The 71,750-nt window shown below is 47.4% G+C and overlaps 2 long non-coding RNA genes and 1 other non-coding gene across 3 annotated transcripts in view; 1 reads left to right on the top strand and 2 right to left on the bottom strand.

Annotated features, from left to right (window-relative positions):
* Positions 1 to 39,416: 39,416 nt before the first annotated feature.
* Positions 39,417 to 58,545, bottom strand: LOC140595735 (uncharacterized). The gene is made up of 4 exons (XR_011997593.1): positions 55,527 to 58,545; positions 53,591 to 53,764; positions 44,433 to 45,297; positions 39,417 to 40,135 (listed from the first exon to the last, which is right to left on the bottom strand). It is a non-coding gene; the product is annotated as an uncharacterized lncRNA (long non-coding RNA).
* LOC112918397 (U6 spliceosomal RNA) lies at positions 51,787 to 51,891 on the top strand. Its single transcript, XR_003234680.1, has one exon. It is a non-coding gene; the product is annotated as a U6 spliceosomal RNA (small nuclear RNA).
* A 2,554-nt stretch (positions 58,546 to 61,099) lies between the features above and the next one.
* LOC140595734 (uncharacterized) overlaps positions 61,100 to 71,750 on the bottom strand; it is a 12,876-nt gene continuing 2,225 nt past the window's right edge. Inside the window, exons 2-5 of the long non-coding RNA XR_011997592.1 lie at positions 71,614 to 71,708; positions 68,708 to 68,900; positions 65,233 to 65,276; positions 61,100 to 62,069 (exon numbers count right to left, since the gene is read on the bottom strand). This is a non-coding gene — a long non-coding RNA (uncharacterized lncRNA). The remainder of the gene's footprint in view (positions 62,070 to 65,232; positions 65,277 to 68,707; positions 68,901 to 71,613; positions 71,709 to 71,750) is intronic.

The following is a 71,750-nucleotide window of genomic DNA, read 5'->3' as shown; positions in this document are numbered from 1 at the left end:
ACCCATATGTTGAAGTCTTAACTTTTAGTATCTCAGAATGTGACCCTTTTTGGAAATAGGGCCTATAAGTTAAAATGAAGTCTTTAGTGTGGACCCTAATCCATCCTAACTTCTGTCCTTAAGAGAAGAGGAGCTTAGGACACAGAGGGAAGAGGCTGTGAGCACACATGGAGATGGCCACTTGCAAGCCAATGAGAAAGGCCTCAGAAGAAACCGACCCGGTCGACACACCTCGGTCTGGGTGTTTATTTTAATTCCAAACTGAATTCATGTAGTTGAAGCCACCAGACTGTGGTGCTCTGCTACAGCAGCCCAAGCAGACGAGGACACCCCTATTCAGTGACACAGTTCACTGTGCTCCAGATGGCTTTATGGGGGGGTGACCCATGCAGGTAGATACACAGGCCCACACTCAGAAGGGCCCTGTACCTGTCACAGTGCTCCACTGTGGCTGTCCTAAAATTCTTCACAATTTTTATTTTTTTAAGATTTTTTCTATTTAATTATGAGAGACACACAGAAAGAGGCAGAGACGTAGGCAGAGGGAAAAGCAGGCTCCCTTTGGGGAGCCTGATGCAGGACTCGATCCCAGGACCCCAGGATCATGACCTGAGCCTAAGGCAGTTGCTCGGCCACTGAGCCACCCAGGTGCCCCAAAATTCTTCATAATTTTTAAACAAGCAGCTCCACATTTTCATTTTGCGACTTAGCCTACAAATGAGTTAGCTGGTCTTCATTGTACCCATAGATCCACGAATGTCTTCAGTCTTCAAGTAGGCTGGGTGAGGGTTCACTTATTCACTAATCACTTACTAAGCAACTGCTATGTGCCACGCACTTTGCTCTGAACCAAGGGAAGAGTGGAGCTCCAATCCTGTGCTCTAGAAACCTGAGCTAAAGAGAGGGAAAGACTTGCAGACAAACAGCTCAGTGTCCTAAGTGGAGGAGGCAACGGGTCATGAGGGGACCTCAGTCCAGGTGGCTCCACACCAGCCAGTCACCTCTACTACCCGATGCCCATTCTAGAGGCTGGAAAACTGAGATCGGCCTACACAAGTTCAGCCAGCCAGTCCATGACAGGCTTGCACTCTGGTCTTATATCTCTCTTTCCAAGAGGCCATGCCTCGGCCAGAAATGCCCTACGTGACTTCCCATAGCTAACTCACATACCGGGCGAACATTGAGCAGGTGCGTGGTTTAGTCACACCTGAGGATTAGCAAGGCTGCAGGTACTTTGTGAAGTAATTTTAAAGGCTCGTGTTTTCAGCATGGGGCTTGTGAATCACGTAAGGTAGACAGAGCATGTGAGGGCAGAACAGACCACGGGGCAGAGAGCCTGAAGCCAGGGCAGAGATTCCTAAAAGGGAATTAGAGTTCACCCTGCATTAAATCATTCGAGAAGCAATAGTGTCTGTCTGTTCCTGGGGCCCAGGGGCCCCCTTTTGGGGGAGTAAGAATGCCCACTCTCTTAGAGTGTCTGCTAAATCATTTATTTTCCACTGTTGACAAAATAACTGGTACAAGGAAGCTCCATGCTCAGAAATCATAAATGTTAGGCTAAGGTCTGCATTAGCAGCAAATAAAAGGTAGACGGTTTTATTTCCATTGAAAATAATGCCCCTGTTTACCTAGATCCCCTTCCATGTCCTCATCTGAAGGATTTTGTTCAACGTCTGAGAACACCTTCCTCTTTGGCTGCATTTGGCTGCATTTTTGGTCATTTCATGACCTCGACATTTAAGTTACCCATTAATTAAATGTGATTAAGAGACGGGTAAGGTGAGTTCTCTTCCAAACTTTCAAGCGAGTGAAACTTTGTCATTTATTAAAGCAGGGGTGAAAAGTCATCTGCTTTCACCTGCACCTGCCAGTCTTGGGATCGGCCCCGGCCCCACCTGACCCGTGAAGGCTGACCCGTACCCCGCTGGCCAGTTCAGCAGCATTTCTGCTCCGGCATCAACCTCGCTCGGGCCTGTTAACCTGAGTGCCCCACAGGCCATCAAGAGAAGGTACCAGACTCCATTATAACGTCTCTTAGCACTTTCTGCACTTCCGCGCCGTGCTGGTGGGATACCTGGCTGTGCAAAAGGGGACTGCAAATGGGATTAGAGACGGAACATCACCTTGCCTGTCCCCTCCAGCCGGGCGACGGAGAAGGCAGGTCTCGCTAAGCAACCGGCACGTTCCGTGATTTTCTCAGAGGCCTCGCGCCAGGCCTGTCGCCCCTGACCAGGTTCCACTCTGATGGATGAACCAACACTCTCCAGGCCACGGCCCCTCTAACGCAGGCCCCAGGGGAAACTGAGTCACCGTGATGTGGTTCTGAGCACCTCTGTGCACAAGGCAGGTTGTGTCATCTTCTTTCAGCTTTTGTTTTTGGGTCATGGCCGTGCCGAGTACGTGTGTGTGTTGTCATTTCCTCCAAAAGAAAAACAGGGTGGTTGAGAGAAGAGGGGGCACGGGGTTCCAGGGAAGCAGAGGACAATCAGTGGGTCAAGGCATCTGGGCCAGGCAGGCAGAAAAATATCTTAGCAGTTTATTAAAGGGGAAAAAAAAAAATCTCTTCAAAAGTGATCTGAGTCATCCGCCTGGCCTGTCCAAGTTCAGCAGAGTTGACAACTCTGAGTTTTGCTTGGTGCTTTTTGGACTTTGCCCGACACCCCCCTAACTGTCCTGAGCAGGAGAGAAGAGGCCCTCTGCTAATTACCCCAGAGGCCAGCTTTCTGCTCCTTTGAAGAGCTCGCTTTGATGTGATGCAATGCCGCTGCCAGGCCTAGCTGTGCCCAGATTAAGTACATAATGAGCAATTATCAGCTGGGCTGAGGCGGCGGGGGTGGAAATGCGGCCTGCGCCCCCCCCTCGGCCTGCTCCCGCCGCCACGGCTCCCTCCGGGGCTGGAGTAATTCACTTACCCACTTCGCTCCACACCTTTGGCCTCTGCGGCCACAGCCTTCTCATCTGTAAAATGGGGCTCTCGGGACCTCAAGGAACCCCCGTGCTGTGCTTTAGCAACTGCTCAGGGCACTAGAAAAATCCTAGGAGACAGAACCTATGCTAGCCAGAGCCCGGGAGGGCAGGCGCTGTGGTCAGAGGCATCGGTATGAACTTGTGCTTGTGGGAAAGGGACCAGTCCTGGAACCTAGTTCCCTCACCTGGAAAGACAAGGCATGAGGAGAATCCACCGGTAAGTGTCAGCAGTAAAGGGAGCGCTGGGCCTGTACGTGGGCGCTTCTCAGTCCTACCTTCTCAGGTGGCTTTCCCACCTTCATGTTCACACAATCCGTCACTTGCCAGGAGGGGGGAATCGGGAGGCTCCTGATGACAGAGCCGAGACACAGACAGACAGAGTGACCTGCACATCTGTCTGCCCAAAAGACCAGCAAAGAAACTGGAGCCCAGTTTGGAAGAAATAGTTAAGGAAGCAGTGGGCAGTTTGGTGGGATCGGAGCCACACCCTCCTTCAGAAGGTCTTTAGGGGCAAGACCCAAGTTTGGGGTTATTTTTCTGCTTTTTCTGCATCAGGACACTGAGTTCTATCCTGGCAGGTTTCTTCAATGCACAGGGCAGGTCTCCCAGCAGGGAGGAAAAAAACCTACCAGAGGGAAGAGCCTTCTCTTTTCACAAGGAGTGTGGGGTCTTCTGCATAAAGGGACTCCTGTCCTTCCAAGAGCCTCCTCCCTGTCCCGAAACCTCCTCTTCTGTCTCCATCAGATATCAGGCTTGAAACAGAGCTCCATGAAGAGGAGACACAGGACTTCCCTTCCAGATGGTTCTCTTAACCTGTCACCAAGTTAATCTGCAGAAACCCATCTCCCATAAGAAGCCCACCACCACCTTTCCTGGTAGCCATGTGGTCTTCTTTGAATTCCCATAATCCTCTCTCCTGGGCCCTTATCTTGCAGATGGTTCCATAGGAGCAGATAAAGGAGGCCGTGAGTATGTTGGAGCAGAGACCACATCCTCTCATCTTTATGTTCACAGGGCAGGAGAATTTCCTTCTTTCCTTCCTTCCTTCCTTCCTTCCTTCCTTCCTTCCTTCCTTCCTTTTTTCCTTCCTTCCTTCCTCCCTCCCTCCCTCCCTCCCTTCCTCCCTCCCTCCCTCCCTCTCTCCCTCCCTTCTTTCCTTCCTTCCTTCCTTCCTTCCTCCCTCCCTCCCTCCCTCCCTCCCTCCCTCCCTCCCTCTCTCCCTCCCTTCTTTCCTCCCTTCTTTCCTTCCTTCTTTCCTTCCTTCTTTCCTTCCTTCCTTCCTTCCTTCCTTCCTTCCTTCCTCCCTCCCTCCCTCCCCCCCTTCCTTCTTTTTTTAAATGCAAGCCAATAGCTTGGTATTATTTCTTGAGAGCAGGATTGGTGGAGAGGGGTTAGGGTAAGCACAGGCGTCTGGGGGAGGAGACGGCCAGAGGGAAACACCGAAGAGAGGCCACCTCATAGTTTTGTGTAAATACAGCCTTTGTCATCTTGGCAAGTTCTAGAAAGTTCTATCAGCTTCAACCTGAGGAATCAAATCCTCAATGAAAGCAAACCATCTCCTATTCCTCTGTCTTCTTCTTTACCTTGAACTACTTATTCCCACTGAAGTCCTTCAGAATTCAGCTTCCCTGTTCAGAGAAGCCGCCTCTGGCTGCCCCTCCTCAGCTCCCATTGTACTTCTTTTCTTCTCCTTCATGGGCCTTATCCCAGTTTTATCTCACAGGCTTACTTGTGGGAATATCTGATTAGTAACCATCTCTGATACCCACTCATCTTGACATTTCTCTAAGGCAGTGACTCACCATTTGGCCACCAGGAGAGTTGGGCGGGGGGGCTTCTTATAGCAGATGGATTTCTGCTGATTAACCTGGGGACAGGTTAAGAGAAACATCTGGAAGGGAAGTCCTGTGTCTCCTCTTCATGGAGCTCGGTCCCAAGTTCTATGGGGCTATGGGACCCAGTAGGTTCTCAATAAAGAGCCAGAAATGAGTAAGTTAGCACAGTGACTAACATTGTTGTGGGTCAAGTTGTCTAGGCTGAAGCCCAGGATATGTGACATAAACTGCAAGGAAGGAATGGGTTTGGCTCTGGCTGCACAGCGGAGGGCCCCCACACCCCTGAGCCTCCACACCCCCACACCTTTTCCCCTCAGTGAACTCAGGTTTGTGTTCATCCAGGACTTGAACAACAGCCACAGCTAGGGAATGTTCCCTTTGGGTAAAATGCCCTCTTCCCAAAGGGGACCGTTCTGACATGTGCCCCTGTTGGGCACATTCTGTGCACCCACGGGGAGATGGCTGAGCTACCAGGGTGGCCTTGGCTCAAGCTAAGAGCACTCTAACCTCAGGGAAAGGAGGAGAAAAAGGGCGGGGGTGGGGGAGCTTGGAGGGGGCAGCCAACAGGCAGTTCTCACATCTCAGGTTCAGAAATGATTGCCTTTCTCTCCTCTCCCTGTGGGTGGGGAGGTGTGTTATGAGCTGGTGACTTCAGGCTGGGCCTGGTGATGGGAGGAGGCACAGAGTTGTCAGGAGCAACTTAGCAAGTCCTATGACACCCATCACAACTGTGCCCCGATCGATCCTCAGCCCGTCGGTGGGATTCACAGGGTCTGTATGGCCTGTGCCAGGGGCTGTGGGGTAGGGGGCTGCCGGACCCAAGAACCGGCGTAGGGGGGAGAAGTAGTGGAAGCGCAGGGATGAAGGGAGAGGACACAGCAAATCCAGGCCTGCCCCACGCTGGAGTGAGCAGCAGAGGAGGGGCCCCACCAGTGCCCCCCCCGGAGGCCTGGGCTAGAAGCCATGGGCCTCCCGTGAAAGCACATCCACATCCCTGGTACCAGGGACAGGGCTTGGCGCTCGCCAGGCTCTGGGATTGCTTCATCTAGTGGTGAAACACAAGGGAGAAGTGCTGAGTTTGGACAGGTCAGGGTGCAAATCCAAACGTGGTCACATGTTGACCAAATGACCTTGAATGAGTCCTTAATCTTGCTTAGCTTTATCTAGTTTCATCTTCCTTGATCATCCTTGTGGGTTAAAGACCTCCCCTATTAGGTCCTCAGGATAGTTATGGCGAAGTTATGGGAGCTCTCCACGTGTTACCACGGTGCACATGCCAGCACTTTCTCCGTGTGGTAAAGAAAATGTATGGCTTGAACAGAAATCATGGTCTTAAATGGGGTCTCTCTTGCTCTTGCTCCCTCTCTCTCTCTCTCTCTCTTTCAACTGAAGATTCATGCCAGTGTCTGGAACCTACTCTAATTTACCTGAGGATTCGCTTCCCCTGCACATCTTCTTAGTGTATTAGCTTGGGTAGAAAAATTACAGTAAATGATTAGAATGAGACTAACCTGAGCTTTGAAAAGCACTTCATAGTTGGCAATATTTTTATATACACTCTCACTTGATGGACAAGGAGTCTTGTTAGAATGAAAAACACAAAACAGGTGGTGGTAAGCAAATAGCTGTCCTGGCAACCCCACCTGTCCAGGAGTGTGCGTCGGGCATGGGGTGTCTTCCCCATGTTGGTGCAGTGTGCCAGTAGCACTCGGTGCCCTTTGGAAATGCTGGTGTGAACATTAGTAAAGTGTTTCTTTAAAAAGAAGGGAATTCCGGGGCGTCTGGGTGGCATAGTTGTGTCCGACTCTTGGTTTCGGCTCAGGTTGTGATCTCAGGATCATGAAACCAAGCCCCTCGTCGGGCTCCAAGCTCAGCACAGAGTCTGCCTGAGACTGTCTCCCTCTCCCTCTGCCCCTCCCTTTCTCTCTGTCTCTCTCTCAGTCTCTCTTTAAAATAAAGAAATAGAGACGCCTGGGTGGGTCAGCAGTTAAGCCTCTGCCTTCAGCCCAGGGCGTGACGCAGGATCAAGTCCTGCATCGGGCTCTCTACATGGAGCCTGCTTCTCCCTCTGCCTTTGCCTGTCTCTGCCTCTCTCTCTCTCTCTCTCTTTCTCTCTCTCTCTCTCATTAATAAATAAATAAAATCTTTTTTAAAAAATAAATCTTTTTTTTAAAAAGAGGGAATTCCATAGTGATTACCAGTCCCCTAAAACTCCATAGTGAAGCCTGTGCACTTGAGCTATTGTTACAGTTTTCTGACTTATACCTGCTCCTTAAGAAGGATTTGGCATGACTTATCAAAGGAAAAAACAACTATATACATGCGTTTATTTGTACACACATACACACTTACCCGCACATATATACATGCATACACTAACATATGCACATGCATACATATACAGTTGACAGTGCAATAAAATAAATGGATGAAGAAATCAAGGTAAAAGGGAAGAAGAAATGGTAAAAATCAGATTATTCTAAGGACTAGGCCATAGCACCTCGAGCACATGCTACGGATAGGGAAATACTGTTGTTAAACTATTGAGGGATGGAGGACTGGGCTTTATTTACACATTCTTGCAAAGACATTCTTTTATTTCACCCCCAAATCTCATGTCCAGAGTGGCGTAGACACACTCCTAGACATCAATATCACAAATCCCCTGCGTGGCAGTGTCTCTCCTCGAATCACTGTTTTACACTGAATTTGTTTCCTGGCATGAAACCCACTCTAAGGCCAGTGCCTGCAGCATTTTTCACCTGGGGATTTCCTAGCCCAGCTATCAGACAGCATCCAGGTCTGGGAAAGCAATCTGCCTCAGCCTAGGAACAAGACCAGGCTCTGCATCTTTGGACATTTTGGACAAGCAGAAGAGTTATTTGCCCAGTGAAATATAGTTGTTCAGAAGTTCCTAACTCTGGGGCCGCCTGGGTAGCTCAGTCGGCTAAGCATCTGCCTTCGGCTCATGTCAGGATCTTGGGGTTTGGGGATGGAGCCCCACATCAGGGAGTCTGCTTCTTCCTCTCCCTCTGCTCCCCCCCCCCCCATTTGTGCTTACTCTCTCTCTCTCAAGTAAATAAATAAATAAATCTTTAAAAAAAAAGTTCCTGTGTTGTGTGCTTACGGTCTTGAGTGCTTCAATCCATGATGTGGACTAGCATTGTGCTGCCTTGGGATGCCAGAAAGACAGCACACTGTAAGCTACACAGAAACCAGTGCCTCCCATTGACAAGCCACCTGGTGCATTTTTCTTTTCTTTTAATGTAGGAAGATAACTTATTATGCCAACAGATTCTTTTCTTTAAAATATTTTATTTATTTATTCATGAGAGACACACACATACACACACACAGGCAGAGAGAGACATAGGCAGAGGGAGAAGCAGGCTCTCCATGTCAGGAGCCCAATGCAGGACTCAATCCCAGAACCCTGGGATCACACCCTGAGCTGAAGGCAGATGCTCAACCACTGAGTCACCCAGGCGTCCCGCCAACAGATTCTTAAAAACAAGTTCAGTTCACTACTAAGGATAATGGGAAATGACATTGTATGGTTTTACCACCTAATAACAAATCCTAATTCAGCAGCCTCATTCTTTATTTACCGGTGTGAATAGGAGCTCCGGGGTTTGCACTCCACCTCTGGTACTTAGTAGCCTCATGAACTTGGGCAGGCCTGCCTGAGCCTAGATTTTTCTCATCTGAAAAATGGAGTAATAATAATACTCCACATAATGGAGCAAATGCGAAGATTAAATGAGAGGATGTGTATCAAGTATTTAGCCATGTGTGGCATTCAATAAACGTTAGCTGCTATTATTCATATTATTAATTTTGTGATGACAATGGTGATGACAATACTCTACAGCAAAAGTTCTTGACCAGGGATGATCTTGCATCTTTGGGGACATTTTCAATGTCCTGAGACATTTTTGGTTGTCCTAACTGGGAGGGAGGGTGTTCCCGGCACATAGTGGGGAGATGCTGCTAAATATCCTGCAACGCAGAGGAAAGCCCCCACGATGAAATGATCCAACCCAAATGTCAACAATGCTGAGATTGAGAAACCCAGCATTTTAAAGTATAAAAAAGTCTCATTCAGAATGAAATACTTGGTTTTGAGGAAGTTGATTGTATCAGCTACAGAGATCACCCCTTAAATTAAAAAAAAAAAAAAAAACAACTGTTGACAGTGTGCTAACTGGCTGCGTAATTTGCCATAGTTGGCTCAAGCCTCAGTGTTGTCATCTGTAAAATGGCCAGTTTGTACTAGCTGATTTCTAAGTGTCCTTCCGGCTCTGACCCTCTCCGTGATTCTAATTTTCCATAACCTTCTTTTGTGCCCCAAGGAAGTTAGGGCCGAGCAGAACCCTGCTTGCTACATTCTGGATAAATAAGCGCACAATAGAATTCCTTTGGGAAATAAATCATCTTTTCATATAAAATCTTCTGAAGACCATTTCGAGAAGAGTAATAGATCTGCCAGTCCAACACCTGGAGGGTGGGTAATAATTTACTTAGCCCACTGACTTGGAGGCAGGTCCTGTTCTTGATAAATGGCCCAATTAAGCATCTGTTAATCACAGCATTATCTCATAGGAAGGTGGAATACCTACTTCTCTCAAGCAGTTTCTCAGTGAGATAACATCACACATTCCCTAAGCCACGAAGGGCATTTAAGAGCTGAGGGAAGTGTGGGGGGAACGGTGCCCCTCTCTCAGGGCTTCGGCCCCAACGGCTGCTGGGAATATCCTCCGTGTCCCATCCCGGCCCTTCCCCCATCAACCTTCCTATAACCTCAGCTCCTGAACTCTCCTGTTCGTCTGAGGCCTTGATAATAAAGCAACATCTGCAAAACCTACAAGAACCTTACTGCAGTTAATTGAGTAATTGAAGCAAGATGCAGGGCGAGGTGATCTATGGAGCTGGGTTGAGGTCTGGGAAGGGAGACAACGGATTTATTGCAAAGGCCGTGGGCGGCCTTGGGTCCAGGCCCTGGTTCACGGGAAGTTTGAGGTCATGCGGGATTAAAATATCTTTAAAAACAAATGGAATAATTTGACTGAAATATCAGGAACGCTGTGCCAGTTTATGCCAGGAGACCAGGTGTGATTTATTTACCTTGCGCCCAACACATTTTTTTGATATCTGCCCCATTAGTCGGAATTTATAGATTATTGAGCAAATAGATGGCCCTTGTCTGTGTCCGTCTGTCTGTCTCATCCTGATTGTTACATGAAGGCTGGCTTTTGTAGTTCCAGATAAGTAAAGATACGCCTTAAAGAGACTAGAGTTCTGGGAACTACCCAGGCGGGTAATCAGGGACAAAGATATTTACAATCGAGCAGTTTATTTGCTCAAAAGAGGCTGATTAGAGCTAATAAGCAATTGGTGGTAATATCTTCTTGTAATCTGAATACACCCATAAATCTTTACATTTAAGCACAATTCACCACCTTGAAGTCATTGGGTTCGATGCAATATATTTGCTAGCCTTGCAGATGCCAGATAGACACATTGTAGATGCATAAAATCACCCATGTGAGGGCCTGGCATGGGATCCGCCTGGCCACTAGCCCGAGCACACGCCCCCAGCACACGCCCCCAGCACACGGGAGGATTGGCTCTTTGGAAGGTTATTGCTCCTTTTGTAGTTTCTCCACTGCTTTATTAAATCCCAAATTCCTTGCAAAACTGTACAATTTTAATAACTCAAATCGGTGTGGATCATAAAGCTGTCTAAATATACCTAGCGCCTTGGGTACCAGACAGATCTGCGGGTGATGATGTCACTGGACCTGATTAACCGGAACAGGTCACCCGACAAGATTTTATTACAAGTGTCATTTAGATTTCTGACAGCTTTACAAGGCTTAATGGCTTTTTATTAAATACATTGTGTTCAAGGAAGCTGACAGTTGGGGATGCCTTGTAAATACAATGCAATGGAATTTCCTTAGAAGCTGCGTGAGAGAAAGCAGAAGGAGCATGGGACATCCCTCCCTGTCCCTAGTCTCATTGCTCAGGAGGCCCAGGGTTCATTGTCTCCTGAGGCTAAAGACAAATGACCCCCCTGACGCCACCCCCGCTAGCTCTCTCCGAACCCAGCAGATCTGCCCCAGGTCAGCCCAGATGTTTTCATCTGAAGCTCTCCAGAGAATCAAATTCCTTAGCCCAGAGGGTAACCCACTCCTGCTAGACACCCCCGCCCTCCCCAACCCTTCTCTTAAGCCAGGCTTCCTCTTAGGCATCAGTGAGGCTGGCCTACCCCACATTCCCATTGTCCATGAGCAGTTAGCTCCGTTTTGTTTCTTCTCAGCCCTGTTGGATCCACTCGGTGGGGAGTCGGGAGGAAGGACAGACGGACTCACCATCCATGACTCCCAGGTGCTGGGCGCTGTGCTTGGTGGGCTCGGTAAATCACCTCATCCAATCAGACAACCACCTCGCTGAGCAGGTGCTTTTACTCCCCTTTAACAAGTGAGGAATCCCCTTTAACAAGGGAGGAAATGCAGGTCCAGAAGGATCAAACAGAACGGGGGGAAGAGAAAGGAGCGTGAAGTATTTCTTATGTGCCCAGCTTTGATATGCTCTGGGTTATTTCTTACCCTACTATCTGAAGGAGGTACTATTTCCTGGCTTTTAAGATGAAGACGCTGAGGCTCACATGACTCCCCCTGCCCCCATCCCTCAGCCCAGATGAGGGCACGGTTACCACTAGAGACTCGCCACCACCTATTGGGCGTCCTCTGTGCCAAGCGCTTTGCCAGCACAGCCTCATTGAGTCCTTGCACTGTTAGTATCATCCCCATCTCACAGGGCGCTTGAGGCCTGGGGAGTTCCAGTCACTGGCCCAAGCTCACGCAGTGCAATCAAGGACAGGGTCAGGATCCCAACCCAGGTAAACTGAGTCCAGAGCCTGTGTTCTCAATGCCTGCGCACCGACAAGTCCTGCCTTCCCCAGCTCACAGCGGATCAGGAAAGCACGTGAGCGCTGTGCATCCGTGTGTTAGGTGCCGCTTCCAAGGCACTTTGCGTAGTCACCTCGCCCGATCTTCGGGACAGCATTCACAAGGGAGGAAATGATGAGCGTGACCTCCATTATAGACCTCCAGTCTATAGACTGCATAGTTGAGGCGTGAAGAGGTGAAATATCCGGCCTGTGGGTTGCAAACTGCAGGATGCCAGTTGCTCTTCCTCTCCTCTGAGGCCCGGCCTCCCCGCACCTCCAGGCCTGCGGCTCCAGCTTGGGCAGTGAACTGATGGTAAGTGGACACAACCAGAAACCTCAGGGCAGACTTTGAGATCAAAAGACTGGCAGCCGGTGGGAGATGAGCACTGGGACTGACCATAGTAAGCTGGTAAAAACACTTCTCATTATCTGCGGATTCCGTGTTTGCCAATTCACCCACTCACTAAAATGTGTCTGTAACCCCAAATCAGTATTCGTGGTGCTTTTGCGGGCGTTTGCAGACATGCGCAGGGTGGCAAAAATTTTGAGTCACTCAGCACGCACATTCACAAGTGTCCTTTGGGAGGTATATCTAGTGTCATATTTTTCATATTTCATACTTTTTGTTGGTGACATCACTGTTTAAAATAGCCCCCAAGCAGTGTAATACTGTCTGGTGTTTCTAAGCTGAATAAAGCTGTGATGTGTCTTATGGAGTATTAGATAAGCTTCATCCAGGCATGAGTTATATATTTTTAAAGATTTTATTTATTTGTTCATGAGAGAGACACAGAGAGAGGCAGAGACATAGAGGGAGAAGTAGGGCCCCTGTGGGGAACCCGATGTGGGACTCGATCCCAGGACCGTGGGATCACAACCTGAACCAAAGGCAGATGCCCAACCACTGAGCCACCCAGGTGCCCCCAGGCATGAGTTATAGTGGATATATTGGATATATATATGGATATATACATAAATAATCTTTAAACAGAAACATACACCAAGCAGGGTGATGTATTGATCAGCTGGCAACAACGTAAGAACCTGACAAGGAACCTAACCCTATACTTCCCCTAGGAGCAGCAGTTCTGTATTTAGGAATCTGTCGTCTGTGGCAACCTTATAGAACATAACAACCACGAATAACAAAAATCGACTGTACTTCCCAAGTTTCTCTCATGTATGCAGCCTTCTGCTTTTTGCTCTTGGGGGCAGAAGGACAAACCCTGTCCTCTGCTCTCTCAACTCATCATCACCACAGTGACAGATGCCCAAACACTGACAGTGTCTGAACCAGCCCAGGATCCAGGACCAAACCAGTGTGCACTCGTGCAGCAGAACTTCTCGGGCAGTGCTGTCTGTAGAAAAAAGAACAAGAGCCACGGATGTCGTTTTCAATCTTCTAGTGGCCATGTTTACAAAAAAGTGAAAAGAAGGGGCACCTGGTGGCTCAGTGGTTGAGCATCTGCCTTTGGCTCAGGTCGTGATTCCAGGATCCTGGGATCGAGTCCTGCATCAGGTTCCCTGCAAGGAGCCTGCTTCTCCCTCTGCCTATGTCTCTGCCTCTCTCTGTGTCTCTTATGAATAAATAAATAAAACTTTTTTTAAGAAAGAAACCAGCATGCTGCAGTTTAATAATATATTTAACCCAATATATGTAAAATATTACCAACACACAATTAATATAAAAATATTAATGAAATGTTTTGCGTTCTCTTTTTTGCACCATCTTCGAACTCCAGCACGTGTTTGGCACCCACAGCACATCTCAGTTATGACCAGCCACATTTCAAGTGCTCAGTAGCCACGTGGGACCAGTGGCTGCTGTTTGGACATCGTGATTCTAAAGGGCAGGACGTGCCATCCCCAATTACACCCAGAAAAAAGGATCTGTGCACAATGGGTGTTCAGCAAACTCCTTCCGTGACAGTTTGTAGTCAGAAGAGGTCGTAGATACGGCTCAAGCATGGGGGATCTTGGGCAGGTCACTTGATCTGTCCAAGCCTTGGGTATCTAGAAAAAGGGAGTGATGCTAACACCCCCTAATCTTCCTAGGGGAGAATAAGAGGAGACGACAGTGTACAGTGAGACCTCATTAAACACTGGATGTCACTAATACTATATTTCTGTTACTGGAAGGGTGAACTCAGCAGTCTGTGTCCAGCCAAGTCCTACAGAGGACTTGATGTGTTTTATTTTACAGAGGCTCAGAAGATCCATGTATGCACTGGACCCAAAGTCCTAAATATTTAATACCGCACATGAAACTGAAATTCTGATGTTCCAGACCGAAGCAGCCAAACTGGAAACTCAGTTATATTCCACGAGCCACCCCCAGAAAGAATCAGGGGCTAGTCAGGAAATTATTTCCATTTAACGGGGGCGGGGGGAGGGTGCTGGGTCCCCAGGGACCCTGCTGCATACCCCTACTTGGCAGCCACGCCGCCTAAGCCCGGTTCCATCATTTCTGAAGCCAGGCTTTGCTCAGAGTTGGGAAGAGGAGCCAAGGGGACAAACAGATTTTTCTTCCCTTCCTATCGCCCGCACAGCCTCCAGGCCTGGAGCGAGGCTACCGGGGTCTCTCTGTGTAACTTGCTCACTGTTTCTGGTCTCTGGGGCTTGGAAGCATAATTTTATGTGAGGACTGGATTTCTCAACTCCAACTGTGCATGGACTCCATTTAAAGGAAAAAATAATTCATACATTCTAGAGAGTTCAGCTCGGGCCCCCATCGGAGACACAACAAAACTGAAAGGCTTACTCTGCAGCAAAGCATATTATCATTGCAACAAAGAACATGTGTTTAGATGTCGGTTTGAGAATTATTTTTATACTATTGAAATAAAATATGATTTTTAAAGTTTGTATGGGACTTACGGCTTCCCAAGATTAGGTCTTTAGACGGCAGTTTTGAGAAGTCACTGAGTTAGAGAGAACTGCTGTGTGGAGGTCATCTGGAAAAGGCCAGGGCAGCCTGGAGGAATGGCCCAAGCCACTTCGTCTCATCCATCATGTCACCTCCCAGCCTCAGGGAATGGACACCTGGCTTGGGCCCCTGTGCCCACCCCCAGCCTCTGGGTGGCAACTTGAAGCTAATTCCCACATCGCTAAATCCAGCCCCCTCACTTGGCAGGCCAGCACCTGTCCTCTTGCCTTTGGGGGCAGGGTAGAGTTTTCACCTTTGTTTCCTTTTTCCTCTGGATAAAAATCTCCATGGTGGCAGGTTAACCTTCAAACCAGAATTTTGGAAATATCCTATGTACTAAAGTTACAGAGTCCATTTAAAATTAATGGCAATTTGGGATCCCTGGGTGGTGCAGCGGTTTGGTGCCTGCCTTTGGCCCGGGGCGCGATCCTGGAGACCTGGGATTGAATCCCACGTCGGGCTCCCTGCATGGAGCCTGCTTCTCCCTCTGCCTGTGTCTCTGCCTCTCTCTCTCTCTCTCTCTGTGACTATCATGAATAAATAAATAAATAAATAAATAAATAAATAAATCTTAAAAAAAAAAATAAAATTATTTTATTTAAGGCAATTTGCTTACAATACGTTTTCATACATCTTCTAAAATGGGCCTCATCTGCCCCAACTGTCTCCTTGGTGTGAGGCCCCCACAGCCACGTGGGAAAAGCACTGCTTGGAATGAGCCAGAAGGAAGTGAGCACCCAACTCTGCTGCTGAGACTTGGGACGTCACGTAGAATCTGCAAGCCTCAGCTTAGTAAATCGTGGAGCACATCGGCCACCCCAGAGGGCGAGGGGTAAGTGACATAACCAGGTTATTTGTCCCTGGCACAAAAACCACCTACCAAAGGACCCAGCGCTGAATGGAGGCTAAGTGTTCCCCCGTGGCTCCTAGAAATCAGGAGGGAGTCCCCTCTCTTTCTGGCTATCCCCAGGGCAAAGCAGCCTGTCTGGATAAAGCAGCACCGAAAAGGATGCCAAAGGTCTACTTCTGAGAGAGGGTGGTGGACTGCTCCGATGTGTGCCAGCTGAGTGAGAAGCTACGGACTGCTCCGATGTGTGCCAGCTGAGTGAGAAGCTATGCTCTCCGCACTTGTCTCAGGTCACATGTACCACCAGCCGTCCAACGTGGCAGCCTGCCGTGCCACCTCCGCAGAGCCACAGGGGCAGAGATGCAATGGGCCGCGTCTAGGCTGTCAGCTCCTCGCATCTCTGGACTCGATGGGCTCCTTCCGTTCACCTGGCCTCCGACGCTGCAAGAGAGGTGGTGAGGGGGGTGCGCTGGGTTAGGTAAACCTCCCCCCTCCTCTCCCAGGCTTAGGCGCAGGCAGCCCTGCATTCAGTGCCTTCGAGAAGGTAGGTACGCGGGTGCGGCCGTGTGAGCAGCGCTGTCAGGTGGTGGAAGGCGCCCAGAAATCAGGAACAGACACTGCACAGAGGGGCCCTAACTTGTCAGAGGAGCCACCTCCTCCAGGAACCCCCATGCCTGCTCATGTCACACTGAACGCCACTGCAGAGCCAGATGACTCTGCAGTCCCCCCTCCACGCCCCAGCCACCGCTGGATCTACCTGTCACGCTTTGATAATTCTCTGCTCTTCCACGAACCAACCATGAGACCTGCACTGATGATTTACTCTCTCTCATCTTCAGTTTTCCCATCCGTGCAAGTGAACGCGACGATGCCTGCTTCTCAGAGATGGGGGGATTACGTGAGCTAACGCGTGAAAGCATGCAACAGAGCCCATGCGTGCTAAGTGTTGGATTAACTTTTTAAGATCAGGATTGCTAGATAATGTTCACATTTGACACCTTTTTTTTTTTTTTAATTTTTTTTAAATTTTTATTTATTTATGATAGTCAAAGAGAGAGAGAGAGGCAGAGACACAGGCAGAGGGAGAAGCAGGCTCCATGCACCGGGAGCCCGATGTAGGATTCGATCCCGGGTCTCCAGGATCGCGCCCTGGGCCAAAGGCAGGCGCCAAACCGCTGCGCCACCCAGGGATCCCCTCATTTGACACCTTTTTAAAAAAGATTTTATTTATCTATGAGAGACAGAGACACAGACAGAAGGAGAAGCAGGCTCCATGCACAGAGCCCAATGTGGGACTCGATCCTGGGTCTCCAGGATTACAGCCTGGGCTGAAGGCGGCGCTAAACCACTGAGCCACCCAGGCTGCCCCGTTTGACACCTTTGTTGAAGGAAAGGGCCTAGCATCTCACTGGGTGTAGTGAGTACCTCTATCTCACCATATCCCGTGAGGGGGGAGAAACAGTCTCTAACACTCACTCAGGCCAAGACATCTTGATGCCTGGCAGAAGTTCCATGCCACCCGCCGTGGCTACCTGGTTGTGTGCGGAGCCTACACGACTCTCCATGACTGCCCTGGGCCAGCTCTTATCTGAGATGTGTCTAGAGTCCAAGGGAGGTTCTTCCCTCAATTTTTGGTCCTGAAAGCCATCCAACTCCCACAGTTAAAGTAAATCTTGGGGATCCCTGGGTGGCTCAGAGGTTTGGCACCTGCCTTTGGCCCAGGGCGCGATCCTGGAGTCCCGGGATCGAGTCCTGTGTCGGGCTCCAGTCATGGAGCCTGCTTCTCCCTCTGCCTGTGTCTCTGCCTCTCTCTCTATGTCTGTCATGAATAAATAAATAATAATAAAAAAATTTTTTTAAAAAGTAAAACTTACTAGGCTTGAGAGAGGAGCCCTCTCTTCCCTGTGACTGTCTGTACTTTTCTGACTTTGCACCTCTGAGTAGAAGCCCCGTGGCTTCAGGCTCAGATGCCAGGAGGGCCCGGCTTTTTGTGGGTGGGGAAGGCTCATCATGGCCTAGAGCCAGGCTTCCTGGCAAGATCTCCCCCATTCTCCCTGGCTACACACCTGCCCAGATTAGGTTTTACTGAGCCCCAAGTGCCCCCCTCGGCAGCGCCCCCTGCTAATGTCAGACTGGTCTCCCTGCCTCTGTTCCTGACCTCTCTCTGCTCCTCTTTCTACACTTGGCCTTCTACAATATCAATCTGTGCACATCACCCACCCCTTCTTAAAACCAGCTGATGGCTTCCACGACCCTCGGGTGGAATTCTAACTCCTTCCCACGTTTCAGAAGGTTCTTCTGAGCTTGCCGCTGCTCTTCTGCCCATCGCCCCGCTAATTCCCACCCCAGCTTCAGTTCTCAGTCTAGGTGTCACCTCCTCTGGGAAGTCTTCCCTGATGCACGTCCCACTGCTGTCTAGTCCTTATCCAAGCGTGTACCAAACCTCATGTGCTGAAATGGCCTGTGCACCTGTCTCTCTGAGAGGCTGAACTAACTTCCTCCTCTCCACTTCCCAGTGCCTGGAAAACTGTACAGAATTAATGAGTTCATAGATGTGGGATGACTACTTCTGGAGGCTCTACGCGAAGCTCTCTCAGCACCGGGGCAAGCAGCTCAGAGCTCCCCCCGAGGCCTGTGGCCCTGCAGAGGTCTGTGGTTTTACTGCTAATGGAAATTGGGCTGGCAGATCAAAGGCAATGACTCCTACGGTCCAGACTGCCAGCAGCCAGCACTATCGAAATATCAGTTGAATTGGTAATTCAAAATTAAGTGGGTTAATGATTGACACAGATTCGTAAAACCCGGCCCACCACCTCGCCTCTTGCACAGAGGGCCTTTCCTATTCTGGGTTGTCTGGGAGCACCAGCCTTCCAAACAGGAGTTCATTTAGTGCTAGCCCTGCATCCCCCGGACCACCCCCCCCACCACAAGCTTTAAAGGGACCCTGTTCTCAAAAAGCGCTGCACCAGTCCTGTGAGGTGTCTTAGAAAAGGCTTAGCACCTGAGATCCCCTTTCAGAAATAAAAAGTCACAAATTTGAGCCAAGGGAGAAAAGCCTGGTACAACTTTGCACCTGTAACCCATGAGTCACTTGATTAGGAAAATACTCAGCAACAAGTTCATGATTCTCAGTGTGGGGTACAGGAAAGTGGGGGGGGGTGCGTGTGGAGAGCAAGAAATACCTTCAGCTGCAACAGCTCCCAAATCCCAACCATGATCTAAGTACTCTGGGCCGGCCACATTTTGGAATATGTCTTTTCCCCTCCTGGTGCTGTATTGGGCTAATCTGAAGGCAGCACATGTACGTGAACAACCGCAGGAGGATTTCAAGGAGGCAGGCAGGGCTTTGTTCAGAAGCTGGGGAGGAGAATGCGATCCTGGCAGGGAGAGATGGGGGGATGTGGGGTCCCACCTGTCAGATGAGGGAGACCCAGCCAGGAGCAACCCTCAGCAAAGCCTCTGGTGGACGTGGACTTGTAAATGCTCTGACAATGCATGGAGAATCTGTAAGAGAAAAATGTCCTTTGTGATGGCCCCTCACCCTGCTGGGGGCCTGCTGACCATTGTGCAGAGTTCAAGTCCAGATAAGGCACACAACGCTGTGGGGTCTGGTCTATCCACACCTCCTGGCATGCTCATCAGTGTGATTCTGAGAAGGCTGACGCTGGCTAAGGATGCCTTAGGTGCCTAGGGCGGAGGGACATGTGTAGCCCTGGGGCCCAACTTTAGAGCCTCTATTTCTTCTCCAAAATAGGGCCGATCACCCCTTTCCTTCAGGTGAGGTGAGGATCCAGTAAGATCATTCACATCCAGCAGCTGGCCAAGTGCCCAGCACTGCGGCCATCCCCAGCTCTCCTGAGAGGCAAGCACAGCAGTTCTCAATGACTGTGACCCACACGGTCACCTGGGGTCACTCTAGGAATGCTTCCCACTCCCCACACCCCCACCCGCTGCTGTTTGTTTGTTTGTTTTAGGCCTTTCTGGAAAAGAGGCTGAGCACCTGGGAAGAGAAGAAGAAGGTGCTTTGTCACATGGGGTCTCGGACCAGGGGGACAGGAGGACAGGCGGGGTGGCTCCCTCCCAGATCTCTGTCTGACCCTCCCCCACTTCCCACCTGGGCTTGGATGGAGGGGACATAGGAGGGCCAGGGGGCCAGGGAAGGCCGAGGACCGAAGGCCACCTCCATTCTCCCCCTCACATCCTTTCGCCCACCTTCCCTTCGAGTTTGTTATGAGCAAGAGATCTTGGGCTGCATATTAATAAAACAATGGAATTTTTATTTCTTCTTCTCATAAATTACATAATTCAAACCTTAAAACACCTTTAATGAACAGTGACTGGCCATGTGACACTTAATAAAACTGGGCTCAGGTCAGTTTCTGCTTGACAGGCTACCAGCCGAGAATGTGCCTTACGAGTAAATGATTAAGAGGCGGGGATCTTTCCTGGGCTCTACTATTAAACACTTCAAAGGTTTCCAAAGTCAGATAAAATGAAAAGCAAATGTGTTTCACTGCCTCTCAAATGCCTCAAATGTTTTAGCAGGTGCAAGCAATGAAACCTTCCATGGTGACAGCATTTTAGGGTCTGCAAAGTGCACCCGACTGAATTCTGGGAATTCTGGACTGGCTTCATAAAAATTCATGATCCCCAATGAGGAGAGATGTTCGGTCTTCAGAGCCCATCTACATATGCGGCACAGAAGGAAAATATCTCAGGGTCCTCCAGGTCATGGGTCAGCTTAACCCTTTCTGCTCCAAGAGAGACCCCACCTGCATCCCCAGCTGGAGTGGTCAGTCTTGTGCCAGCCAAACCGGGGGCGAGGGGGGGGATGGCAAATCTCTGGATTGGCCTAGACTTTCCAAAGGCACATTGGTGCTCAGGTTAAACCCAGGTCCTCTTTTTTTCTGGGCATGAGTACATTTTTTTATGTGGTCGAGGAATGCTTCACAGACTATGAGAGCCAGTGGACTTAGTACGGAGAGACGGTGGGATCTGTGCAAATTATTTCACCTCTCTGTAGCCTAGTTTCCTCATCTGTAAGATGGGGACAATCATAGCACCTACCTCACAGGGTTTGTGTGAGGATTAAATGGGTTAACGTCATAGAAGTGCTTAGATCACATAGCAGAATTCAATACATGTTTGCGATTCTTATTGTCCCATTAGGGAAAATGAATACGAAAAGTTAGCGTTCTACAGCTTGGCGATTTGAGCTTTTCATTTAAAATTTGCTGTAACTTAGCTTTATAAGTCATAGTAATCTCTCACATAGACTTGTAATATTTTATAGTTTACAAAGGACGTTCTGAGACGTTACCTCATTCCAACTTTTCAACGGTAAAGCCGTTAGGGCAGGGATGCTCTTCCATGGACCCAGGATGGATTTCCAGCTCTGCTCTGGCTCTCTTCCATAGAGTTGGACCCATCACCGCTCGGACCTCTGAATCTGTGAAATGGGTATAGAGAGGCTCCCTCCGAATCCCAACATATGCCACATTCTAGAACTGGCGCCACCAACATCCGCTGAGTGATCGGAGCTATTGGCTCCATTCTTATCCTATGGTTTTCTTATTTATGAGGAACTCAAATGCACTTCATGTATTATCTCCATAATCTTGCAAGCAGTTGTTTATGAGACCTCAACTTTTATTCTTCCCCTTTCATAATGAGGAGGGCAATGAAATGGCATTCCAAGAGTCAATGAGGGAGAACTCCTTAGTTCTTTCCTCAGGGAATAGCTGAGCAGAGATTGTTATCAGAGAACATTCTCCTGATTTCCTGGCAATACAAAATTACTCACCTCCCCCTCAACAATGCCCAATACTCAGGGCACATCTCCAAAAGACTTTGTAGGCTCGGGGTAATGTGAATTTGGGACACATCTTATGGCTCCTGCACCACGCGATAGGTACCCCAAATGCACACTGTCATAAGCATCTCACTGACCAGCCCCAGCCCCCCGCCAGTCAGCACACAGTAGAGATGCCCTTGGACAAAATCACCATCAGTGTTTTGGCTCAGACATCTCTTCTCTCCTTTCCCAACAGAAAGCCTGCTGGAGCCAGCTTGGCCTCTACTCATTCTCCCCACACAACTCTCATTAACTATGCATCCACACCTGTCTCACCATCCGAGTTCAGGACATGATTTTAAGACGTATGTAAAGAAATAATTACCAGGATGTCCTTTGTAGTATTATTTTTAATAGTGGCAAATACAAAACATCTCCAGTGTTCAGCATTAATAAAACTTGGAGCAGCCATATGCTGAAGAACTAAGCAGGCATTTTAGATGAGGCTGGTAGTGACATAAAAAGAAATTCACGTGTCACGCTAAGTTACAAAAAACTATGTTGTAGTGCTGTATGTCTAGAACGATTCCTTGTGTGCCAGAAGTACAAAATTTTATATGTAAGTACTAAAAAGATATGTATGCCTCTTTCTGAGAGCCTGTGAGGATACACATAAGTTGGTTAATCATGTTTACTACTCAGTAATATATTTCAAATTTTTTTTTCAATTTTTATTGTCAGTACTGTGATTTCAGATTTAACGTTTAGTTCACTTTTCCTTTTGGTTGGTCCATCTGTATTTTATGATTTCTCCATGTAAGACCTGATTTTTTTTGTTATATATTTTTAAACGTTACTTTTAATTAAAAAAAAAAAATACTTAGAGTTTCATACCTGAGAGTAGCTTCGGAATTCATCCAGTCTATTGGCCTTCGTTGCCAGGCCTAGAGAAGTGAGTTACTTCCAGGAAGGTCCTCAAGCTATTTGGTGGCAAAGCCATGACCAGAGACCAGGTCCCCTAACTCATCCTCATTCCTTCCAAGAAGTCCCATGATGTCTCCAAGATTTTGATAAATATGGAGGGACCATTTCCATAAAGCCGTCCGCACAGAACCACCTTCCCTCTCAGCGAAACTAAGCATTCCTCAATTGGCTTACAAGCAAACGTGCCTCGCGCTGGATCTGTCTCCACCCCTTACCCCCTGGGAATGGCACCAGTGGCAGGGTTACAAATCAGTGGCACATATCCGTGTATGTGCCAGGACCTGGGGTAAAGCGTTACGCCAGATTTCAACACATCATTCTTGTCCAAGCTTCCATTGTTTTCCCGAATGTGGGACCCTGCCCTGCCCTCAGCCTGCTCCACCCCTGCCTGCGCTCATCCTGGTCCAGCTACATGGTTAATGAACAACGTGGCCAAATGAATGGGTGGAGATTGTATCAGCTTGTTTCAAACAAAGATTTTTCTTCCCTAAACCATCCTCAGCATTTATGGTTTTCCTTCTCATCCATCATGACTCATTCATTTGCTGATGCTAACATGGAAGGTGGTTGTTCCGTTCAATTGCAGTAATTTTCTCATCAAGGAGAAGAAAGAACCGATGTTCCAGGCAGTAACTTTAAGTGAGGCCGAATATCCCAGTGTGACCACAGCGGCAGGTGGGCGAAGGGGAGGATGGCTGGGCTGGAGCTGAGCTTCTGCCAAGACCTCCGAGAGCAAGTTCGAGCTGGTGCTAGCAGCATCCGCCCTCCCAGGGTGTGGTGCTTGCACCTTCACCTCCTCGTGGGGATCCCCAGCAGCCCTCTGCACCTGATCTGCTCAGCTTCCTTTGCAGTGGTGGGGGGGGGATCAAAAGGTGTGCAGAGAGGCTGGGTGAATTCTCAAGGTCACAGGCTAGTAAGGCCCCCCACCCCCTACTCCAGGATTTTTTTCCCCCTTCTATTAGCCTCAGGGAGAATTTGAATAGTTGTGGGACTCACTGCTCTGACTATCTACAGGAGGCAGAAGGAACACTCTGACCCATTTAGGAATGAGGGCAGAAAAATTAAATCACTGAAAATGTCCCAACCTCAGAAGCTCCAAGCTCGGGGGTTGTACCACAGGCATCACTTGTCTCCCTTCTCCTGTATTCTCCCTTTTAAGCCTCAAATGATCCTAAAGTCTCAGAATTTTCCCTCCTGGGAATCTGTTCCATGGAAATAAAAGCACAGCTACCTAAAGATATGTGTCTACACATGAACGCATAAGGATGTTTAGCACAGTATTGTTCCTTGCAGCCAAAAATAAAAATTAAAAATCAAATGAACTCTCATGCATAGAAGAATGGCCAAACAAATAAAGGTTCATGCCCACTCTGGGTGAACAAGAGCTTCGTTGTCAGGTTTGGGAGGGCAGATTTCCATGAGACAGGGGTGAGAGAGAAAAGCAGGTGGCAGGGGGTCATATATATGCATACTTCGTACCTGTGTTTATGTTTACATGTCTTTGTATGATTCTGTGAGCACTGACAAAGTATAGAGGGACACAAAACAGGCTGCCAGCACAAGTTTGCAGTAGAGAGATTGACAAGAGAAGCAAGTAGAAAAGAAAGTCTGCACTGAAAAGCATCATATGTAATAAGATCTTAAATGTTGGGGCACCTGGGTGGCTCAGCAGTTGAGCATCTGCCTTCGGCTCAGGCCGTGATTCTAGGGTCCTGGGATCAAGTCCCACATGAGGCTCCCCGCAGGCAGCCTGCTTCTCCCTCTGCTTGTGTCTCTGCCTCTCTCTGTGTGCCTCTCATGAATAAATAAATAAAATCTTTGCAAAAAATAAGATCTTAAATGTGTGAGCTATATGTGTGTGGGTGCAGATAAACTTAAAAAAAAAAACAAAAAGGTTGAGGTACATTCAGATTTGCTGACTTGTAAAGCCATCAGGTATTCAAAGCAAGACAGGCTGAGAAAAACTTGTAAGGTAGGAGTCCATTTCCATGAAAACAACAAATATGACTCCTCGGTGTGTTCACATGTGTTGGGGATGGGTGTGCGAGGAGGACAGTGTGGAAGGCCTCATGCCCATGAACACTGGCTACTGGCAGAGGGTGGTGTGGGAACAGGTGGCCGAGACGGCTTTTCTTTTTTTGGCTTTGTCTTGTCTGACTTTAAATGTGTTTAAATTTAAAAAAAAAATTTTTTTTTTGTATTCTGAAAAGTATCTAATTGACTGTTTTTAATGCTCCCATGTGCCTGTTCTCTGATGGCCTTCCTTGACACATTAAGTGACTCTGTAACCCTCACAGTGGTGTTCTGAGCCTGTGATGGCTGTTCTTGCATGTGGGGAAGGCTTGGGACAGACAGGCACTGTCTGGGGATTCGGGGCTGGGTGGATGGGACCCACCTCCGGGCACCTGGCTGAAGGGTCGCAGCGTCTCCTGGCAGATGGGCGGTGAGGCCTGGACACAGCGAGGGTGAAAATGCCTTCCTCACGCAGACCAGGGAAGGCAAGCTGCCTCTGGACTCCTTTGCCAGCTAGACAGAGCCAAGTGGTTCATCCCCGACCCCGGCCACCTGGGATCACACTGTCACCCACCCAAGTATCACCCACCCAAACCTTAAGACTGTGGAAGGCTCAGTAGGAAGCACCACTTTCTGAGGAGGCAGATTTGGGGTCCTGAGGGAGTGACTTGGCTCACGTTGTGGGGATTTTGGTCTCTACCAGCCAGCCTGGTTTATCATCATTGTGTTAGATGCTATGCTGGTGAGAAAGCAGGCGAAGTACAGGGCTGACGTGAATTTTAGTTCCTGGGAAGTCTTCACGTGGAGGAAAAAGCATGAGGTAGAGTTTTGTCAGACTGGACCCTAACGAGGATGGGAGAGGAGAAGGTGGAGGTTGGGCATCGAGGCCCATGAGCTTTGCCACAGGGGGTCGGTGGGAAGCCTTCCCAGGACTGCTGTGGAGATTGGGCAGGGTCATAGACTCAAGGTCAGGACTTGGGGCTCTGCTCAGACAGCCCGTCGCCTAGCCGTCCCCCTCGCCTGCCAAGGGTCCTCCGTGGCACACACCACCGTCCGACACGCTGCATGCTTTATTCTACGGTCAGGTTTCCTTTACTGAATTGCAAGGTCTCTGTGGTCACGGCTTCTTGTCGGTTCTGTTCACTGCTATATTCTCGTGACCTAGAACAGCACCCATGGAGCTGCCTGACAGTCACTCATCATGTAAACAAATACACAGTGAATAAGTGAAGACCAGAAATTCGGTGAAAATTTGAAAATATCAATGTTTAACAATGAAGGCGAGGAAGCAAATAGAGTGGGATGTATCCATTTGAAGGGATATTATGCAGCCGTCAAAAACGCTTTGGCTCATGGACTGTGCTCCAAACCATTCATAGAAACGACCTCTGAGGATGGGCTTAGCGGAGGTGTGGTACCTTTACCTTCTCCTATCAGGTCATTGTGAACTACCATTTTACTTTGTATCTCATTTGTTAACTGGAAAAGAAAAACACACCATGTAATATAGAAAAGGGTTTGGATTTTTATTTATTTATTCTTAAGAGACAGAGAGAGAGTGAAAGACAGACAGAGAGACAGATAGGCAGACAGACAGACAGAAGCAGGCCCCTCTCAAGGAGCAGGGAGCCCACTGTGGGACTCAGTCCTAGGACCCCGTGATCATGACCTGAATAAAAGGCAGATGCTTTGCCGCTTAGCCACCCAGGGGCCCTAGAGAAGGGTTTGAAGGTTTGTGTAATGACATGAAAAAATAAATGTGAAGCAGTGTTCAATTTTTTTTTTAAAAAATTAAGGTACAAACCTTTACATAGAAAAATTCTATGTGCTTATGTGCCCAGAAAAGGAAGGAGGAAACTCTAACGAGGATTGTCTTGTTTTTTTTTTTTTTCTGTTTTACATTTTTCTGTTCTTCGAAATTACCTGCAATAAGCATCTAGTCAGCAAACAAAAGCTTTACTTAAAAATACAAAGTAAAAACGAATAAATAAGAATAAAAACGTAATGCAGCCGTCTATACTTGACGATGCGAAATACGATGATGTGGAAATAGGAGATGGGAAACAAGGGAAGTTTGGTTTATTTATTTATCTATTTTTTGATTGTCAGACAGCATCTCCAGGCTGCCGGGAAGGCTGTACCTGCTGTGCAGAAGCCGGTGTCCGAGGGGCCCTTCAGGGTTTTCGGGTTGGGACCGAATCTGCTTCCTCAGCCAGAGGATCCTCGCTGACTTCAAGTCAGTCTTCCTCAGATCTAACTCAATTCCCTCCTGCTTCAAAAGACAAAGCAAAACAAAACAGAGCAGCTGCGACTCTTCAGGGTAATAGGAAGCCCGGCGATGCCCTTGCAGACACCGTGCGCAGGTGGGACAGCGGGACAGCGCTGCGCAGCCCTCGGCCCCGGCCCTGCCGGCCCTTCCCCGCTCAAGGTGCGGAATCCGCCTGGCTGCTGTGAGCGGGCTTTCCACCCCTTGCACATGATCGCTGCCTCCTCTGGCCCCGGGCCGGGAATGTGCATCATTCCCCCAAAAAGGTGCCCCAGGCAGAACTCAGGAAGGGACTGGCCGAGGTTACAAGGGCTGAGCGGTTTGCTCCCTGGCCTGGCACGCACCCCCTGCCACTGATCTGTCCCTCTGTCAATGACTTAGAAGGCAACACAGAGCCCTGTCATCAGGGCGTTTCGATGACAGCCTCGGGGTCCCTCGCTAGCTATGCCCCACGATTCCGATTCCTGGGTCTCCTTGCCTTTTGGGGTTCAGGATGGCTGCATTCACACCGTCCCTTTCTCTTCGTGCCACTTGCCACCGTCATCAGTCGCTAACCGGCCCAGGAGAAGAGCGGCCACTAAGCGGGTTGGCGGTGCTAAGCAGCATCTACACCCTGCCTGCCGGCCCGAGACAATCCGACACCCTGAGCCACCCTACCACCTGCACAGGAGGACTGCTGCCCCCACGGACAGGGGGGACGGGACACTTCTGTGAATGGGCAGGTGGACCCCATTCAAATGCAGAGCAGCTGATTTCCGAATGGTCCGGCCAAACCACACACGCGCACGCATGTACACACACGCACACACACAGCACAGCTTATTGTAGCATTCAAAAACAGATTTAAAACACATTGACGGAGTTAACAGACTGTGAGAGGGTTTGTTTTTTTTTTTTTTAATAAAATTAATTTGTAAAAGTTTCAAGATGTTAACAAATGATCAATGAGACCGTTTCATAATTGATTTAAAAAATTCATTAGCTACACAGTGTGGCTTTATATTAACTTTTACTTCAGCTTCCAGTTGAGCTTTTGTTGCACTTGAGTGGATCCAGGAAAGAGGAATTCCCGTGGTTGCTTGGGTTTGAACCTCATCCTGGAGGCCCACCCATTGCTTCAAGGCTTTGGGGCCAGGACATTGACCCTGGAATCAGGTTTAGTTGCCTCTCATGCCAGTGAGGAGGTGGGGGTGGAGAGGGGGCTTTTTTAGAAGACTCGGGGAGTCCTCTAGTGCCACCCAAGCCTGCCTCATCTTCCCCAAAGTGTAGCCCCCTACACACACTCCCCAAGTCCATCTCTCCCCTACATGGGTACAGGGCTGTCCTCAGCTTCCAGCCTATTTCACAATATTCCCATGTCGACCCCTTCTCATTTGCCCACCCACCCATCTTCTATCCATGCATGTATTCATCCAGTATTCACTGAATGCCCACTAAATGCCAGGCACTTTGCTGGATAATGGAAATTTCACTCACTATTTCTCTCTTTCCTCTTGATTATTTCTCAAAAAAAAAAAGGACAGAAGCAGGAACACAGAGGTCTCAGTAGAAAGTGGGTTGCCAGTGGTTACCAGTGACTTCCAGGACTTCCTGTCCTTTGGAAGGAAATTCTGGGACGCCAGTTGCAGGCTTCTTTGGGGTTTTGATGGTGAAGCCTCCATCGCCCATCACTCTCTCCTCACTTTCCCATGTTGCTTTATTTTTCTTCATGGCAGTTGCTATCCTTGGCATGTCCTACATTTAGCTGACTTCTCTTTTATCATCTCTCTCCCCACTACCAAAATGTTAAGTGTCAGACAGGTAGAGATTTTGTTTTTTTCACTGTGGTTTCCCTGGTGGCCAGATCCGTGTCTGGCACATGGTTGGAACTCAAAAATATTTGGTTTGGGTGGATGGATGAGAGGATGGATGGATGGATGGATGGATGGATGGATGGATGGATGGAAGGATGGATGGATGATGAATGGATCAACAGATGGATGGAAAACAGATATGGTTCCTGCCCTTGTGGAGTTTTGGGTTTTACGAAAAAGACTACGGATTTAAGAGTCACAAATGAAATCCATATAAAATTGCAATTCCATCAAATGCCAGAAAGAATGATAATCCAGCTTCAGTAAAGAATTTAACAAAGGACTTTGACCTGGTTTGGGTAGATGGGGCCCTCACTCTGAGGAAGTGCTTCCCCCTCTCTAAGAATAACTGCCAAGATACGTGGGGTTGCAAAACAAGATTGAAAATAGAAGTTTAGCCAAAATTCTGGTGCCAAAAGGGGAGAGGGTTTTCTTGAGACTTAAACAGAACTTTTCAGGGCCTAGAAATCAATTGAGTGCCTCATCTTCTCCTGGTGCCCTTTCAGTGAAGCCTAAGAGAAAGAGAAGAGCACTCACAATGGCATCAACTTCCTTGGTTCAGATCTTTGCTTTGCTACTTTCCACCTGTGTGACCTTAGGATACTTTACCCCCTCAGCCCCAATTTTGCCATCAGTGGAATTAAAATGATGGCTGTAAAAGTGTTTTCTAACAGAAACCGGAAAGAACTTTATAAATATTTACTGTTTTTTTTTTTCTTAATGATTAGTGGTCAATGATTCTCAGAGAAGAGAAAAATGGACGGTTCCACTGGTGCCAATTGTCCATTCACTCAAAAAAAAGTAGCTACTGGTTGTTCTCTATGTTCCATCACTGTGCTGAACACAATGAGGCCACAAAGATGAATCCAGTGTGAGCTCTGCCTCCAGATAGACAAAGATAGAGTAAGAGAGATTCATGGACGGTCATGCGCAGATTAGATAGGTCTACCTGGGGGCAGAAAGAGTTCAGAGGGGAGATCATAAGAGGCCAAGAATATTTTAGCAGAGGGAATCCTAGAGGGCTTCTTGGAGGAGGTGAATCAGAACCTGCTAACCTTAGACCCCAAAGCAGCACATTTCCTAGATTTGCATGGTCTGCACTTGGAGCTGCATTCTCTGCATTTGTGACCTCATCCCTTCCGCTCTTCTCAAAACATAAGCTGAGAGGAGAGGTGGTAATGCAGCAGGCAGGGCCCTTAGCAGCTGCTTTAGGTGTCCTGTGTCATGCTCCCTCGGGCTGTGTCTGATTTCATCTTGGATTTCACCAAAAGCGGTGGGCAGCTCTGTGCATGCTGGCAAAGTCCTACCTCCAGGGCAGTCTTAGTGCTTCCACCTTTTCTGCTTTTGAATCTTCAAAGTCAGAGGGTCCTATTGAGCTCACCTGCAGCTACAGTGTGGAACTGGGCCAGCCTTTAAGCAACCAAGGAATGAACCTGTGGATGAGTTCTCCACAGTCCCGTCCCGTGGCCCCCGAGTTCTGGGAGGCAGGCAGGGTTCAGGGGGCTCAGAAAGTTGAGCCTTCATTACCCTATGGCAGCCACCTCAATAAGGCCTTCATGCTGATTTTCTCACCCCCGTTTCACTTTCCCTAGACTCTCGCTTGTGCTTCTTGGGAAGCACTCAATAACTGTCTGTTGTCATCACCGTGATTAGATGATTGGAATTTGTGTCGGGGTATTGTAATTTGTGCAATGCTGCTGTAACCAAAACACACCAAAATCTCAGTGGCTGAGCATAGCAGACATTTACTTCTGGATCATATTTCATGTCTATCTGGATTAGCAGGCGGTCTGTTCTGCATTCTCCTCCCTTGGGGACCCAGAGCAATAGAGCCCTTCTCTGGGGAACATGCCAGCCTGCAGCAGGTAGGAGGAAAAGTGGCAAGTCAAGCACTCCATCTTAAAAGCTCTCCCAGGAAGGGACCCACATCCCTTCTGTCCACATCCCACTGGCCAAAGCAAGTTCCTCATTCTTGCCCAACTGCACCAGGGATGGAAAGACAACCCACACTTGTGATTAGAAGGAGGAAAACGGGACTGTAGGTGAAAAGCCCTAAGGCCTACCATGTTACTCTCCCCAAAAACAGCCCAACTCTGTGCCCAGTGCTGGGCTGGCAGCCCTGGAGGTGGAGCAGGAGACAGTGCATAAGGGAGAGGACACAGGCTCTGGCCTCAGGGTTCCCAGAGCCTGCTCCCTCTTTCTCTTTCTTTATTTTTTTAAATATTTATTTATTTATTTATTTGAGAGAGAGCATGAGCATGGTGAGAGGGAGAGAGAGAGAGAATCTCCAGCAGACTCCCTGCTGAGCACAGAGCTGGATGAGGGACTCAATCCCAGGACCCTGAGATCGTGACCTGAGCCAAAACCAAGACACTTAACCAACTAGGTGCCCCAGGCACCCCAATTGCTCCCTTGTTCTTGCCTTCTGGCCCTCGTGCCTGCTGCTGCTTCTTCCTGGACCCCTCTTCTCACCCACCAAAACCCTGCCTCTAATTCATTCTGCAGGGCTCAGACCAAACATTACCCTCTCAACATTACCCTCTCCCGGAGCTGTCCCCCAACAACTATCCACACAGGGGTCCCCACTTTTATTCTCTCAATGCCCTCTATTCTTTTCCATCACAGGACTTACCACATTTGTCATCATACATTTATTTTTGTGCAGGATTTTTTTGGCAGCACCACTGCCCGCCCAGACTATAAGCACCATAAAAACTGAGATCACATCTATGTTTCCATAATCTTATTCTTGGCACCTAGCAGAGGGCTGCACACATAGTAAATACATTTTTATCAAAATAATTAGCATATTAGGAAGCAAGAAATACATGGAATGACCATGTCATTCCAATGGAAATTAAGGGAATATAATAATCCCTTTATATTTGTATCCTGCTTTAAATTCATACTGTCTTTTGCCAAGCACAAAGGTAGGTGTGAAAACTCTATGGAACCCAGGGGTGCCTGGGCAGCTCAGTCAGTTAAGTGTCTGACTTTTGATTTTCAATCAGATCATTATCTTATGGTTGTGGACGGAGCCCCACCCCAGGCTCTACGCTCAATGCAGAGTCTGCTTCAGATTTTCCCTCCCTCTACCTCCCATTCTCTCTCTTTCTCTCAAATGAATAAATACAAAACAAACAAACAAACAAAAAACCTCTCTGGAACCCAGCTCACCCCCACACTACTTACTCCTCTTTCCTGTAGTTGTGGTTACTGCCTCAACTTCCCTGATACCACGACAAGGGTTTTTATCCTTATTTTAGAGATGAGGAGTCTCAGAGAGGGACAGTGACCTGCTTTAGGTCACCTGGCGAGTATTCCGATTTGAGATCCTAAACTTTTTCCTCTTTATAACCTTTCCAAACATAGGCTCTCACCAAATGCTCGGCACCTGAGCTGGTTGGTTAAATGTGGCCGCTGCTAAGTTTGAGTCCAAAGATCAACCAGAATGACTAAGGAGTATTGCAAATGAATGGAGCTCATGATCTAGGTTGATTTTTTTTTTTTTCAGCAGACTTCCATTTCTTCTTCTGGGAAAAGGTGTAGAGCTGGAAAGGACACAGGGTTTCTGGAGGGAAAGGTCCAGAAGTCTTTAGTGTTTGCCCCACAGCCCTGCCTTATGGTTTTATCTTCATGGCTGAATTTGGTCAGCTTCATGTCTTTGCCAAGTGTGACAAGGCTAGCTCACCCTGCCGGTGGCTTGAGGATCTTCTTTGAGGAAGAGCATAGAGGAAGGGCGTCTGGTAACCCTGGGATTCCCCACCTGATGTAGACGAAGTGCCAAGTTAGCCCCAGACGCTGCTCAGAACCCTCTGAGGGATCCAGAGAGTCTCAGGGAGGTGATCCTCTTACTCTGGAGATGGAGCTGAGTCTGAGCCTTACAGTTCATCCTCAGCCACGAGAACAAATTCCTAGCTCACAATAGAAACTCAACTCAAACAGGCTTGAGGGAGGAATATAAGGGAAATTTTGTCTTATATCCCTGAAAAATCCCAGAGTAAGGCTGGATCCAGTTCCTCCAGAGCCTGTCTCTCCTCCTCTCTCTGTTTGGTCTGCAACAGGAAGGCCTTCTGCATTCGGTGGCCTCTGCCATGCCTCCGAGGTTTGAGTCCACTGCAAGAGGAGCACAGCTTTCTAGATCCTTCTGGACACAGCCCCAGGATTTTGCTCTGACTCATTCTGAGAGGCCTCCTTGAGGCCAGAAGGATGGGATGCTCTGATCGGTCAGTTCTGGTCACATGCTCCCTGGTGCTTGGGTGCTGGGACCAACTCCTACCACACCATATGAACTCAGAGCCAAGGAGCCAAGCTTCTGCACTGAACATCGGAGGCTGTTGCTGCAAGAATGGGAACTGGCTGCTCAGCAGGACAAAGCAAATGTTCACCACAAAGAACTGTTATTATTCTTGTGCTCTGAAAAATGAGACAATTGAGGTCCAGAGAGTTTAAATAATTTGCCCCAAACATAGAGATTTGGGAGAAATCATCTGCATTGTTTAACTGGCATGCTCCAAAGAGCATGATGTTGGATCACTTGCTGCTGTGTCCTGAAAAGTCACCATTTCTGTCTGCATTTTTGGAAGACAGGTTCTAAGAAGGATGTTTGTGATTCAGGAGGCTTTAGCCCGAACAACCACACCATCTGCCCTGTGGCCTACAGTAAGCCCCCCATCCTTCTCATGAATAGAGCTCAGAGTCATCCTCCCTCTAACCACCCCCCCCTTTTTTTTTTTTTTTTTGCTTTTTACTTTTAATGAGTTGGAATTGAAACATTTATTGTAGTAACTATTAGTTTCAAGGCAAAATTGTAATTGCTCCTAGATCCACTCACTGATTTCAAGAGCGCTTTAACCTTTAACTTTCTCAGTACAAAAGGAGGCTTGCTGTGCGGTGAATCTAACAAGACCATCATTTATCCCTGGCAGAGTTCATTAGTCAATCGTAACAGTTTAATTATTAGCATTTTAATGCCTGAGCATTTAGCTTGACAGAACAACAAGCTTTGGCGTACAGAACAAGACTTCTTAAATGGAGCTGAATTAACCCACACAATTGTTTGTATTGTGTATTATTAAAACAAGATGATTAAGATTCAAGAAACAAATAGTTCTATATAGTTAGCCAACAAACCAGCGCTGGGTTTCACAGTATCGAGAACATGCTTTCTTTCTCAGCTGGAATTTTGAATTTTAATATCTTTGGTATATTTTTCCTGCTCCAAATTATAAGCTAACATGATATAAAGAAGATCCACCTCAGTCCACTGACTCTAATAACAAAACTGGAGACCCAAGGAGGAAGCCTAGGAATAGTTTGAGTGGCCCAAGTTGGGAATCCTACTATTAAACATGCCCGTGGGCAAAATGCCAGATGGATGGACGAATCACCCAGAGGGTTTTTTGGGCTGCACCTCCAGAGAGTCGGACGTTCTAATCATTCTAACCATACAGAGTGGCTTCTTGAGTTTGTTTTTTTAACTCCCCAGGTCATTCTAACATGCAGTCAGAGTTAGGAAGCAGACCCTATCTCCGTAAGATGAGGTGGATCACTTAACCATATTTGTCAAATAAGAATAAGTCTTCCCAATGTTCACAGCAGCTCTATTCACAATAGCCAAAAAGGAAAAACAATGCAGATGTCCATCAGCAGGTGAATGGATAAACAAGATGTGATGTATGCATACAATGGAATGTTATTCAACCTTAAAAAGGAATGAAAATGTATACACGCTGCAGCATAGGTGAAAAACTTGAAGACAACATACTAAGTGAAAGAAGCCAGATACAAAAGGAAAAGTATGATTTTACTCCCATGAGGTCCCTAGGAGAGTCAAATTCATAGAGACACAATATAGGTCAGAGGTTACCAGGGCCCTGGGGAAGGGGAAAATGAGTATTTAGTGTCTAATGGATATAGAGCTTTTGTTTGGGATGATGAAAAAGTTCTGGAGATGGATAGTGGTGATGGTTGCACAATGTTGTAAATATACTTAATGTCACTGAACTTTACACTTAAAATGATAAAAATGGTAAAATTTATGTTATGTATGCTTTGTCACTGTAAGAAATGGGGGGAAAAAAGAAAGCATGCTATATTCACATTGTAGAATCAATGTGTGTCATCAAATGAGATTGTGGATAGAAGCCTTTTGTAAGCTTAAAATGGTGTACACATTTAAAGTGGTAGTAATAGTCTTTAATTATTTGTTTTAATCATATTGTTTTAATAAGAGGCTACAATATAAACAGCTGAGAAGGTTAATTAATAATGTCAAACCTAAACGAGTATAATTAATGTCACTCAGCAAAGGCCTTCACTAGACTCAAAACATATTTTCTCCTGGGGGTAATCGTGGCCTGATTTTTCTAAATAGTTTTTCCTGTGACTGGGAAGCAGGGTCTAGTAGAGAAAATGGGAAGAGATGGAAAGTCTTGCATTTTTCATTTGAGGCTAGATATTCATAGCTCAGTCTCACATGGCGTCAGGGGCACAAGTGTCCTGGCCTCTTAGAAGAGGAAGTCTGCAAGCCCTGGAATGGCCTTTCTTAGGACAGACTGAAATGGACAACGTGCAACAAGCAACCACTGTAAGAGCCAGCACTGACTGAATCTTTCCTAAATGCCAGGCTTCTGATGGAAATAATAGTTGGGGGTTGTTGGAAGGATGAAGGGGCAGAGAAGCAGTGGGAGACCTCCTCCCAGGGCCACGCAAAAACAAACTCAAAATTCCAAAGAATTTTCTACTACTTCTTTACTTCTGATTCAAGCAATACAATCTGACCCAGAGAGTCTGGATTGTAGGGACTTGGGCCTGACTTCTGGACTATGAAGATGTCACTTGCCCCTCAGCAAATGAAGAGAATTCCTCTTGTTCCCCCCCTCCCTCCAGATTCTCCTTAGAAAATGACTTTGGTTCCGGGCTGACACCCAGACCAGCAGGCAGTAGAGGTTCTAACAAACTCACCATCTGACATGGCTAGTCGTTTTGGCTGAGTCTCCTAAAGCACAAGGAGGAAACAAGTCCTGCCTAGGTTTTAATTTTATCTTGGTAATGTCCCCATCTCCCATTTATGAATGGGCAACAGAACTTTTGGAAAAGTTCTTCAAGGCAAACTAGTTGCAAAATGAACCCAATAAGCAGAATTGGGATGTAGGCATCACATACAGCGATTTTTCCCCCCATTTTCATTTGCCAACTTTTTCATCAATGTTTATCTATGGAATGACAATGGGAGGGGTCCATTCTTTCCACTAATCCTAACAACACCAGTGGGCTATTCTTAGTACTGACTGAATTGTGTGCCATAGAGTATTCTCCAGGATGCCCTTAGACCATTAGTTATTGAAGTTCAGGTCCATGAAGTTGGATAGAGGGTTTCCTGCTTGTGACTGGAGTTAACATATTTCATTACCAGTATTTGAAAAGATCAAAACCCATGTAGCCAGTCTCTTAAAATTCCATCAGCTCTCAACAGGCTGTATTAATGGAGAATAAGTTAATGCAGATGTTCCCTCTTTTGCCAACTCTAGAATGTATCCTCCTCTTCCTCCTCCTCCTCCTTGAGCACATATGAAGCCTTCACTCCATGAAAATAAGAAGAAAATACATTCCTTCCTTATGGGAAGTGCCCAGGTCCCAAGTGTGCTGGCTTCCTAAGGTTTGTCAAGAGCAAATCATGGGAACGGGGATAGTTTCCCGAGAGTTCACTGGTCTATTTTCAGGATCTAGGGGAATGATTGGCAATGTGTATGTACTCAGTAAAAATATATTTAATAATAAAACCCATCTTATCTCTCATTTCTGAGGATCCCTATAAGGATGTACAGATGGAGCAAAGAAGCTGGGAAAGGAAAGATCCCAATGTACAAAAAGAGAGCCACTCTGAGGAATTGGAGAAAATGCTGTCCTAAGAAACTGGTACCACAAGAAGTAGAAGAATTTCAGGAACATTCTATTTATATTTTCAACACTGTATCAAGAAAAGCTGATAATTTAAAAAGAATATCAGAGATCAGGAAATTCTATAAAATGATGAGAAGCACAATTGCTGAATTGAAACCAACAAATAGCAGCTTGAATACTTTTAAATTTTTAAGTCAATGAAATACATAATAAGGTCAAGAAATTTTCCCAGAATAAAGAGATGTGCATTTTAAAAGGAAAGAATTTTTTAAAAAATGATTCAGTAGATTCAATTACCATTTATCAGGAAAGTCACTGGAGATAGTCAAAAAGATGGAAGATACAATAATCTAACAATAGAAGAAAATTTTATGAAACTTAAAAAAAAGAATGTCTTTAGATCCAAAGTGCTCCCTGAAAGTCAGACAATATTAATTAAAACAGATGCTATATAGAAATATTCCAGGGGATCCCTGGGTGGCGCAGCGGTTTGGCGCCTGCCTTTGGCCCAGGGCGCAATCCTGGCGACCCGGGATCGAGTCCCACGTTGGGCTCCCGGTGCATGGAGCCTGCTTCTCCCTCTGCCTGTGCCTCTGCCTCTCTCTCTCTCTCTCTCTCTCTCTCTCTCTCTCTCTGTGACTATCATAAATAAATAAAAAAATTTTAAAAAAAGAAATATTCCAGAAATCATGTTTTAGTCTTAGATAAGGGAAATTCTATAATCCTACCCAAGAAAGGAAAACTTATCTGGCCTCAGAATTATCCTCAGCAATACAAAGCAAAAAGACCATATAGTATTAACCACTGAGGTTTTTATTTTCTTCTGGGGAAAAAGAGTAAGAAATAATGTACAAAATTTAAAGTTCACAAATATGGGAAGCCCCAGTGGCTCAGAGGTTTAGCACCACCTTCAGCCCGGGGTTTGATCCTGGAGACCCAGGATCGAGTCCCACGTTGGGTTCCCTGCATGGAGCCTGCTTCCCCCTCTGCCTGCTTCTCCCTCTGCTTGTGTCTCTGCCTCTCTCTCTCTCTCTCTCTCTGTCTCCCATGAATAAATAAATAAAATCTTTAAAAAATAAGTATTACCTTTAAAAAAATAAAGTTCACAAATAATGAGTATGTGGCTCAATGAATTTTTGAAAGGAAAACACCCATATAATCAACACCTAGTTAAGAACCAGGACATGATCATCAGCCCAGAACCCTTGTTATGCCCTTATGAACAATCACTTCATACCCTAAAGAGTAACCACTATCCTAAATTTTAACAACAAAGGGTAGTTTACCTTATTTTAGAACTTTATATAGATGGAGTCATTCTATGCATAGTCTTCCATGTACAGCTTATTTTGTTCAACATTATGTTTCTGCATATAATTGTGGGGTTTTTTCATCTTCATTACCACATTCCATTGCATGAACAGTTTGCAATTTATCCATTCTACTGCTGGTGGACATTTCATTAATGAATATTAATTGTTTTTTGGTGAACATACATATGCACTTCTGTAGGTATATACCTACAGGTGGAATCGCTACATCACAGATAGGTGTACATTTAATGAATATGGCCAAATCACTTTTTCTAAAGTGACTTTAGCAATTTACATTCCTCTCAGCAGAGTGTGAGGGTTCCAGTTGCTCCACATCCTTCCAACACTTGGTATATCTGTCTTTAAACTTAGTCATTCTGGCAAGTTTGTAGTGGTATCACATTGTGATTTTAATTTGCATTTCCCTGATGACTAATGAAGTTTAAAACATTTTTATATGTGCATTGTCATTTGAATATCCTCTTTTTGAAGTGTCTGTTCAAGTTTCTTACCCATAATACTCCTTGTTTTAATTACTGTTGTTTTATAATGTCTTGATATTTGGTAGTGTAATCCTTCACTTTTATTTTTCTTCTCCAAGATTGCCTTGGCTTTTCTTGCTTTTAAGTTTCCATATAATTTTAGAATAAATTTATTGATTCCACAAAAAAATAAAAGCTTTCTAGGATTTGTTTGGGATGACATTTAATTCCAGATGAATTTTGGGAGAATCAACATCTTTTTAATACGAGTTTTCCAATCCATGAACATAGTATACCCTTCGTTTCCTAGGTCTTCTTTAATTTTTTTCAATAATGTGTTGTAGTATTTCTTTATACCTTTTGTTAGATTCATTTTTAGGTATGTGATATTTTCTGAATGTGGCATTATCACAAGGAATGATAGACAAATAAATCAATGGAGGTTCTATTCTATTCTGAAATGTTAAAAATGTTTTATATCTTAATCTGAGTGTTTACACACATGTGTACAATTGTACACATCTAACTATACTCAATATATTTCATCTATTTTCCCTATGTTTGATTTACCACAAAAAAACAGTATGAAAAGAAAAATATTCAAAAGATACAGTAGATAACTTGGAAAAAATTACTAATAATAAAAAATGTAAATTGCAATAAGGTATTATGATTTTTGACAAATCAGCACAAAGTTTTCCTCTTTTTGATGATATTACCAGATACTTTTATATACTACTATATATATACTATATATATACTTTTATATATAAAAGTATAAATTAATATAAACTTACTGGAGAGCAACTTCACAAAAGATTGAAAAATGTCCATGCAAGTCCACTAGAAATTCCACTTTCCATATATTTTGAAGAATATATCACATTCTTATTTAAAGAACATATCATAGCACAAATTTAGCTACTAGGATGTTTACTGTAAAACTATCTGTGATAACAAAATATCCAAATCTATCTAATAATAGGTAATTAATAAAATAAACTATGATATACAACAATGAAATAATATCAACCACTAAAATTGATGACATAGAAGAAAGAAAAATTAGTGATATAGGAAAGTGTTCTCAATACAATATTTGGTAAAAGAAAGTAATCCACAATAGATCATTTGAGAAGCTCCAAATTTGAGTCTTTAAATTTAAATAAATAAATAAATATATAAATATATATATATAATCACAAGAAAAAAATTGTGTGAGCTGATGATAACTAAATTTATTGTGGTGATAATACAATATATACATATGTCGCATCATACTATATACCTTAAACTTACACTATCTTATAAATCAATTATATCTAAACAAAACTGGAAGAAAATATATATGGTTTATATATTTATAGAAAAATATGTTTTTATATATGTATGTATATACAACTAAATGTCAGCAGTGACTTTCTATGTGTTGAGATCATGGGTGATATTTTCATTTCTTCTTATGTCTTCACTTTTTCTGTTTAACAATGTACATGTATCACTCTTGTCCTAATAAAAAATGGTATTTTTTAAAAGATTTTATTTATTTATTCATTCATGAGAGACACACAGAGAGAGGCAGAGATATAGGCAGAGGAAGAAGCAGGCTCCCTGCGGGGAGCTCCACGCGGGACTCCATCCCAGGAACCCAGGATCACAACCTGAGCCAAAGGCAGACCCTCAACCACTGAGCTACCCAGGCATCCCAGAAAGGGTATTTTAAGAAATTATAAAATAAAATGGTAGGCACAACCTATTCTAATACATTTGAAAATGTCAATGAATAAAAAACTATTCTCCCAATAAGAAATAGAAATTGACTAAAGAAAAATATATTCATATTTAATTATATTTAATTATATATTATATATACACACAGAGAGAGAGAGAGAAACACATCACAATTTTATCAGGATTGCGGTCAACTTCTCTCCTTTTTAACATCCATCTTTAGTTTTCAGGTTTCCTCCAGTAAATATGTATTCATTTTATAATCTGAAAAAAAAAAAAAACCCTGCAACTGAGGGGAAAACAGAGGAAAAGCAGAAGCCCCCTGTATAGTGGAGGACTGGCCTTTGTGTAGGATGGTAGACACCTTGCAGAGCTCTGGACACAAATACATAATCACCATCCGTACTCAAACCCAGTCCCAGTGCCTACACTCCCTCCCTGCAGATTTCATGCACATCCTCTCAAACTTCACAGCCCAGGGAGATAGACATTCCTCTTCAGAATTTTGCAGGTGAGCAAACTCAGCCCCAACACAATAGTCACTTACTCAAAAAGGCCAGGGACATATAAAGGGGAAGGAGGGATTTGAACCCTGGCTGACCCACTTTCAAAGTCCATGCTGTTTTCACTACATGAATACTTTCCTATTATCATATCACAACCAAGACCACCAAAAAGTTGTTATAAACTCTAAAGCCACGGTGCACGGGGCCTCCTTCAAGATAAATACAATCTGTTTGGAATGTACCAGCTTTATTGAAAAATATTACTGAAATCAAAGCATTTTGCACTACTTTATTCATTATTTTTATGGTACTCCAGGATTTTTGTGGGATTTGTTTTTCATTTCACTTCTGTAAGCCTGCCAATGCTTTAAAGCAATATTTCAACTGAAGGGGGAAAGAAACCAGTTTTCCCAGAAAAAAACACTCAACAGTGTTTTCCATCCTTTGCATCCTTTCCTATGGTTTGGGAAATCCTTCCCACCTCCCTCCTCGTCCCTCTCCTCAACTCTCATAAAGTGCAAATTTAATACTCAAGCTACTGTTGAAACACCGCCCCCCCCCCCCCCCCCCCCGGCCAATGTTTAATAGAAATTAAGCTTGCGGTTGCAAAGTTTTGAAACGCTGACATCACCAGCAGTTCCACCTACGATGCCACAAATCACTCTGATGCAAAGATAACCAAAAGGCAAGCTCTGTAGGGCCGGAGCCTTCACAGACTCTGTTGCCTTAAGAGATGACAAAGCATTGTAGGGAGGGGTCTTCTGGGATGTGAGAAGCCAAGCCAGGCCTCTGACATGGAAACAGAAGGCTTCACTCTCACTCCTCGGACAGACACTGTGTTTTCCATAGGCACCGTGTTCTGCTGGCCCTTGCGGGCCTTACACCCAAGTTTGGTTTAGGGCAGGTCAATTTAGGTAGTGAATTTTATTCTGCTTATGTTGAGTGACGCTGTACTGCTGTGGCTTGAGACGGGGTTCCCTGGGACTCTAGGGATGCCTTAGGGGCCAGGGGGGCTATGGAAGAGAGCAGAGCCCAAGGTGAGAATTCTTTGCACACAACCCACCCCTCACTTCAACCACTGTAGCTCTGCTAGGATCTGTTTTGTGTATTTGTTCCCCATCAATTTTATTTTGAATGAAAGACAATGTGGCTTAAAAAAAAGTTTGAAAAGAATCCCTGCTTTACTGCACTGAAACACAGCAGAAAAGGAACAGGAGCTTCTCTGCTCATCAGAACATTGAAAGAACAGAACCAGGGGAGCCTGGGTAGCTCAGTCTGTTAAGTGTCTGCCTTTGGCTCAAGTCATGATCCCAGGGTCCTGGGATCCAGCCCCGTGTAGGGCTCCCTCTCCTGCTCCCGCTGCTTGTGCTCTCTCTTTGTGTCAAATAAATAAAAGCTTTAAAGAAAACAAAAACAATGAAAGCATTTTCTTTCAATCTGCAAATGCCCAGAATGACCCTCCTTGGCCTAACCTCCTCTTTTAAGAGCTGAGGAAATTGCAGGCCAGAGCAAGGGAGAGAGACAAACCCAAGGTCCCAGAGATGTCTCAGCGAATGCTATAGCAAAATTTAGTGTCGGAGTAGCTTGCCCACCAGCCAAGAAAACTCAGTCCCAGGCTTTTAGGGAGCAAATCATGTTGCCAAAATACATTTATTTACTTAAGGCCTGCTTCTTTTCAAAACCAGAAATAAGTAGGAGTAACAACCTGAGAGTGAATATTATTATTGAATGTTGAAATTAATTTTGAACTTCCTACCGGGTGAAAAGAGAATCCCAGTGTTCCATAGTTCTTATGGATGAGGAAACATCAATCCTTTTCACAGAAGACAATTTCATGAAGAAATGTCCTTACTTAAACTTATAGAGGAAAAGAGTGGTGCTCTTTTTTGGATAGAATAAGCCAGTAAGTCCTAAGATGCTAACTTTCCCATCTAGACTGACTTCTTTGGTCAGTTAATGGGTTAACGTGTGAATTCACCCACTGGCCACTTCCATGGACATTATAAATGAAATCATTGATTTTGTAAGTCGAGATGCTAAAAATTATTTTTCCTTTTCTCATTCTTCAGGGTTACATCTTTTTCTCCAAACTTTGCATTCTGTGTGGCTTGTATCGGCAAACAAGGAGTATGAACTTTTTGAAAGAAGAGCAGAGGGGAAAAGAATAAAAATGTTTGTAATCTGGGGACACTGAGCGTTCCATGTGCCATCTCACGAGCTTCACTACCACTATTGATTCCTGCTCTGTGTCACTTCCCGTACTCAGTGAAACCCACCCTGGGTCTCTGTTTATCTTCACTCCACCACAACCCTTTCAAATGGCTACTGGTATCAAAATACAGAAGAGCCAAGGACTCACAGGGCTCCAAAGTTTGCCCTGGTGACAGGGTTCTTCTGTTAAATCCTCCAGCCACTCACTCACTGTAAGCCAGGCACTGATCAAGGTACTCCACGTCCCAAAACAATAGAGATCACTCCGCGGCCTTTGGTGGCCTCGGTCTAGTGCCCAGAGACAGGCAGCAGTCAACACACAAAAGAGACAAAAAAGAACAACAAACAAACAAGAAAATCACAGACTGTGTCACAAGCTGAGGAGGAAACACACCAGGAGCAGTGATGGAGGGTCACTGGAATTAGGAGGAAAGGGCATGGGGCTTTCTGCTGGGGATCAGGTGAGGCTTCTCTGAGAGGTGACAGTTGAGCTGAACCTAGAAGATGAGAGGCAGCTGGGGAGTCAAGCTCCAGGTAGAACCAGCAGAGCCCGGACCTGCACCAGGCAGTTCAGCAGGTCTTGGGCCACCTCTTGTCTGATTGCTCTGACAACCCCACCAGGTCAGCAGCTTCTTGCATCTCACAGGCGTGAACACTGGGGCTCAGAGAGGTGAAGTGAGTTGATCTACACCAAACAGCCAATAGCAGTGGTGCAAGATTCTAATTCAAGAACATCTGGCCCATGGGGCAGCCTGGGTGGCTCAGTGGTTTAGCGCTGCCTTCAGCCCAGGGCATGATCCTGAAGACCCGGGATCAAGTCTCATATCAGGCTCCCTGCATGGAGCCTACTTCTCCCTCTGCTTGTGTCTCTACATCTCTCTCTCTCTCTGTGTGTCTCTCATGAATAAATAAATAAAATCTTTTTTTTAAAAAAAACATCTGGCCCAAATCTCTGCTCTTAGCATTGACTTCATTTGATTTGACTCACTGAAATATCAGCTACTACCACTGGCAACTCAACTGACACTGGATCAGTTAGTTAACTAGTTAGTTGTCTATCCATTCTGAGTCATCCTCAGCCTCATTCCAAAGAGGGCTTGAACCCCTACATTCTCTGTACTTGCTGGGCTCTCTAGACTCCCCTTCAAACGGAGTCTCCTGCTCCAACCGGATTGGTGGTACGGAAATGCCGTGAGAATGTCTTTGCAGGGTTTGTGTTCGGACTGTTAGAGAACCTCTCACAGACAAGGAACCTTCTCAGCCTCTGTCGGGTATTCCCCTCAGATGCTGTCATTCAGTGTTCCAAAGGTCCTACGGATACTTAGAAAGTCAACCCTCCTTTTATCAGGCCAAACACCAAGCAAAAAAGCAAAGATCCTCCCACCTCCTCTGGTGATGCAGCAAACATCCCCTGGAGAATCAAGGAGGCATCTGTGCTCTGCTCCTCTGCCCGTCTCTGCTGCCATCATTATGAACAAGGGTGGAGGTCACCATGGAAGCATCCCTTCGTGCCCTCTCAGCCCTGACTTGAGCTCCACGGGGGTGAAAGCAGCCCGGAGTGGCAGAAAAGGCTCTTTCTAACCCCGTGGCTCATTCCCAAGCCTGCTGGTTGATGAAACCCATTGCAACGACTCCGATGGAGTACAGGAAGATGGGTCACTCCCTGAATGACCACATCTGCCGAAAATAGGTATGTTACATCATCGCCACCCAGGACCTGACTCTTACTCAACCAGGTGTGCAATTTGGGGGTTTTTCTAAGTAATCTGCCAGCTGAAAAAAGAGGCTGCCATGCAGGGAGCCCTCATTAGCTCAGAATAACAGTCACACGTGTTCAGTCTTACCAACCACTAGGTACCACTCTCGGCTTTTCACCATATGAAGTCCGTAATCCCCCCAGCAGCTCGGCTGGAGTGGGAGGCAGGTGTTGTCATCATCACTATCTTCCAGATCAGGACACCAAGGCATCCCTTGCATCCCTTGTGGGAGGTCTCCAGCTGAAAAGGGGTAGGAACTGGATTCAAGATGCTAACTTTGCTCTGCTGGGTCTTATGCAATGAAACCGCTTTTCCGAGCCACACGAGGTTTTACGCCTAAGTCAGAACCTCGTATCCAGCTGTCATTATGGACAAACATGGAAAGGTGGAAAAGCTGGCGATGACATTAGCAAGCTGTTCTCATATTCCAGTTTCACTATGAAACGTGCAAAAACCATGCATGACAAAAAATATATATTTATTTTTTAAGAGAGGACGCTGGGCATGGGTAGGCGAGATCAGAGATGATGTTCGAAGTCTTCAATCACAGGATCTGAATTAGCCGCCGCCTGTGACAGGTCAACCCCCGGCTCTGGTGGCCCTGTCATTTGCAGAGTGACAGGGCTCAGTTCCCTAGACCCTCATGTGAATTTGAGCCAGATCCACTGGATGACCTACCTTCCAGGAGACGGTGCTGCCTCAAGGGCTTTGCCAGGGCCTCTGCCACCTGGGTCCCTAAACACCCAGCTCCCAAAGGAAACATCTCTCCCAGCCCTCCCGCCAGCCCCCCGTAGCCACTTTTACTTTGGGTGGTGATGTGTCAATCCAGCGGGGAGTTCTGGGCTGAAGTAGAAGCTTGCTTCCCTCCAGAGCGGCAGTTCCAAGAAACCATATTTTCAGGGTAGAGACTGTTTATCCCTGTAGTGGCTCAGCTTTCTGTGTCCTGCTAGTTCTGAGAGAATGAGAGGGAGAGAACACATAAGCTCCTTCCTCATCCTCTGCCCCAACCCAGGCAGACAGGAGGCTGGAGACCCCTGGAGCTCTGGGACTCCCAGCTCACTGCCTCCGGCACCGGGAGGAAACAGGCCACACGTGTTTCCCAGGCGATGCACACAACACACACACACACAAGGACACGGGTGCACATCAGCTTAGAGTCCTAGCGAGAAACCAGTCTCCTGGGTGCTCTCGTTCCAAAGGGACCTGAGCGATGAAGTAGCTCTGCGCTACCCAATAGGAATATGAGGGCAGCCACATACATCATTTGAAATCGTCTAATATCCAGGGTGGCTCAGTCAGTTAAGCATCTGACTTCAGCTCAGGTTATGATCCTGGGGTCCTGCGATTGAGCCCCGCATCGGGCTCCCTGCTCAGCGGGGAGTCCACTTCTCCCTCTCCCTCTGCCCTTCCCCCCAACTCGTATCTCTTTCTCACACTTTCCCTCTCTCAAACAAATACATAAAATCCTTAAATAGTCTAATATCCATATAGAACAAGAAGTAAAAGGAAACAGGTGAGATTAATTATTAGATATATATATACCTAATATATCCAAAATATTATCACCTCAGCATGTAATCAATATAAGAATTATTGAGATATTTTACATTCTTTTCTTGTAAACTGAGTTTTCATGTATTTTATACCCATAGTGCACCTGAATTTGGACTAAGCCACATTTCAAATGCTCGATGCACGTGGCCAGTGGAGACCCCCTAGGACAGCAGGGGTCTAGCTCCTCGCTCCCCCTGGATTATCGTGTGCCTTCTGCAGCAGCTCTCCAAGGAACCAGCTAGCTCCTCACTACCCAAGTGTGGTCATTAGGAACATCACCATTACCTGGAACTCCTTAGAAATGAAGAATCTCAGGCTTCTCTCACGAAGAATTCAAATCGGGATCGAACTTTAACACTGTCCCCAGGTGATTATTACACCAGAAACTCTGAGAGGCCAGCTGCCTTCTTTACAAGACTTCTAGTGGCAGGAGACTCACTCTGCCATTCCCAAGGAAGCCCAGGCCATCTTTAAGTTGCTCCAATTATTTAAAAAGAAAGAAAGAAAGAAGAAAGAAAGAAAGAAAAGAAAGAAAGAAAGAAAGAAAGAAAGAAAGAAAGAAAGAAAGAAAGAAGAAAGCCCTCATCCTTCCGTTATAGAGCATTCTCGATGAGCCAGACACTGTGCTAAGTGCGTCACACGAATTATCTCATTTAAACCCAGCACCACCCTATGATACGGGGGCTAATTTTGGCTCCTTTTATATAGATGAATAAACAGACGCCCCGCAAACCTAGATGACTCACCCCAGATCGTGTGGCTAGCCAGCAGTCGGTCTCAGGGCCTGTTTTCTTAGCCACTGGCTACACCAGGGTGTCCCCCTACCTGCTGCCTGCTGGTTCCACCAACACGCTACCCACATCTCCGAATGGAGCCCAGGAGACTTTCTCATCTTCACAGTAGAGGAAAGTGTGGTTGGGACTCAGTAGAGAAGGTCTTCGGTACCGTGGCCTAATATTTTCGTGGGTTTCTTTTATTACTGATTTCATTTCTTTTCGTTTAATATTTCATTTATTGCTTGAACAAACTCTGTTGGTAGCTGCCTACTCAGCATCTCCCTCCCTCGTCAGGATTTAGGACAAGTTTAGAAATTGGCAACTAAGCAAATAGGCAGAAATTAATAAAAGTCATATGATGTCATTAGATAGCTCAGAGGTTCCTGGTTTCCAATTAAATAAGGCAGGTGGTTAGAGCAATTATATAAGGTACACAAATTATGTGAGGGACCCCAATTATGCGAGGTTCATGGATAGGTACTGTGCCGAGGACGACACTGAACTTGCACAAAATGTCATGAGATGCAAGGAGGAAGGCAGGGTGATCCGATGGGAAAGGAAAGCACAGTAAGCAAACTATGAGGAGTTTTACTCCTGAACCATTATGTGTCAGGAAAAGCCCCCAGAAAACTGGAAGAACATTGCCTTCCATCTGTCATTCCATGATGGCCTGGAAGCACCAACTGCACCTTCAACAGTTGAGCACTGGTGTGGAAATTATGCTGTTGTATGGGAAATGACCTGGACTCTCAATTCAAGAGAAATGTCATTTGCCTTGGACAATAATGGAAACCACTGGAAGAGACACGGTGCTTTCGGGCAAAGGATTTGATGCTTCTTAAATGACTACTGTGTTCTTTGACTTTCCAGGAAATCAAGGATCCCTATGTCTTTGAGGGAGAGTGGGGTGTGGAAACGGGGAAAGGAGGAAGGGAGGGGGGATGATTGAGAGTGCAAGGACATCAAGTGGCACCATCCAGAGGCTCTACACGTCAGACCTACGTAAATAAGATCCCTTTGTGCCTGTTTGTTTCCACATCGCATGAAATGCCTGCATTGATTTCCCCCAAATATAGAAAGTGTATTTGGGGTGGTTGGTTAAGATAGCAATGATGTGTGGTACATACAATTTCACTCAGGGGGGTTTACAGGGAGATCCCAGAGAAATAGACAGTCATCCTCCTGAGTAGTGGGTAGTAATCAGAGGACCTTTGTCATGATCTCTCGATAAAGAAATGCCAAACATAATGAGACACCACAAACCAAGAAAACAAACAGTAGTTCCAAATATGAATCCCGATTTAGTGTCCTAACAGTAGACCATCAGCATTACAGCCCATGATTTATGACCTAGAGCCTCCTGCCATGGGCATTTCTACATGGCTGCAGGCACTGGTTGATTTAAAGATGGTTAATGATTGTCCAGCATAATCCAGGGACTACAGTCAGTAGTGAAATACACCCCCAAACACCAATGATGGCCCCGTCAGAAGCTTCCCATACTCCATGGTCATTGTCATTTCTTTGGTAATCAAACACCTCATGTCCGCATTAGGTGTCCTCTTGTAGGACATGGGTCGGGGTCTCCAGAAAAAGTGAGATTCCAGCCAGCAGGAAACTGTATCTGGTTAATGTGCACTGGATTCTCTGGGACGGAACCAGCCTTTGTCACCATTGCATCCTTGGGGCCCAGGACAATGCTTAGCTCCCAGTGGGCACTCAGTATAAAGCTGTCAAGTGACCATCCTTGGAGACCTCACTCCTGTGTTCTAAAGCTCTTCGCTGATTGCAGTAGTAATCCACAGCAGCTAACATTTATTGGAGGCTTATTTTGTCCCAAACACCACGCTAAACACTCTACTGAAACGTCAGTCAGATGTCAAAAACCCTACTGGCATGATGAGACTATGACCATAATTTGTATCCTACTACAAGGAAACTAAGGTACCAGAAGATTCCAGAACATGTCTAGTACCCCCTGCTGGTTGGCGGCAGGACTGGAATTTGAACTCAGATCTGCCAGACGCGTTGTTTGGAAATGCCTCACTATGATGTTTCATTTTTATTTTCATGCTGGGCATCCAGAAGCACACAGAAACCCCAAATGCTCCTTCTGGGCAGGGGGGCAGGAGGGAAGGGAAAGGAAGGGCCTTTGAAATGCCCTCATGGCAGCTTCATTTGAGCACCCACACATTCGCTCATTCTGAAGTCTAAAAGTCATTTTGGGGCTAGAGCCCTGCACCAGGTACCAGAGAGAGAAAGATGAATAAGATGCATAATTTCTGGTTCCCGCTCTTCAGGGGTCCCAGGTGGGCCTCCGGGGGCAGATGAAGAGATAAGAATGTCCATAGAACGTAGCATTGAAATAAGCTACGGAACACGGCCAAGGGGACACCCGCAAGCTCGGAGCTGAGCAGGGTGTGGAGATGTCGCACACGCTGCCCTCCAGCAGCTCCCAACCTGTCTGTCCCCAAACAGACGAGGAGCTGGGCAGTCTGCACTTGAGCCCAATGGCAGGGTCAGACCAAATGTGTTAGAGGCGTGCAGGGCGTGTGAGATCATTGTGAGTTGAGGTCATTGCCATTCTCAGGGAGATGAAAGCAAAACCAGCCCTGACAGATGCCTCGAGTGTCCCTGTCATTTCTAAGTATTTCCCTGGAGATGGTTATTTGGAAGAAATGAGATGGTAATGCTTGCCGTGGCCACATCTGTACAGCAGTCCTAGGCTGAGGACACCCCAGGACTGCCTCTGAGCGTCCATGGTTCCACTTTGGTTTAGGACACCTCGGAAGAAGGTCATCTCGGTAAGGGGTGCACGGGGCTGGATGTGGTTAGTGGCTGTGGATCGCTGCGGTTCAGGAAAGTCGGCTAAGCTTCTTGAATGTGGCTCTGATTTTGAATAACACATACAAACTGCTTTAACACTCCAAAGGGAAACTTCTAGTGCAAATAGCCTGGAGATCTTTTTCCAGAAGGGCCACAAGGGCATGCCCACTTCTCAGAGCTCTGACCAAGGCTCTGGGGAGCTCTTCCATCCTTCACTGGACCAATTTTCCAAAGTGCTCTCTAATTAATGCCTCCCAGAAGAGATCCTCTCCTTGTCACTGAGAAGAGAAAAATAAAAGCATTCCTGCAACAGTTTTGTACCTTGGGCAGAGCGGAATCATCTTTAGCCAGCTCAAATAAAGGGCCATGATGTGAGTAAGCATAGAACCCAATATTTTACAGCACGGCCCATCAAAGGCCCTTTAAGCATGTCCAACACCTTAAAGTGCAGAAGCAGAGCTGACATAGAGTTTGCAGGAGATGTTACTGCTCTGAACAGCACAGTTTGGGGTTTTGTTTTCCAGGGGAATTTTTGCAAGATAATAGCTGGTTTAGTGTGTGTGGCACCTGCCACAGATCCTCTCAGATATAATCACTTTCCACACAGTGCATGGATTTATTTATCCACTCACCAAATATCTATTGAACACCTCCCAAATGCAAAATTCTTGGATAGAGATTCTGGAGAAAACAAGACAAAGTCCCTGCCCATATAGAGCTTGCATTATTGTAAGGGAGACAGGCACAAATAAAATAAGAAGGTATATTTGTTAAATATCTCATGATTTGTGATGGATGCCATGCAAAAAAAAAAAAAAAGAAATAGAAACAAGAAGTGATTAATATTAAGGACAGGGTATATTTTGGATTCAGGCTCAAGAAAGCCCTTTCTGCAAAGGGAACTTTTGTATTGCATCCAGAAAGGAGCCAGCTTTGCAAAGGGCAGGGGAAAATCTTTTCAGTATGAGGAATAGCTTGTGCAAATGTCCTGGGGCAGGAGGAGGGAGCACAGCTGACTTGGGGGATCTGAAGGAGAAGCAGTGGGGCTGCATTATAGCCAGTGAGAGAGAAAGAGCCTGGAGGAGTGGGCAGGAGCCAAGCCAGGGGCTCCACGCTCTGAAGGTGGCTTCTCCGCTCCAATCTTCGGCCTGGTTTCACTTAGCAACCTGACACAACAGACCGGCGCCTGACTCCTCCTCCCACTCTCCCCCACTTGGCACTCCAGGAACACTATCTCACGGCTTAAAAAGAAAAACCAACACACTCCAGCCACCCTCTGCTTTGTTCCAGCAGCTTCCACCGGGACGAAGAAGCAGGCCCCATGAAAAGAGCGTGGGTGATGTTCCCCCAGTGTGCGCGCTCTTCCCACCCCATCGAGCCGGCCCAGGGTGGCTGCACTCAGTATGCTGCCACGGTCGTTGATAATAATTGTTGCATTAATTGGTGCTGTCCGGACCAGACAGAAACGTAAAAGATCCCACTGTGTCCAATAATTAATGTTTTTCCCTCACTGCAACGCCATTAATAAGGGGCTCTTCCAAGAAACGAGTAATTGGCTGGTTGGGCGTCATTAGGGTATTTATAGATAAGCTTTGGTCTGAAGACATAGAGGAAAGCTGATTATGTTTATTTAGACTCTATTATCTATCGCTAATGTGTTATCCTGCGTTCCGATCATCCCCATTCTCTGGGTCCTAATGATACAGGGCACACTCACGATGTGATTTCAGGGACCTGCAACATGGCTTTATCTCCGCTGCAAGGGAGAGTGGGGGACAGAGGGGGCGGCTGTTCACAGGTCCTGCTGGCGCCCACTCATCCGCTGCGAACCTTCTCTTTCCGCTGAGAAATTTAGAGCAGGGCTCATGGAACTACTGGAAAGACAGTTTCTCCTAATTAAACCTCAGAGGAGTGGAAGTTTCTTGGGCCTGTGATTATCTGAAGCGTTTTTGAAAATGTAAATCTGGTTGGGGAAACCTTGCTTGGAAAAACAGAGGGAGGAACAGGCCGCCTGGATTGGAGATATCTCTGCGGTAGCAAGCAGTGAAGTCTCAGCGCCGCGAACACCTGGCCCAAATACTCATCTTATCAGATAAGCACACACGCTTCCAAGTGGACACGGTGGCCCGTGGGGCTGCTTTTTCTCCAGGGAGGCTTTGATCCACTTGTCCTTCGCTAGAATTTTTAGAAAAGATTCCTTGTGCTGTTTTTTAAAAAGTAGATGGGCACAACAGTGTGAACGTACTTAATGTCATTGGACTGTACAGTGAAAAATGTTTAAAAAAGTGCTCGCTTTGACAGCACATACACTAAAACTGGAATGACAGAGACGATGAGCATGGTCCCTGCGTAAGGATGACGTGCGAATTCATGAAGCCTTCCAGTTTTTTGAGTTTCTTCATGGTTACAAGGAAAGGATTGAATTTTCCTTCATCAAAACTAGCTTTCTTGCACAAATAAATGATCAAGTTAAACTTCAAAAAATGAGTAAAACAGTAAATTTTATTATATATATATATTAAGCTTTGATCTGAAGACAGAGAGGAAAGCTGATTATGTTTATTTAGACTCTATTATATATCGCTAATGTGTTATCCTGCGTTCTGATCATCCCCATTCTCTGGGGAGGTATATATATATATATATATCCTAATATATCCATATATATCCATATATATGCCACAATGAAAAACATTACCAGGAGAATAAATAGGGTAATATAATTTATAAGTAGAACTTGAAAGCATAAGGAAGAACTGTAATGTGTCTAACACTAATTTTGGAAACCAAATACTTCTAGATGGTCTCTTCTGCAATTGAAACTACCCTTACATTAATATTCAAAAAAGCCTTCCATTAACAACAAAAATCCAAGACAATTATTTTGCCAGTTGACTGAGCTGGACTTTATAGGATGGAAGAGTGAATTCAACCTTTATTCTTTTTTATCACTTCCTGTTAAACTTGCTCTGTGGACCGCTCTCTATTCATTCCTGGCTATGATCCCACATGGGTTCCATAGCTTTTTGCGACTCTTATCAAATAAAGAACCCAGATCTATCTAATAATAATAAAAAAAATGTATTCCTTGGGACACCTGGGTAGCTCAGTGGTTGAGCATCTGCCTTTGGCTCAGGTTGTGATTCCGGGGTCCTGGGATTGAGTCCCATATGGGGCTCCCCACAGGGAGCCTGCTTCTCCCTCTGCCTGTGTCTCTACCTCTCTCCGTGTGTCTCTCATGAATAAATAAATAAGTAATCTTGAAAAAAAGTATACCTCGATGCATATGTGCATCTACATGCTATACACGTATGATGTGCTCTATACCTCATATTCACATGTCTCAAGACACGGTGAGAGTCTAGAGACCTGAGTTCAAGCTCACGTTTGGCCCGTGCATGGCTTGTAAAGGCGGAAAAGGACGCATAATGTCGTTTCCGCACCTGTGAGATGGGGGTGCTGCAAACACACACTTGGTCTTTGAAAGGTGTGGGATGACGTCTCTGGAGCGAGGGGCAGAGGAGGGGGCCTGCAAATATCCATCTCTCCCCATCTGACCTTGTATATTCGAAAGCATCTGACCCTCACAATCCTCCACATCCTCCCCCATGCTGTCTTCTCTGGGAAGAATGAGCCCAGAAACACTGACCTGCCTCTGGTCTTGAAAGAAGCTCCCAGAGAGCTGACCTGTACACGCACGTGTGATGTAACTTTGCAAATTAAGTGTGTAATGCTTTTAGAAAATCGATGCCCTTTCCTCTCCTGCTCCCCACCACTGGGACCAGGTAATTTGTGGGCACATCTGTTGCAAGTGTTGGGGAATACTCTTGGAGATATTCTTAGATCCTGGCCTGGGGTCTAAAGGTTGGGAAGCTGGCTCCTGGGACCCAGTGATGCCTGTGGCATCAGAGTAACAGGAGGGGGAAGGCCTGGGAGCCGGACTGGGCCTGGGCAGGTGGCCAAGGTGAGTGGGTGGATCAGCAAACAGACAAGCCAGAAAAGACCAGGAGGGCCACCAGGGGCAGGAAGAGGAGACAGGCACCACAACACAAACACATATATACACCGTATTTACCAGATACCGCTTACCAGATTTTCCATGGCCAGGCAAGCCACTTAACCCCGCTTGGCCAGAGCATTCTCACTTGTAAGGAGGAGTGAGGCCTGCTAAGTAACCAGGCTGAAGTTGTTTTGGCTGGTAGCACTTTAATTTACAGATTGTCTTCTGGGCACCCTTGGTGTGCCATGTGCTGGAGGGAGAGCCTGCAGGATCAAAGAGAAAAAGAGGACGTGTAGTCGGCACCCTTGCCTCAAAGAACCCATCGCTCTTCCTACAATCCTGCCATGGCTCCTCATTTTTCTTAGCACAAAATCCAAACTCACATTCAGGATCCACACAAAACTTTGGGATCCAGCCTTGGGGCTTCCATCAGGCAATATTTTGTAATGCTTCCCTGCTAGCCTGAGACAAAATTCAGAGGTGGTATGGTGTTTCTGTACATTAAAACATTGATTGATGTCTTAATCAACATAATGCCTTAACTGTAATATAAAGGTGGGAAAGGAGGAAGTAATTTGTAATAAAACAATGTGCATTTCAATAGGTAGATTCCTTGGCATGACGTCACTAGTCAACATGAGGACATGCCTTTGTGTGTTAAGTCACAGTAAATGCCACGGCTACAAACACACATGACAGCAGGGGTGTTGTTCGGGAGACTTGAATGCCAAAAGTGATGTTGCCGTGGGTGACATGATTTTCCTTACATGGAGGACACCACTTGGTAATGTTCCCAAAAAACCACAGTGTGATCTTCCCTTAATTTATATGGTAGATCCATTTTTAGACAATTCAATGTATAACTGATTCTGTGCTAAAGTGATCTTCAGTTTATATAAATAGGAGAGTTAAGTCCAGGGCAAGGACATTAGAAATCGGCTTTCCACCTCCATGAATATCCATGAGGACACCCAAAGTCATGCAGGACCCAGGACAGCCCACTAATGTGTCAAACTGTTCCATGCACTGCTTGATGTCTTGCATCCCTGGTGCCTGAATTTATGGCACGCCCCCTACAAATATCCCAAACCAACTCAAGGGCAATATCGTCCCCTTGGGAATCACTGATCTGGCCCCTGCCTACCTCTCCAACATTGGCCTTGTCCTACTCCCTCCTTGCTCACTTCATTTCCAGCCAGGCAAGCTCTTGTCCATTCCCCCCACACATCAAAGGCCTTTGTACATGCTGTTCCTTCCCCCGGGAACGCTCTTCCCTAGCAACTCACATAGTGGCCTTCTGACCCTTCATCTCTCAGCTCATGTAACATCTCCAGCTTTCCTAGCCACCCTATTTATACAGTAACTCATGCATCCCCAGGCCTGCCAGGCTCAATCATACTACCCTGTTCTTTCTTGTCTCTCACACATCATGCCAGAATGATCTTTTTCTAGGGGTCTTTCTCACTAGACTGGGGTCAGCAACCCTTTCTGGAAAGGTCCAGAGAGCAAGTATCTTAGGCTCTGCAGGCCATATGGTCTCTGTTACAGCAACTCCATTCTGTCACTGTAGCTCAAAAGCAGCCACAGATCACATATGAGCAAAAGGATATGGCTGGGCACCAATAAAACTTTATTTACAAGAACAGGTGGCACTTGGGTCCGGTCCATGGGCAGCAGTTTGCCAACCCCAACACAAGACTATAAGCTCCTTGTTTGTCCAGTTTATTCTTGAATTCCTTGGGTCTAGCACACCGTGGGGAAAGTGGTAAGAGGTGAATGAGTGCGTGTTGAAGAAATGTGCTTATTGTCCAGCTAGAATGAGGAACCACCAGAAAACACAAGAAACACCTTCCAATTCTTAGCAGCGAGGGAAGCATTTACACATTGGTCACACATCTAGCACTATGAGGGTCTTGTTAAGGAAGGGAAGGAGTGAGAACTCAGGGAGGGCTTCCTGGTGGAAGTGACCCTGAACAGCAGCTGAAGGCAGGCCGCAATGTGGACCATGGGAGTTGTGGCACTCACTTATTCAATCATCAATTCATTCCCTCACTGGAGGGACTTGCGATGAGCGTCATTATCAGGTGCAGATTAACACAAAGATGTCCACCAAGTGCTACCAAGGAAGGAGAAGACTTTGATCCTATTGCCAGGGTGATCTAGAGATTCTAAGGACTCTGTGGCCCAGTCACATTACTGGGTACCTGATGTGTAGGAGAGACCAAGGTCACATCTGAGTATGGCTCGGTTATGCCATGATTGGGTCATGATCCCACCAACCAGCCCCACTGGCCAGCCCCACTGGGGCATGCTTGGGAAATCAGTGTGCACCTGTCTTCAGCATCCCCCCAAACCCAAACCCTCACCCTCCAACCCCACCCCAGCCCGAGGCCCTTCCTCACCCCGATCACAGCCTGCTATTGGGCCCTCCATCACCCAGTGGCATAATCATATGCTTTTCCCAGGAAGGGGTGCCCTAATTGTGGGCACATGCTGGGGCAGATGTTGGGGGCGATTTTGAGCAGTGGTGCCCCTGGGCCATCAGAACACCATGACACACCCACTAGGCAGTACAGGTATTTGGGGAGGGATATTTCAGCAGCAGGATGGGTACCTGGAAACCATGAGTGACAAGTTTTTGATCTTTTAAGGAGCTATTGGAAATTCTTTTCCCCCAAAAAGAATCAAGGTTAACCCCATTCTTTCCTTTTGGTTTCTTCCCTCCAAAGCCAGAGGCCTTGGACTTCCTGCAAATCTCATCACTGCTTTTACTTCTCTCGTTGCCTTGGCTTCTCAGAAACCCAGAGCCAAATGCATAGCCCAAGGTGTCCAGGCCCTACCGGGGATGTGCTGCGTCGTTCACCTTCAGTCGAATGGATTTTGCTGCCGAATTTCCCTTTCCCTGGGATTTCTCATCTGCTCTTGAAGCTGTAATAGACGCACATCTGTAGGGCAACTCAAGTCCCCTCAGAGGTGAGCCCAGTGTCTTACTTCTGCATAAGAAAAAAAAAAATTGCAGAATGTTCTCCCTATCTCCCCACCCCCTCCAACTCCGAACCCACTTTATGAATATGGAGCTTCATTATTTTGAAGGGTAGTTTAATTTAAACCCAAATTATGGTTAGCATTTCATAAGTAATACAATCATTTTCTACCTGCTAATGAGGAGTAAAAATAAATGTATTTCTCAACATGGTATTGATACCTCGCGGTAAAAACAAACAAGAAAAAACACTCCATGTAGGAACTGGAGGGCATGATCTTCTTCTTACCTCAACCTCCTCTGATCTGCGCCCTCGTGGTGACCCTGACTTATTGTGTGACACGGGGCAGCCCTGTAGCACTTCTGTAAGGAACCCCCCGAGAACTGGGGCCACGGCCCAGAAGCTACTAAGGGTCACAGTGAAAAAATCCACAAAGGGTTGCTCTTAATGGAGTGACCAAGAGCCGGGCTTTGGGATTGGACAACCCCCCATGCATCCTTTGTTTGTTGGCCCATTCAGCACATTCAGCAAATCAAGTGCCTTTCGGGTCAGGCACTGTGCTGAGTAAGGGGTAGCAGCGGACAAGACAAAGAAGGTTCCTGCCCCCACCCCCGCCCCTGATCTACCCTGACAGCACAGGTAAGCAAGGGAGTTACCAAGTGAACAAGGTCATTCCAAACTGCTAACGTAACGATGAACAGAGGGGGAGGAGGAGACGGTGATATTAAGAAAGGCCTTCGAGAGGAGGTGATGTCTGAGCTGGCCACAGAAAGGGCAGGGGAAGCATAAGGCAAAGAAACAACACAACAGGTAAGAATGCAGACCTGGAAGACGCAGGAGTGTAAAGGCCCATGAGGATGCCTGCCTCCACCTGAGGTTTTAGGGTGGAAAGGCAGTTTCCAGGACTGTTCAGAGTCCCCGCCCATGTACCCGCGGGAACAACCCAATGTCACTCCTCTCGCACGAGAGGGAGAAGAGGACCAGACAGTGGTCCTGACTGTGGGAGGCCCGAAACAAAGAGCAAATAAGAAGTAGGGGTAAAAAATGAGCCAAGAACCCCCTTCTTCTAAAACAAACCAGTGGCCCTCGTGCAAGTGGCCGCTGCTGGGCTGTGCGACACCCAGGGATGGCTGTCAGCCAGGGCCTTCGATCGCAAGGGTCTGGTCCCTTCCAGACCTCTCTGAAGACCCCAGCCACCCCCCAACCCCCTGCCCCAGACCACGCCGGAGCCCCTGGGTCCTTCACGGCGTCTAGAGGGCCGTGCTGGGCATCGCCAATGATATCTGATCAGCTGATGAGCTAAAGCTTCTCCTGTGGGCTCCTGTCTCCAGATAAGGTGGTCCTGGGCCTGCCTCGGAACAGACACAGACCCACCCGATAAGCAGCAGGGGCTTCCCGCCCCCTCCACGAGTGGGAGGCGCTGCTGAACCCTGCAGAAGACAGTCCCCCGTGCCACCAGGCCGGGGGCGCTCATCCGGGGTGGGCTGGCGACATCTGAGCGCCAGGATCACACCGTGACAAGCAGAGAAGGCACAAAACGCTACCTCGTCACCTTTTTAATGAGTACAATCCTCTGGCTGCTGCCGGGGCCCTGGGAGAGCTGCTATTAATGAGCGCTTAGAATAGACGGTCCTGTTTTATCCACGTATGGCGGCCTGGGAGAGACACTTCAATTTCCATTTTACATCTGCTGCCACGTTCAAGTGTCTCCTTAAGGGCAGGAAAACACTTGGCAAATTCTGTCTTTAAAGAGACACGTTCAAAGAGAGCATTCCCTCCCCACAGCCACATTCTATATGTGAACGCTTTTCAATTTGCAAAGCATATATTTAGATTATGTATATGGAAGCCCAGGAGGCCGCAGGGCCGCAGCTGCACGCACGGCTCCCCCTGCCCCTTGGGGCTGGAGAAGAGGGCTTCTGGTGTGGTCCTTGATTTGGTGGCTTCACTCACTGACAGGGGACCAGGACAGCCTCTGTTTTGTTCCCATTTCTGCACCTTGGTCCTAGCCAGCGGTCGCTGTGGGGCCTGACATGGTGAGTACCATGGTTTCCAGGGGGAAGGGGGCTGGCCCCAGGGAGTGAGCCACATGGGGCCCAGAAAGGAGGGGTGGGGGATGGGGCTAGACTCCGCCAGGGGTCTTCCAAAGACTGCAGGAGCACCTTGAGGGGGGGGAGGATGGAGGGGGAAGGAGGAGGATGGAGGAGGAGGATGGAGGAGGGAGGAAGAGGGTGGAGGAGGGAGGAGGACGATGGAGGAGGGAGGAGGAGGATGGAGGAGGGAGGAGGAGGATGAAGGAAGAGGAAGAAGGAGGAGGAAGGAGGGGGAAGGATGGGGAGGAAGGAGGGGGAAGGAGGGGGAGGCGAGGACAAGAAGGAACTCAAGGATGACAGGTCTCAGGGAGGCCCACCCCCCTGGTCGCAGGAGCCATTGCCTGCCCGGGGACTGAGGGTGAAGGTGGGGAATGTCCCCAGCATCAGGGCCCCCAGGGCGGTGGAAAGCACCACCTCGGCCTCTCGCACTTACCAGCTGTCCTAGTTCGGCCCCACAGCCTGGACGCTGGAACAGCAGACAATCTATTTCTTTCAGCTCTAGAGGCTGAAGTCCGAGGTCAAGGCGCCAGCATGACCGGCGAAGGTTTCCGCTGAAGGTTCTCCCCTGGATTGTGGCTGGCTGCCTTCTCACCCTCTCCTCATCCGGCAGAGTGAGAGCTCTGCGCCCCTTACCCACTTATGACAGCACCAACCCCATCATGGGAGCTGCACCCTCATGGCCTAATTATCCCTAAAATGCCCACCTCCAAAGACCACCACCTTGGGGATTAGAGCTGCAACATAGAAATCTGGGCAGGGGAAGGGAGACAGAGACACTCGGCCGGTAGCACCACTGTGTGATCTTGGGCGAGTTGTTGGACCTCTCTGAGTCTTCACTTTGCATCTGCAAAATGGGGTCATAATCCCCCTGGCTGTAGGTCTGAGGTTGGTGTGACCTGCCACCTGCAGAGCTGGCTCCGTGGCATCTGTGTTTATTTCTACGGCCCACTGGTCATCAGAATCTTCCAGGGCAAAAAACACATCCCCCAAGCAACCTCAGAGGACCCACAGCATCAATGTGTCACGAGGAGAAGAAATCCAGAGAAATAAAACCGATCCATACTTTGAAAAAGGGACAATGTGGGATGAAAGCGGCTGACAGCGTGAATTACTGTTGATTTCATCATTGTTGCCATCCGCAGAACAAACAGCCCCAGAAAGCACAGTGGGTCCAACCCTAGGCCTGTGGCATCCCAGGGCATTTCCAATTATCTCAAAGAGCGTTGTAAAATTCTCACCAAAGATAACTCGTGTTTCGTCTAATTCAAAATGCCACCTTCCTCCCTCACCAGCACTTTGGCAGGTGGGGGAGGTGGCACAGAATCGTGCTGGGGCACAGTCGGCCTGCTGCTTCCCCGGTACCCATTCTCCCACACTCGCAAGCACCTATAGTCTTGAGGTAGTGATGGGCCTGGTTACAGAATCTGATTCCCAGCCTCTCTTACAGCCTGATGTGGCCACGCGACCAAGTTCTGGCCACTGAGGCAAGAGAAAGTCATTAAAGGAATTCTGAAAACTGTGGATTGTGGACATGATGGCTGGAGCTGCAGCAGGCATTTTGAAACACTGAGGACAGAAGCCAAATGTGGAGAATGGCAAAGCACGGGAAGAGTCAGAGCTTGGGCCCCAGATGATCATGAAGCTACCACACCAGCCTACCCAGACTTCTGGTACATCTGCGGGGCGGGGGGGGGACCTTTATGCATTTAAGCCATTGTTCTATGAGTTTTATGTTAGGTACAGCTGACCCTAATCCTAATAAGTATACTTAGTTACTAGAGGCTTGTGAGTGTGTGAAAGAGGAGCCCTGGGTTCCTGGCTACCAATCTGTCTTTGGCAGGAGACACAGGTGCGAGGTGGGGAGGAAGGGGACGGAACATCATGGTGCAGGATGAGGGTCCAACAGCACCTCCTGGGTAGTGTCTACCAAATTTGGCTAGTGCTGGACCCCAGGTTCCATCTCTCTCTGTGTCACCTTCCGGAGCCCCCTAGCTTAAGCCAGAGTCTTCCGGGGGGGGGGGGGTGGGCTGCCACAGGAAAAGAGCCTAAGTCGGAATGAACTCTGGTTCAAGCCCTACCTTTGACCTACCAGCTGTGTAACTTTGGTGAAGCTACTTCACCTCTTGGCCTCAGTTTCCTCCTCAGAAAAATGAGAGTCACAGTAACACCTAACCCCAAAGCATTGTGTAGAAAAGGTCAACAAAGTGTCTGGAAATCAGCCTTCAGAAGTGATAGCCGTTGGGGCACCTGGGAGGCTTGGTTGAGTGTCTACCTTCAGCTCAGGTCATGATCCCGGGGTCCTGGGATCAAGTCCCACATCGGGCTTCCTGCAGGGAGCCTGCTTCTCCCTCTGCCTGCGTCTCTACCTCTCTCTGTGTGTCTCTCATGAATAAATGAATAAAATATTTTTTAGAAAAGAAATGATAGCCGTTATTACTATAGATGAGTTATGAACTGACATTTTCAGAAAGAGGTTTTGGGGCAAAAGCACATCCTCTTTCTTTCTTTTCTTTCTTTTTTCTTTTCTTTCTTTCTTTTTTTTTTTTTTTTTACATCCTCTTTCTGGAAGTGCAGGAGGGAGCAAGACTCTGGCCCAATGGCAGTGGTCCAGTGCTTCCCAGGTAGAGTGAAATCTGCTCTAATGCCACAAAAGTCACTCCCAGCTATTCGAAAACTAGAAAGACGACAGAACCAGGAAGGAGGAGACCCAGCTCCTGTCACTGGCTTCACCGCTAACTAGCTGGATGACTTCAGGTGAGTCGCTGCCTCTTTCTGAGCCTCAGTTTCCCCATCCATGAAGTGAGGATGCCAGCTTCCATGTCTGAGACCTCTTCTAGCATCAGAGTGCAGCAATTTGATGACATAGAAAGACTAGAGAACCAGGATCGAAACAGCCAGTCACCTGCACTATTTGTACCTGTTGCTGGTTTTCCTCCAGCATCCTCACCCCTGCCAGCTATTCTAGGAATTTCTTTCCAATTGTACCATTTTGGAGACCAGATGCAGGAAGAAGCATCATTTCTGCAGCCCCCAAGGCTAGATCTGAGGACAGGGTAAGAAGAGATTTGAGAGAGTAGTTTGCATCCCTTTATGCAACCTTGATGAAAAAAATTCAGATATGTGAACCCAATAAACTGGAAGATTCTCTGTAAAAGAATCATCTAGAAATGCAAATAACCTTGCTCACCTGAGTCTTGCTCATATGAGTTATGCGGAGATGATGAGAAGGAAATCAGGCCGAGTGTTAGCTACCAAGCTTGAGGCCTTAACCACATGGTTAACATCCATCACTAATTCCGTCCTTTCCAGAAGAATCCCATCAGGCAAGCACTCCTGTCCTCATTTTGCCAGTATGGTCGACGGACAGTAAAGTTACACATTTTGCTCAAATTGAGGTCATTCTGACGGGCAATGGTTGAACCGGGATACTAATCTTGATCTTACCTAGGCTGTCACCCTCGCACCATCACACCTGAAAGAGAAGCAGCATCCTGCCAGGGAAAAGAACAAAATGTCACCCTAGAATCTGCTGGCAGCAGCTGGCTGTGTGTGTGACCTTGGGGCAGTCCCAGAATCTCTCCTTGCCGGTGTGTGCTCATGCGTCAAAGGTAGGCCCTGGAGAGATGAGAGCCCCCCTCTGCAGAATGGAACCTGCTGGTAGATCTCCCAGCTGCCGGGGGGGATGCACCGCCCCACTCCGCGGTCAGTAGATACCTGGGCTGCCAAGGGGAGACACACAGCCGTGGAACAGGGCCCTCTTGGGAACCTCCAGATGGGCAGATGACCGGGCCCCCTGACTTCACAGGTCTCCCCTGACCAACTCCGGAGCCCCATGGGTGCCTCCTGGGGCTCCAAACCCAGGCAGATCTGCTTGCCAACATGTAACATTGAACATTTGGGATGCCTGGGGGGGGGGGGGTGCTCCAAACGTTCACCCGACTCTCCCATTCTAGAGACTCTGCTTCCCCGGCCGTGTCGTTAGGAGGTGGGGAACCCTCGCTGGCATTGTCATTTACCCGTGTCAGCCACGCGGTGCCAAAGGAGGTCACCGCTCCATCCTGAGACTTTTGCAATATAGGGACGGTGTTGCTGTAAAGAATTTAACAGGCCAGCAACTGACACTCGAGCTCTTTGGGATCCACCAATGAATCTGATGCCCACGTGCTGCCAAAAAGCATTTATTGTCTCATAATTCGATTTACTTTTTTCCATGCTGCTCCCAGTGCCTGCAAGTAGGGGCAAAATGGCTGATGTCTCCAGATGCCACGGAGGCTAATAAAGCTTGCTGTGCTCCCAGCATGCTCTCTGCTGTCAGAAACCGGCAATTAACTTAATAGGGTTCTTGAAATGGAGTCGATCCGGGAAATGTGGCATGTGTTGACACTCTCCCGCTGATCCAAGCAGCCTCCCACCATTGACTTGCAGGGTCTGTTTGCTATTTGAATTATTTAGGAGCTTGTTATGTGAATTAAAAAGCAGCACTTTGCAGCATTAAGTCTAATATTTTATGATCTTCAATTGATTAGGTGGGCTTTCAGGATTACATGGAAAGGTTAAGATAAAACACGCCTCAGACAGGCAGCTCTCACCAGTCTGCTTTGCTCTTCAAAAATCTAGATGAAAACCCAAAAGGAGCCTGCCTCCCTTTTCCCTTCCAAATGAGTCTTCTAGAACCTGTTTTTGGGGCCATCAAAGAGCTTGTGCACCCTGGGGATACCAGGTGCCCTGGCTTCTCAGGACTAAAGGAGGCTGGTGCCCCATTTATCTACTTTTCGTTTATGTCTTTCTTGGCACAAAGATGGCACTGATGATGCGATGCCCAGAGGGACTGCATCCCAAGCCCAGGCCTGCAAAGGGAGAGCCCTGCTGTGGGTTCCCAGCCACTCGATTGGACCTGGATGGGCACCACTGCCACACCTGCCCTTGGCCAAGGGTGTGTCTAACACACCTCCCTCGACCACACGTGCCAATTCATGCTTTCTTTGGCCTGCCAGCTGCCACCACCCTCTTCCCTGGCCAAGACAATAGTTTGCACTGGTCTTCTCCCATCACCCTCATTCCAATCCAGCATACATTCTGCAGTCAAACCTAGTTCTGGCTATGAAACTCCCTTGTTCAGAAACATTCAGTGGCTCCCCATTGCCTATTAAGTATGTACTCATCAACCTGAGCCCCAATCCTTTTTCTAGCCTCATCTCCTTTTTTTTTTAAGATTTTATTCATTATTCATGAGAGAGAGAGAGAGAGAGAGAGGCAGAGACGCAGGAAGAGGGCGAAGCAGGCTCCATCCAAGGAGCCTAATGTGGGACTCGATCCCAGAACTTGATCCCAGGACTCCAAGATCATGCCCTGGGCTGAAGGCAGGTGCCAAACCACTGAGCCACCCAGGGATCCCCCGCCCCAACTACTATTGCCCCCATATCAACCAACCAGATGGAGCTACTTGCTATTCTTTAAAAACACTTTTGCTTTCTTAACTCTCAAGCTTTGCTCATGGCATTCACTTGCTGCATTACATCTCCCTTCTTCATCTACTGAAACTCTACTAGTCCTTGATAATGAAGAGTGAATACTCGGGAAAACGAACTAGGGGTGGTGGAAGGGGGGAGGAGGGCGGGTGTTGGAGGGGAATGGGTGACGGGCACTGAGGTGGACACTTGACGGGATGAGCACTGGGTGTTTTTCTGTATGTTGGTAAATTGAACACCAATAAAAATTAATTAAAAAAAAATAAAAAAAAATAAAAAATTCAAAAAAAAAAAAAAAAAGAAGAGTGAATAAGTACATAGTATAGAGGTTCCTATATTCTAAGAATTATAAATATGATTACTTAATATTCATAATCCTGTAAGATAGGTATCTTTATTATTTGCATTTTATAAATGGCAAAACTGAGGTTCAGGCCAGTTGGCTAACTTACTTCCCCAAAATCACTTGGCTACCTGGGATTTAAATGCAGGTAAACAAAGGTCATCTCAATCTCACTTCCTTGGTAAAGCCATTCTTGCCTTTACCTGGGTGGCCTTTCTCCTCTGAGGTTTGCAGCGTCCACTTTTCCACTGCACTGACTTATTCAGGCAGCAAGTGTAGGTACATGGCTCTCTTCTGTACCAGGATATCAATGCCTTGGGACAGTCGGGGCCTCCCTTGTATCACTGCAGGGCTTAGGATTTGCACACAGTAGGTGTTGACTCAAGCAGGCCATCAGCCTGACCACAGGGTGGCTCCCCACCCCAAAGTCACAGGCCCCGGAAGACTACCTGGTCCCTCTTGTATTTCAAAGGAGTAGAAGGAGGCACTGTAGGTGCTAAGTGAGTGACAGCGCAAGCTCTAAAGGGTGACTTGAATTTGAATTTCCAAGCACCCCCTCTTTCAACCATGCAACCTTAGCCTCACTGAGCTAGGGGTTCTCACCTGTAAATGGAAATAACAGTAGTCCCCACTCCATAAGGAAATTATCAAAACTAAGTGCAATAACGCTTCAAAAGCACATGGCCCCTAGCACACATTAGGGGCTTAGGAAAAGTTTGCTGTCATTCCCATTGGATTGACCCCAGTGGAGTCTCTAAACCACCTCCTGCAGCTCTGAACCCTGGGCCCAGCATCTCCACACCTCCAGTTCCTCACCTGGAACATGGGCTATTTAAAACTCACCTGATAGGATTACGGGGAAGGACTTAATGAAATAACAGATGGGCCTGGAACAGAACAGACATTCAGTATATGAATAATAGTATGTTATTTTTAATTAATATAACCTCCACTTAAGCTAAGAATATTTACTTTTCTAGAACACCATGAAGACGGTCCTTGACCCCTGGAATCAACAGCTTTGTGCAAAACAAACCCTGCAGCAGCCCCCCGCTTCCAGGGGGCACTCAATTTAACAGGGGAGGCAGGATGGAAAGAGCTGATCTCCCCCAGGGCAGGAGGAGGGCAGGACCGCATGCATGGGGAGCCCTGAGCAAAGTCCCCAGGGACTCAGCTGGGAGAGGCTACTACTGCCCGATCCTGTGACCTGTGATCCATCAGATCTGTTGGATGTGATGCCTTCTTAGGAGACCTTCCCCCTGAGAGTCTCGGTGGTCATCCAAATCCCTTAAGTAAGGTGTGGCCTGCTGCAGGGAGGTCCTGAAACCAGGATGGCGTTCCCAGGACTCTCTGGCCCCACGTTGTGCTGGATCTCATTCTTTAAGGCAGCCGAGGCCCTGACGTTGGGCCATGTGGATGAGCTTAAGGGGGCGGGGCCCTGGTAAGTCTCTCAAATATGTGCAAGATCTTACATGAATGTGTGCAGGGAGTTACACTACATAGAGGTTCTAGAAGATTCTGTGTATGTCAGGATAGACTAACTGCTCCCTGCAGTGACAACCCCTCAATCTCAATGGCTTAATGCAACATGTCACAGTCCAAGCAGGCTGATAAGGAGTAGGGGTGTAGAGCAGGGCTCTGCTGGCAGGGCCTCCTCCACTTCCAAAATGGGGCTTCCAAAGTCACCATGAACCCTGACATTCAGCTGGCAGATGGAGGAGGAAATGAGCATAAAAGATCTTACAAGAAACTTTAGGGGTCAGGCCTGGAAACAGCATTTGTTTCCACACATATGCTCAAAGTCCACTGGCCAGAACTTGGTCACATGGGGCCCTGGACTGCAAAGGATGTTGGGAAATGTAGTCTTCCTATGTACCCAGAGGAAAGGAAAACTGGTTTGGAGAAGATATCTCACAGCCCTTCAAAAAGGACTTGTAAAACAAAACAAAACAAAACAAAACAAAACAAAACAAAACAAAACAAAACAAAAAACAACCAAAAAACCAAAAAGGACTTGTACAGGGGAAGAAAAGCAGAGTATAAAGAAGACTAATAAATGCTATTTGCTTTATGTACATTATTCATTTAATCCCCACTACTAGTAGTAGGTTTTTTAACTTTATGTCCATTTTATAGATAAGAAAACTGAAGCTCAGAAGACTAAGTCACTTGCCAAGGATCACACAGTAGTGAATGGTGGAACCCAGAATACACCTCACGCTTGTCAACATACAGTTTGAAAGGTTCTCCATTTTATGACTTTGGGGTATTACATATTTTGAGGGGGAAAGCAAACATAAATGGAGAAGATAGTTTTGAGCTTGTATTTTAGGGTCAGCTACCATTTGTAGACTGTTTATTCTGTGCCAGACACCGCTTAAAATGCTTTTCCATGTATTGCATAATTGACTCCTCCCACTGACCTTATAAGATTCATCTAGCTGTTCCCTCAGCTTTATGGATGAGAAAATGGAGGCACGGAGAAGTTAGGCAATTGTCCCAAGGCCCCACAGCTAGTAAGTAGGGGAACAGGGACTCTACCCCTGGTGGCTACCCCAGTTCCATAGGTATGCAGTGCACCCACCAACCTATGTGTGCACTCCTGCAGTTGCTCTGGGTCACCCCATGAGATCAAGGCAAATAGAAAACACATATCCTTCACCCTCGAGCCCCCACCATGCAGCCCAGTCCTGCCCCTCTGCCTCAGGAGTCACAGCCTGACAGTGGGAGTCCTCTCAAGAATGTGTCAACACACCAGTAGAGTCACCAGCCACCTGTTGTCTGGGAGCACCATGACAGAGCCCATCAGCCCATGTAGGGTGACTGCTGTCCCCTTTACAACCTCACTCAATCTGCCTGATGGTCTTATGAAGGTAGATTTTTTTCTTTTTTCTTTTTTTTTTTTTACTATCTCCAACCACTGCATCATTTAAGCCAAAATAAATTCAGTGAAGAGCCAGAAGCAAGTCTGGGGTAAACATGGAGGGGAACCAAGGCAACAACATCTCCCTCATCCCACCCTGGCCCTCGGAGGGATGGTTTCACCTAGGGTGAGGTCCGGGGATGGAGAATGTGTCCTCACTTTGCGCCTTGAACGAAGCCAAGATGTTGACCTCAAGCTCATATACAGAAGCAGCAGACTGACGGGTGGGCATGTGGAAGGGACACAGAATGAGCCCTCAGTCCGTCAACAGAAGTACTGTGTGCAGGTGGATCCCTAAGTCTGACGGGTGGGTGGGGGATGTAAAAGCACCGAGGTCGAGAGAGAGGGGGACACTCAGACAAAGGTAGAGCTTTGGGAGGAAGGAAGGGGGCAGCCCCCACATGCCAGCTCTGCACCAGGACCTGTGGAGCTGTGGCAAAGACGCCAGGACCCGAGTCAGCCGGACTTCCCTCGGGACCAGCTCCTCCATTCATTAGCCCCATTGTTTCACCTCTCAGTTTCTAGGCCTATGAAATGGGTGTAATGTCCGGCTCACCTCTCAGGGCTACGGGAAGGCCTGGGGCATTGAGCATGTGGAGCATCCTGCCCACGGTCTGGAGGGAAGCCGAATCCAAGTGTTGGCCCAGGGGCCTTTGAATACAGGCCTCTCAGAAACAAACAATCAAAAAGTAACAGACTTAGTCGTCTAATCACCTATATCACCAAACAAGACACCTCATTATAGTCATTTGTTTTGCAATTAAAATAAACACCTCTTCATTTTTCTTGGGCCGTGTGCAGGATCAAGGAGGGGGCCAGTGGCTTGTCCCCTGCTCTCCCAGGCCCAGCACGGACCAGTGCCCATAGAACTGAATGTTTCTGAAGTCAGCAGTTCTCACTTGAGAGCGCACGTCCCCGGACGTTATCTTCATTAATCCTCCCCGTGGCCCTGGGAGGCAGGTGGAGCCGACCTCATGACCCTCATTCTACAGGCAAGGAAATGGAGACGCCCCAAGGGTTTCATTTAGCAAAAGTAGCAGCGCAGGGGCTCCGAGCCAGGTCCTCTGGATCCAAACACAGGGTGTTTTTGGTGACCCTGATGGGGTTCAGCACCCTCTTGGCTGCCAGGCGGGCGCCAGGATAAGAGCATGGGCCCTGGAGTGAGACTCTGTGGGTTCCAGTCCCAGCTCTGCCATTTACTGTCCCAGAGACCTTACTTGTCCCCAAGCTGCTGGACCTCTCTGTCTCATCTCTAAAATGGAGCTAATGCCACTTCCTTCGCCTCAGATTCTGTGATGCGTGTAAAGCAATTAAAACAGGGCCTGGTGTCTACAGAAAGAGCCAGTAGGCATCACTACTGGTACCCTGTGTGGGGAACCACACCCGCCCACCTACCTTCTCTGTTTGCTTCTGATGCTCCGTGCCCCTGAATGGCCGACGCTGTGTCTCTTCCATCCTGGAGACGGAGATAGAGGGTCAGGGCCGCGTGGGGTTCTGGGGTGCGGGCTCTGGTTCCAAGTTCAGACCCCATCACTCCCTGGCTGTGTAACCCTGGTGAACTCTATGTGTGCTTTGAGTTTATTTCCTTCTGCAGAAAAGGAGATAATAATAGAATCTGTTTCAGAGAGCTATAACCCATTAAGTGATGTCACACACATGAAGTATCTAGAACAGTCCCTGGCACAAGGGAAGCACTAAACAAGTATTAGCTATTATTGCATCTATGTCCCCGGCACCCACCACTGGGCTTGGTCCAAAGGCGCTAAGCAACTGGTTTTGGAAGTATGAATGAGTTGAATATTTATGCTTCTTGTTCTCTGGATAGCTAGAGGTCTTCAAATTCTTTCCCAGAGATACGACCCCGGGATGGGAGTTGGCCACCCAGGATGGTGACCGTGTCTGAGATACTCATTGTTTATAATGGCCTCACTGAGTAAATAAATAGTGTGAGATGGGGAGCCAGGCCAGGCCTTCCAGAAATACTCTGTCCCTGGCTCCAGCTTGGGCACAAAGACACAGTGACCCTAGCCAGTTGACTCATCTCCCCAACATGAGCTGAACTGCTGAGGCAGCCCCACCCAGCCTCTCTCAGCCCTCACTGGCTCCTTCACATGGCCTGGCAAGCCCGGCAGGAGCCAGTCTAATCGAAGCAGCTGGCTCTGGGGAGGGGGAAAGGCAGGTGTGATCTGTGATGAGTGCCAAGGAGGGGAATCAAAGGAGCAGAAAAGTCTTGGCTGGGGAGGTTGAGGACAAAAGGTGGGCGCCCAGTGATGTCGTCACTATAGGGGGGGATGAAGGTGACACTGGAAAGCAGGTAGCATTGCTACTCTGTGGGGTGAAGGTCTACAGAGCCCTTGGGCAATTAGGGGAGAAATTAAGACTGGGAAGAAAATCCGGAAGGCCCCCCATCACTTCCCAGGATCATGGGAGGGCTCAGAAAAGACTGGTTCCAACCTCATGGTCAGAAGGAGTCAGTGTACCAAGACACCGAGAAAAGTCTCTAAATGACACTTTTTTTGAAAACCCCCTCTCTTTCAGGAAATTGTCTACTTAGTTAAAAAAAAAATATATATATATATATATATGTATGTATATATATAACTTCCATGCTGATGGTTTCACATCACTTAGACGCGATATGGTTCCACCACTTTGACATATAGGTCAGAAGATGAGACTCCATGCATCCATCTACAGTTTTTACTGAGCACTTACTACCTAGTGGACAATGATCAAAGCACTGGGACCCGCAGAGAACAAGAGGAAGGAAGTCCCCATCTCACAAAACAGATTTGGGGGAGGAGACAGACAATAAACACAAAACAAAGAGAGGTAAATATTTGGATCGGATAAATATGAGGAAGAAATAAAGAGCTCTGTTAGAGTGATGAGTGGGATGGGAGAGCCAGGTGGTGGTCATGAAGATCTTTCTGGGGTGACAGCTGAGCTGAAGCCTAAAAAGAAGCCAGGATGGGGACAAGGGAAGAGCTCTGCCTGCAAGCACAAAAGGCCCTGAGGCAGGGACTGTGGTAGGGAGGTCCAAGGAAAGGAAACCGTGTGGCTCTGAGGCGCCGGAGACCTGCGGACACTTGCAGGCCCTCTACTTTGTGCCTGGCACCCTTCTAGCACTTGACTGGCAGTTGGTTAAGTGCCCGTGAGGACCCCTGAAAGTAGGGCTCCACTATCCACTCCAGTGTAGGCCAGAGAGGTTAAGGAGCCTGCCCGGAGTTAGCCCCAGGGCAGGCCCGGCAGGATTGCAGCCCGCACCCCTCCGCCAAATCCCAAATCCCGAGGTCCCTGACCCAGATCCCAGGACGCAGCCCCTGTGAGCCTCAGAGAGGAGCTCGCTCGGCTTTGGGTCCGGGACCCGGGGAAGTGACGGGTTCCCAGAGTGTGTTAGAGGTCGGTTCCATGGCTCTTGGGGGGCCCGGCCCAGCCCAGCCCCAAGCGCCCACGTGCGCTCCAGCTGCCTGCGCTGAGCTCGCGGGGGTCGGGGGCGGGACCCCAGGCCAGCGCGCCCACCCCCGGCGGGGCGCCCCGGGGCCCCCTTCCCACCCGGGGGCTGGGGCGAGGAGTGGCCCTGCTCCCGGGCCCTCGCAGCGCAGGCGCCCCGGGCGCGCGGAGCCCAGACCCCGCTTGCAGATCGGCCTCCCCGCGCCCCCCGCTCGGCCACGCCGCCTCCCCCGGGAGGCCCTTCCTGCCCCTAGGCCGGCCCCGGGCGGGGTGCGGGGGCCTCCGAGCCCAGGGGCCCCACCCGGAGCTCCGTGCCCCGGGCGCCGCCGCCACTCGGGACGTCCCATCCCGAGCCTCGGCACCCGCAGGTCCGCGGGCCTGGCGGTGCGCGGCCTGATTGGCAGGTCCCCCCTTGGCAGGGGTGGGGACGCCGGGGAGGGCTGTTGTGCACAATTGCTGTTTTTACTCCTGCCATCATTAATTCAACTATTGACAGAGAAAGGAGGGTCCGCCGCGGCTTTGTGTCACGCACTCACTGTAATTTGCTTGAAAAGAATTAAATCACAATTACCTGCCATTCGTTTTGCATAAAACGAGCTGCGAGGAGCCTGCCGTCGCAGAGTGCTTGGAAGGACAACAGCCCCATTGTTGCCATATTAGAACAATATTTCTCAATTCGAAACTTAAAACATTCGAATTAGCAGCTCCGTCTGCCTGCGGTGGCCCACGGATGGGCACGGCTGACACCCCACCTCGGACTCCAGACGTTACAGTTAACGAGCATAATTTTCATCCATTTGAGTCTAGACCGATCTTTTAAAATCGTCGCATTTATTGCATAAACGTACCTCCCAAATGTTGGAAAGGAAAACGCAACCTTTTATCTGTTGGGGAGCCCAGTTGATAAATTATCTAAACGCCACGAAAATTCCTCCTGCTGGAGCTAAAATGAGAGCAAACTGTAATTAACTCAACTTGAGATTTG

Source organism: Vulpes vulpes, chromosome 15 (genome assembly GCF_048418805.1).
Source record: "Vulpes vulpes isolate BD-2025 chromosome 15, VulVul3, whole genome shotgun sequence".
Taxonomy (NCBI): Eukaryota; Metazoa; Chordata; class Mammalia; order Carnivora; family Canidae; genus Vulpes; species Vulpes vulpes.
The sequence above is the reverse complement of the archived record's forward strand: the minus strand, read 5'-3'. Positions and strand labels throughout refer to the sequence as shown.